Source organism: Clarias gariepinus, chromosome 2 (assembly GCF_024256425.1).
Source record: "Clarias gariepinus isolate MV-2021 ecotype Netherlands chromosome 2, CGAR_prim_01v2, whole genome shotgun sequence".
NCBI lineage: Eukaryota > Metazoa > Chordata > Actinopteri > Siluriformes > Clariidae > Clarias > Clarias gariepinus.
This window is the reverse complement of record NC_071101.1, coordinates 37,115,820-37,187,908: the sequence shown is the minus strand read 5'-3', so window position 1 is coordinate 37,187,908 and position 72,089 is coordinate 37,115,820. Positions and strand designations below refer to the sequence as shown.

The 72,089-nt window shown below is 37.9% G+C and overlaps 4 protein-coding genes across 5 annotated transcripts; 3 read left to right on the top strand and 1 right to left on the bottom strand.

The window, feature by feature from the left end:
- Positions 1 to 3,203: 3,203 nt before the first annotated feature.
- LOC128516102 (uncharacterized) lies at positions 3,204 to 4,775 on the top strand. The gene is made up of 2 exons (XM_053490403.1): positions 3,204 to 3,249; positions 3,479 to 4,775. The coding sequence occupies exon 2, from the start codon at positions 3,491 to 3,493 to the stop codon at positions 4,520 to 4,522; it is 1,032 nt and encodes a 343-aa protein (XP_053346378.1). The 5' UTR covers positions 3,204 to 3,249; positions 3,479 to 3,490; the 3' UTR covers positions 4,523 to 4,775.
- Positions 4,776 to 6,317: 1,542 nt separating this feature from the next.
- gtf3c2 (general transcription factor IIIC, polypeptide 2, beta) lies at positions 6,318 to 28,493 on the top strand. The gene is made up of 19 exons (XM_053491103.1): positions 6,318 to 6,559; positions 7,849 to 8,049; positions 8,140 to 8,356; positions 9,620 to 9,893; positions 10,247 to 10,341; positions 10,474 to 10,551; positions 10,646 to 10,744; positions 12,301 to 12,525; positions 12,910 to 13,021; positions 13,778 to 13,889; positions 21,097 to 21,128; positions 22,638 to 22,767; positions 24,231 to 24,375; positions 24,588 to 24,749; positions 24,862 to 24,949; positions 25,072 to 25,191; positions 25,492 to 25,653; positions 27,506 to 27,613; positions 27,884 to 28,493. Exons 2-19 carry the CDS (start codon positions 7,893 to 7,895, stop codon positions 28,103 to 28,105), a joined length of 2,538 nt encoding a protein of 845 aa, XP_053347078.1. The 5' UTR covers positions 6,318 to 6,559; positions 7,849 to 7,892; the 3' UTR covers positions 28,106 to 28,493.
- Positions 28,494 to 35,472: 6,979 nt separating this feature from the next.
- slc30a2 (solute carrier family 30 member 2) lies at positions 35,473 to 50,432 on the bottom strand. Its single transcript, XM_053486101.1, has 8 exons — positions 50,154 to 50,432; positions 46,513 to 46,721; positions 41,686 to 41,832; positions 41,391 to 41,544; positions 40,890 to 41,109; positions 40,332 to 40,437; positions 36,079 to 36,213; positions 35,473 to 35,968 (listed from the first exon to the last, which is right to left on the bottom strand). The coding sequence occupies exons 1-8, from the start codon at positions 50,234 to 50,236 to the stop codon at positions 35,823 to 35,825; spliced, it is 1,200 nt and encodes a 399-aa protein (XP_053342076.1). The 5' UTR covers positions 50,237 to 50,432; the 3' UTR covers positions 35,473 to 35,822.
- A 6,174-nt stretch (positions 50,433 to 56,606) lies between these two features.
- Positions 56,607 to 71,876, top strand: si:ch211-243j20.2 (uridine-cytidine kinase-like 1). Of its 2 annotated transcripts, none has more exons than XM_053480159.1 (15): positions 56,607 to 56,781; positions 57,742 to 57,944; positions 58,537 to 58,643; positions 58,730 to 58,900; positions 59,554 to 59,625; positions 59,878 to 60,067; positions 62,006 to 62,067; positions 65,066 to 65,085; positions 67,004 to 67,102; positions 67,287 to 67,380; positions 67,529 to 67,591; positions 68,932 to 69,054; positions 69,777 to 69,884; positions 70,427 to 70,583; positions 71,334 to 71,876. In XM_053480159.1, exons 1-15 carry the CDS (start codon positions 56,693 to 56,695, stop codon positions 71,408 to 71,410), a joined length of 1,635 nt encoding a protein of 544 aa, XP_053336134.1. In that variant the 5' UTR covers positions 56,607 to 56,692; the 3' UTR covers positions 71,411 to 71,876. The 2 variants fall into 2 exon arrangements, with proteins under 2 accessions (XP_053336134.1, XP_053336143.1); XM_053480168.1 differs by lacking the exon at positions 65,066 to 65,085 and adding an exon at positions 64,322 to 64,338 and having other exon boundaries at positions 56,609 to 56,781.
- Positions 71,877 to 72,089: the final 213 nt, after the last annotated feature.

Genomic DNA, 72,089 nt, shown 5'->3' with positions numbered 1-72,089 from the left:
ATCTGGGGGACTCATGGACATAGAGTATTATGGTGAACTGGTATGTTTAGATCCTGTCTTTCCCACTCTCATTGATCACTCAGGTTTGATGACAGTGAGGTGATTGGTTGCTTTACATCTCAGGGAGCCCTCATGTCTGTGTTTCCTTCTGGCTTTCCTTTTTAGTTATGCTGTCATAGTTAGTCCTGCCAGAGTCCCTGCTTGCACTCTACATTAAATATACATTCACCTTATACATTATGTGACCAAACCTAACTATTCTCTCCTCTTCTGCTCTTCCCTCTCCTGTTCTCTCTTTCCCTCCCTCTCTCCCCCTCTCTCTCTTTCCGTCTCTCTGTTGAGCTACACATGTCGTTCCTGAGCTGCCAGTGATCCAGACTCCCTCTGCCCTCCGAACCTGTCAGACCCATCCTGGTGCCCCGCTTCTGGTTGGAGATCTCATCACATGGATGCCCCATCTGTCTCTTTGGGATGCGTCTGGTGTCTGGGGACGGTTTCACTCTACCATAAAGACGGTTCTGGCCTCGACTGATGTTGACAGCTGTTTCTCTGAGGACTTGACTTGGCTGCAGTCGCTCGATAGTTCAGGACTAAAATTTGCTACGAATCTACCTGAGCCCTCAATAACTGCTTGGACTCCATATTAACATCAATTAACATCAACTGTTATGCTGAACTGCCTGCCAACTAACACACAGTATGAATGCAGATCAATTTCTGCTTTTTTACCCAAATGAGGATGGGTTCCCTGTTGAGTCCGGTTCCTCTCAAGGTTTCTTTCTATTGCCATCTCAGAGAGTTTTTCCTTGCCACTGTTGCCCTCAGCTTGCTTATCAGGGACTATCTGACCAATTTGATTTATACACATTTACATTCCATACAAACTTAAATAATTATTTTGATTGTGTAAAGCTGCTTTGCGACAATGACAGTTATAATGACAGTAGCAAATTGTTTGTATTTTGTTTTTATCAAAAACACATGCCCCTTCACACACACACCCCTCCTCTTCTTGCCTTCACACACACTGCTCTGTCACGATTCTTTTCAAAGGTAAAGTGCAGGTTCATTTCCGTTAGTTTGTTCTCACTCAACTGAAGCGATGTTCCTTGTTAATTTTCTCGATAAAACAGTCTTGTTTATGTCTTCGTTAATGTGTATGTGTGAAACTTAAATAAGAGAGGAGGAGGGGTTACAATGTAAGACGAGGAGAGGGAGAGGGATCTGATTTCTTTTCTTCTTTTACTTTAGCTTTACACACATACACACACAAACACTTATCTGTCGGCATTTATTTCTATTTTTATTATAGGTAAAGTGCAGGGTAATTTGTTCTATTTTTACTTTATATTTTGTATTTATTATTTTTATGTATTTATTTTTTTGGGCTGTGGAACAAATAATTTAAGTTTCTATTATTTCTTATACCCTGTTCAGAGTGTACCCTGCCTTGTGCACAAAGCCTCCTGGAATAGGCTCCAGGTCCCTGTGACCCTGAATATAGAAAGAAGCGGTATAGAAGATAAGTAAGTGATTATTTCTTATGGGGAAATTTGCTTTGATTTACAAGTGTTTGGAAATACAAGCCCCGTTCCCAAATGAATTATGTTCGTAATCCAAGGTTCCACTGTATAAACTTTTGACCTTCAGACTAACCACTAAGGTAAATCTGTAGAACATGATTAATAATTAATAATATGAATGATAATCTTCATCATTATAAATCCTTTAAAATCCTATTCATATTTATTTTAAAAAATATTTTGTCTTAGCAGATCAACTTTTTACAACACTTTTGTTTTGAATCTAAAGGATTAATCTAAAATAGTCCATCACAAATAGTGTGGTCCCTACATACTTTGACAGCAAGGAGTGCTGGGGGAAGGGACGTGCCCAGAAAGTGAAGTGGTAGAAATATACACAGAAAAGGAGACTGAAACTTGCACAGTTAACATGTGTTAAAAAAAAAAACAGAAAAGGATGTTGTAGACAGAGACTGAAAGAAAGAGAAAGCAGGTCTTGATTGTAGACATACAGACAGAAATAAATGCAGATAAAGCTGGGTGTGGGAATAAAAGACAGGTAGTTGGAGAGACAGAGAGAGGGGGTGGGGTTGTGGACATACTGTAGAGGAGATGGGAGTTAAGCAATCAGGCACAATCATAAGACAATGACAACAGGTTTACGAGGAAAAACATTAAATGAACATATACATATCAAACATGGTTTAACACACCAAGTATCTTTGCCTAACACAAGGGTCACAACTGTCTTGATTATTATTGTGTGTCGTTAAATGTGGCAAAGTTAAGATGATAACATGTCCTCAACCAAAGTTGGGATGCTTGTATGTTGTATTGTATTAGAGCATGCATGTGGGGACGGGCTGACATTTACAATATATACAGTATAAAGACCAACTCATTTTAATATTTTCCAACAATATTTTAATTGTTTTTAAACAGGGATACAACAGGGTAGACATGTAATGTTTCAATACAGATTTTATAACCCTCTTATAAACCCAATAGCACCCTCCCCGCCCCTCCCTGACTCCAAGACAGTTTTACATGCATAAGAAAGGCTAGACGCCAGGCATTAAAATAAAATATAAAATATAAAATACTGTATGTAAATACAGTTTTTTTACCATCACAGAATTACTGTATGTACAAAATGGGCCACGGAAATGTGCCAAAAAATATTATTTTAAATTAGATTTAAATTTGTTTTACTTAGAGTCCTTGAGAATGTCTTAAACTGACAACTATTAACGGTTGTATAGTTGTGAAATTCTTGCTTTAAAAAATTGTTTCATAATCACCTGTGGGTTCCAGATAAATGTGCTCTTAATCCTTTGGACTGGGGCCCATAGGTGTGGTGGCTAGATATGTTTATGGGTGGGTAAACATTTCCAAAAGAAAGAAATGTGCACCTTTTCGTTGTTGAAATATATCAGTTCATGACATTATCAGGAATAAGAAAGATGAATACAAAAACAGTTTTTTCATAAGAATGCGCTGAAGGCTTAGTGAGTGACATACCCCAAAGACTGGAATGTGTATATTGCCTGGGGTCAGTTAGATAACAGAGGGTTAATTTTAAGTGCTCTATGTTTAATTGGTTGGAATCAGTTCTAACGGGTGGAGACAATGTTTCTGGAAAGCATATATACAGAGAAAAGCTCTCATAACATTCTCTTACTATTCTTGGAGAAGACTCTACTGTATTCTGCTGTTCAGCTTACCTGTAAGTATTCTTGCGATTTTTTTCTAGCTTGTTTTACACTAACTCTAATTAATTCAGCAATTAACTTCACCCTTTAATTAAAAACAAATTATATAAAATAAAGATTTTATTTTTTTTGCTAATATTTTTATATTTTTGCTTTTTTTGTTCCAATTCATGTTTGATGCTGTGATATGCATGAATATCCTGATTCTTTTCATGGCAAGTATTCTATCTATTTATTTTTCAGAGAAACAGAAAGATGGCAGGGATCCTCACAAAGAGCAAAGCCAAAGGTGTAGATTTCTGTGGTGTAAATGACATTTATTATATTGTTCGCTCTGATCTTCGCTGCTACATGCGCTCAACAAATTTTCATGAAGGCAGCAACCTCACAGTTTACAGCTTGCATCCTGCTTGTCAGGGGGGAGACCACTATCTTGCCTTTGACGACAGCACATTTTACATCATCAAAGGCAATAGTTATCGCCGTGTGTCTGATATGAGCAGAGATAGTGATGCTGTAGTGTATAATCTCCACCCGAACTGTCAAGGGGGTGACCACTATCTGTCTGCTTATGGAATGTTCTATATAATCTTTAAGAGTAGAGGTGTGTATCACAAAACTTCTAATATGAATATGGATAGTGATGCAGTTGAATACCCACTGCATCCCAACTGCAAGGATGGCCTATACTACTGGGGAACAAAAAGCTACACCTACTTTCTCAAGTCAAAAGACCAGTGGGGGATCCAATACCACAGAACTGATGATCTTAGCAAAGATACGTCTGAAGGAACATTTTCGATTCACCCAGATGTACTCAGCTTTCTTCCTGGAGGACTGGCCGAAACACAGGGCCCAGCATTTGGAAAATGGGAGCTCATTAAAACAATTTCCAATGATTCCGAAACTCCTGTAACCTGGGAAAAGAAGATAACTCGGAAAGTGGGCTATACCAAATCCAAGTCATCAAGTATAGAGCACAACTGGAAAATCTCAATGGGTATGACATATCAGTCAGGGGCTCTGACGGAAGCGATCGCCAAATACCAGTTCTCTCTGTCAGCAGAATATGGAGGAAAAAGTGTCAACACAGAAAATGAGAACTGGGAGGAGGCAACTGAGGTGGCAGAAAGTGTGAGCCTGACTCTGCAGCCCCACAAAAAAATGTACTTTTGGCAGTACAAGCTCGGCTTCGGCAAGGAAGATGTCCTTTTCTGCCGTGACATGAGATTTGATGACGATCCTAATCCTCCTAATGACATTCCTCTTCCAGCTGCTAACAACTAGTTAGCTAACATGTTGCGAAAGGTTTTTAATGGTTAGACATAACATATTTTAGATAGAGGATAAGGTTTAATTCAACAGCAAATATTGTTTACTAGTAAAACCACTTTGGCAATTGACATTTTTTTTAATTTAGCAACGTAGGACAGTACAGATAAAAACATAATGATGTTAGCATAACCAGAATTACCCTAACCTATATAATGAAATGTATAGTTTTCTAAAAACATCCTATCCTGTATATTTTCATATATGTAAGATCATATATGTACTTAAATATTATTCTTTAAATTAAAAAAATCTGATTTCAAAATGGTTTATTATTTTCAAAGAAATAATATACTGTTGTACATAATAACACATTTGTTATAAAATATGCATTCCCTTCACTGTACTGAACTGGGTGACAAAAATTAATAAAATAATTTAAATATATTGTTGTGTCCATTTTAAATAAATCTAAAATAAATCTGAAATTATTTAGAGTCTGTAACCTTAAGAGGGTGTGTGTATGCACATACTGTATATGTACATTAATTTATCACAGCCAAAGGCAACAGTAACCAGAAACTGTCGTTGGAATTATGAAAATTTATTAAAAACATGGGTGAAAATGCTATTGCACAGATTTTATCTGCACCACATTCTTACTTCGCTTGCTGTAAATCTTGTCCTCATAAGTTTTGGAATGACCCTCTGGATTAATGTCAATAAAGCCCCTAGCATTGACAAAACAAGCGTAAACAAGATGACAAAAGTTAGCTATGATAATAAAAGAAAATGTAGTACAACGGCTGCCAGCTTTAGCCCTTCAGGTGTTGCCAAGCAGATTTCCCATGCAAATGATCTCTGACAAGCCTTATCTGCTCCCTGTAGTTACTGAACAGGAAAAAAAACCTGTTTGGTGCTAGCAAGGATTGGCAACAATGTAATACAATGCATTGAGCAAGTTGAATAAATCACCATGTCTTTGAATAAACTGAATAAAGTATGTTTTACCCTAATACTGCAGGTTGAAATTAAAACACTGTGGGAAGCTCCAATATCAATGACTCTCACTCAGTTACTACATGGCTCTCCTTGGACATTATCTACTACTCTTTTAATGAGCTGCAATCATTACAATAGAAATGGCTTGTAATATAATATAGAATGAATGGAAGGTTCAGTTTTTAAATAATCTTACGAGAAGAAAAATGTTATTCTAATTTTTAGAGATGCACTGTAAAATCCATGTGATTCCCAAATGGGCTTAAAACCCGGGGCCCATGCGTACAGCACAGTTACAGTGAAAAAAGGCCTGATGGGGCCCAGATGGGCCACGTGTTGGTCAACTGAAGGGAAACATGGTGGACTCCATCAGGGCATTACAACCAATAAATCAAATATCACTGATAATTTTTATATATAGTTACATAATATTCAGTTCTAAATTAAAACACATAAATACCTCATAATATGCAATACCTGTGATTAATGCAGTAAACTTAAGATAATCCAAAATATATTGTTTGTAGGAACTGAGGTTACACTTGGTATTTTTCAATAGTGTAGTGGCAAAAGAAAACATAAAGTAAAAAAAAATAAACAAAGCACAGAAAATATGCCTCACTTAGAAATGTATCTTAAAATGACCCAAAATACAAAAAGTCTGAAACAAACAAACAAAGAAAAAAGAAGCATTTAAAAGCAGTTCACTCTGTGGAGCAATATACAGTATTTGTCTGCTCTCAGTTGGCTGTAGGCTGAATTACCACTAGGGGGCAGTAGAGCTCAGACTTTTGCTCCGATGAAAACATGGCGGACATGTCGCACGGACATTAGAGGCACGTGTGTATTAATGCCCCGGTGATTAATATAAACAGTATTTCCCTGTACTACAGGCTAGTTTGATACACGAGTGTGAGTTAGTTGTTTTTTTGTTAAAGGTTTATAAGTGTAAGGTTGATTAATGGTGATCAGTGTGAGGCGGATTCGAACCGGAGGAGAGCGCAGCTGACGGTGGGGAGAGTTTACTGTCGGTGTGAGGGGACGAACAGGGTGAGCTACACATAAAACCCATCAAGGCTTGCTAAAAGCCCTTATGTATGTTGTGCACACGGTCTTTTACTGGCGATATAAAGTGGTTTTGTGTGTTGAGTACTAAAAATTAATTCATTGAGCACGAGGAAGGGAGGAAAGCTAGCTGAGTAGTTAGCTACTTCGCTAATAATGTAGCCTAACAAAACTAACATATAAGGGTGATGAATGAACGCTGTTGGGGATGTCTGAGACTTGGAATTTAAGTGTCTTAGCTAACTCCAACTCTAACGTTTATCTAATGTTATATTTTAATATTTGATATCACCTACTGTTTTATTTCCCCACTGCTAGTCATTATTACCAAATGTAAGTTACACGCCTCTATAGTAAATAAACCCTAACCCTCACTTACACTTTATTGAAGTCGAATGAGCAGCACAGTTTGTGTTATATTTGGGGCTCAGTAGACCAGAAAAGAGAAAAAGACCTTAATAAAAGCTAAGTTACTACAGTCTCAAAGTTGAACCAGAATACTTTCAGTTTAAATATCACAAACTGAAACAGGTTCAAGTGACAACGTGAAGCACAACTTCTCCTTACACAGATTCAGTTGCATTTCTGGGAAAACTAAACAATAGGACAAAAAAAAAACAATCACTCCAAAAAGGTTAAACTGAGTTTGCCCCATATTCTGGACAAAGTCTGCGTAACCTGAACGCAACAGGAGCGTTAGAACTGTGACTCGGGCATAGTCGTGTTGTCTGAGTTAATAATTAGCAGGGTAATGTAATGACTTTACTGTAGAAACATCTCATTCTATAGACTGAGTGTGCCGTTACACACACATTGCCTATACCGCTTTATCCTGCAGACATACATTTACGCCCTTATCCAGAGCAATTTACATTTTTCATCTGAGCAGTTGAGGGTTAGGGCCTTGCTCAAAGGCACAACAGGGAACTTAGTGGTTGTGGGGTTTGAACCAGGGATCTTCCAAACCAGGGTCCAGTGTCTCAACTACTGAGCCACCCTTGATCTGTGTCACCCTGAGATTTGGGGCATGAGGCCAGGTAGCACTCAAATGCACTACAGGCAATTTAGCCTAATGGCTCTGCGAAGAAAACCTGAGTACCTGGCGGAAATCAACCAAGCACAGGAGAACATGCAAACTCCATACATCAGGACCCGAGTCGGGAATCGAACCCAGACCCTGGAGTTGCAAGGCAACAGTGCTAACCCCTAAGCCACTGTGCCACCTGGTGTGAAATTTCACCTGCTAATTATCTTCTTGTATCTTTGCCTTAAAGGTGCTGATGTGCTGCTCTGACAGCTGTACTGTGAGCCTTTGTTAATGGGGCTTCCCTGCATAAACGACACAGAAGATCTGGACAAACAGAACAAGGACATGGACAGTGGAACCAATGTTGACTTGGATGGAGACACACAAGAGGATAATGTGCTTCAGAAGTCTAATCTTCAAACTGAATCATGTAAAGGAATGCATGAAGGCAAGTTGAATACCTTTCTAATTTGTGCATAATCATTTGTTTCAATTGTTCCTGTTTGTTTTTTTGTGATATTTGTTTTTCTGTTAGTAGGACAGAAAGCAGCCAGCTCTCAAGAGCAATCTAATACTGAGCAAGAGGTTTTGCCATCACCCAACAAACCACGTAAAAGGGGTCGTCCAAGAAAAAACTTACAAAACAACCAAGACCAGGGTCCAGCAAAAGCGCCAGTTACTCATGACACCCCTGCCATTCAAGAGAGCCCTGAGATGACTCTAGGTGGACGTCCGAAGAGAAAAGCTGCAAAAGCGTAAGCTTTTTAGATTTACAGATAAATACTTTGAGCTAGAATTTACTGAAGTCAAGTATTGCTTAAATTACCACCTAAAAATAACAGAAATTAGTTTTAACTAAAGCCCAGTAACGCCTGGCAACGTAATAGCTGAACCACAAAGGTAATACATTTTTCACAAATGAAATAGTAGTTGCTATTACATTTGCACATATTTGTGCAATCAGCTTTTAAAAGTACAGTATTAAAGTTTGTTAGAGGGATACCCCAATACAGACCGCAACAGCTGTGACTAGTCCACCAGGTAGCACTGCATTTCTGGATTCTGCATGGAATGTTGTTTGCATGTTCTCCCTGTGGTGGGTTTCCTCCCACCATCCAATGACATGCAGATTAGGCTAATTGACCTTCCCCAAATTGCCCGTACTGTGTGAATGAGTGTGTGACCTGCGATGGATTGGCACCCCGTCCAGGGTGTACCTCGTCTCAAGCCCTAAGTCTCTTGGGATAAGTCTCGTAAGTACCCACCCTCAACCCTGTATACAGGATAAAGCAGTATAGACAATGAGTGAGTGAGTAATTTAAGAAAAAAGGCTCTCAAACTAGCTCCAACTCTAACAGGATCTGCTCAGTTTCATTCACCATTGTTTGTAGTGCACCAGAAAAACTCACCAGAGATTGGCAAAGAGATTTAGCACAGTGGCAATCCACACAGTGTCCACACTAGCCACTCGTCCACAAAACAACCCTCCATCTAATTGTTGAAATTAAAAGTAGCTGCCAATGAATTTTATTATGAATTACTTGGAAAATTTATTATGAATTACATTGTAAATCACATGTGTCTGGTGCGCTACATCACTTTAAAAAAAGCACATTGGATATAAATGGAGGAGGATATTAAACTCTCATGAATCTTTCTACAAACTGGACACTTGCTTCTGTCACTTCTCTATGGGTTTGAACACACAGTCTCCTGATACTGGGGTCTTTCTGTTGCACCACTAAGGAAACAACCCCAGTCTCAGATTCCAAAGATTAGGGCAGGTTTAAGTTCAGTTGACTGTTTACTCATATGATCAACACTTATTTAAGTTTTTAAGTACATTTTGAGACTAACTCTGTAATGTTTTATACAGTACATACTTGAAGATCTCTCATAACTCTTATATTCTTAATATAAGTGTTAAAATACTGTTTTGTTTTACTCTTCTGGTTGCTGTCTAGTAAAACATTCTTTGTAAAATATTTCTCTTCATTATTGTATCTGTTTACAACCAGTGCTCTGGAGTACCTTCATAATCTCAGTAAAGACCTTGAAACAGCTGAAAAATCCTCTGCTAAGAGAGCGCAAAATGGGCTGGATCAGTCAAGCGGTCCCACTCCGAGGAAACCGTCAGGAAGAGGCAGAGGGCGAAAAAGGAAAGCGCCAGACTACAGCAGCGATCAGAGCAACGATGAAGACTTCGACCCAGGGAACCATGGAGAGCTGGAAAGTGAGGAAGATGAGGACGAAGATGATGAAGATTCAGTGCCATGGAAACAACAGTGTAAAGTAAAGATGCATTCTTATTTTAAAGCATTTTAAAGTCTGCATTGTTACTGTTGTTTAATTTGATTTGTGGAACAGTTGAATATGTTAATTCAGTGAATGTTTAAGGTCACTTAGAATGTGTAGTTTTGTAAGTCGCTCTGGATAAGAGCGTCTGCCAAATGCCTAAATGTAAATGTAAATGTGGTCGCTGGCATGCCTAAAGCATGTCTTTGTGTTTCCCAGTCATGCTTAATAAAAAATCATAAAAGGTCACCTCTTATATCTGTTTTGTTGTATTTTATATGTTCTATCAGAATTAGAAGTTATTACTTTTCAGGTTTATTGATCAGAACGTTGTTGCTTTCTCCTTACAGAAGATGCCATATAACCAGAAGGTGGTTGGAAATAATGGGCTTTCCATCAATGCCATGCAACCTGTTTGGGAATCCTTCAGAAAAATCAAAGAATTGTAAGTCTGATTAATTTCAGTCAGCTTGGGTAATAGGTGTAGCCTAGAGATCTTCTTCTGCCCAATGGCTATCTTCTCCTAACGAACGTCTTGACGTTACCTTCTCCTTGCCTCTGTGAATTTTTATTCTAGCCGTGAAAAGCATCTCTCCTCGTGGGTGTTTCCTGAGTGGATTCCTTCAGTCACTGACTGGCAGATTTTGTCTTGCAGGTATTGGGATTTATTACTCAGTAATACATAGTTTTACATAGTTGACAGTCGACTTTTAAAATAAAATTGATCTCTTTGGCTTCTATCCTATCAGGGAGGCAGAGAAATATTTACCCCAAGAGAAAGAGTCGATGTCTTTTACGGTATCCCGCGAGGGCATCAAGGGACAAGCTACACTGCAGACGGTGAAACGGTAAAGTAATAACAGCTTTTTTTTATAGTGTATAGAAAATCATGGATCTTCAAAATTTTATCTCTAAGATTGAGGACAGAGGTGCGAGATGTAGCACGCAGAAGTAGCGGCAAACTCCCATATACAGTATATATTTTATGCGCATCTGAGAGTTTGAAAAAGATGAAACCATGTGCTCTGTTACTGTAAAGATGCATTAGGTAAGATAGAATACTTTTTAAAAAATGCTTCTAACAGTTAAACAAGTGAAATTGAATAAAATGTTAAAGATTTTCATTAAGCCTATCTCAATTTCCTCTTTCTAATTCTAACATTCCAGAGTTACAGCTCTAAAAATGCGAACTTTTCTTCATAATGAGTTATGATGATAGGACAGGCTGTTAAAATGGCCATAAAATAACTGGGAAAAGGCCAATTTCTAATGCACACAAATATGTCAGAAATGAAGTAACAGCCTGCAGTATTATTTTGTTTATAACATTATTTTGCATATTATTTATTTGGGAAAGAAATACATAATATAGATTGCAGCATTTCTAATAGGGAGGAGAAAATATATGATATAAAAATGACTCAAAATATACCATTTGGTTTCGCAATATGTATTGTGGTTTCGTTACTTTATATTTTTGCCATTTTGATAACAGAATTAAAGTAAACCACATTTTTCATTGCCTATGCCATACTTTATCGACAAAGGGCACACTCCGCCTTTTTTAATTACGAGAATCTCCTCCTGCCTACCTTTGTTTTGAATTAAAGATACAAATTCTTTTTGGATAATTTATTTTGAGAATTACAGTTTATTTAACCCATGTCAATTTCTGGCAGCACAGTGGTGTACTGGTTAACACTGTCTTGCCCTTCCAGGGTCCGGGTCCAAATCCTCCCGGGGGTCTGTATCCATAAAGTTTACATGTTCTCCCCGTGCTTGGTGGGCTTCCTCTAAGTACTCTGGTTTCTTCCAAAAGACCTGCTGATTAGGCTAATTAGCATTTCCCTATAATGCTTGTGAAAATAGGAATAAACACACAATAGTCACTATTGGCCTGAGCTTCCTAGATGGATGGATGTCGGTTTCTATTGTTTATTATTAGAAATAGGATTGGTTTTGAGAAATGTCATTGTATTGGGTGTTTTTTTTTTGTATACACAATCAAACCTTTGCAAGAGAAGTAAATAAAAGGAATAAAATTGTAGTATTTCACAGTCATACATTGTTGTCATTAAACTTTAATATTGTATTCTATTTGTCTCGAATCGTGAGCACTATATTGTGTATCGAATCGTATCGAGACATTGTCCCATCTCCAACCTTTAAATACCTTTTTTTTAAATTTGACTTCCAGTAACTTTTAAAAATATTAGTAAACACAATATCTCTTCTATATTTCTCATGTTAAATACTATTCAAAATACACAAAAAAAAATTCTGAGCCCTAGTTTGGGAACCTCTGTTAAGCTGCAGGATAACGTTAGATGCTTTATAGCTGGAAAGAACAGCCAGAGGTTTATTTCTGTTCTGTAAATATGTTTACTTATCCCTTTAATTACAGGTTTGAGTCCATGTCACCGAATACAGAAAGATGGGACTCGCTGTTCTTTGTCGGAGGCCCCGTCTGGGCCATGGAGTGGTGTCCTGTCCCTGAAGGTGCTGCTCATACACAATATGCTGCCCTTTACTGTAACAGAAACATGGATACCCGGCACAAAATAAACACACTTCACACAGAGCACGGTCTCCTCCAGCTGTGGGACCTGGGCAAGCTACAGACGAGTAGGTGAGGAGCTCTCTTTTTATTTTTGCTGCTGTACATCACTACAACTCATTTATTGTAAGTACGCATTTAGGAAGATTTATTAATAAACCAGTTGTGGCTGAGTTATTTTTAAATTAAAGTTAAAAGCCTGTAAAAAGAGAAACTCGGCATTTGGTTTTAGTAATATTTTCCAGAATGCACTAGTAAAGTAGTAAAAAAAAAATACCTTGATGGCCTATTACTTTTGGGGCTTTGAAAATGGAGGGAATATTGTTACTTGTGATTATAGAAGAAAAAAAATTATCTGAAAAGTATAATCTGCTACATCAAAGCATTTTGGTGAGGATAAGGACTAGGATTACAGGAATTATTATTATTTTTATTTCTTCTTTGTGTTTTGTTTAGACCTTTGTCATCCCCATGCTTAGCCTACGCCCTGGCAATAGATGATGGTTGCATCTGGAACATGAAGTGGTGTCCAGCAGGAGCCTGGGAGCTTCCTACAACTGTCAGAAAGGTAAACAATCACCTCAGACACACACCTCACAGTGACACAGGCTGATGAAATCCAGTCTCACTACTATCCAAGTGAATAAAGTACTTAAATTTGCTTGCTTTTTTAATTTAAGGCCTTAAGCTGCTCACAAAAAATGGTTTGTCAAAGCAGAATTTAAGCTTATTAGCTAAGTAAATGCGCAAGTGATGTCTTACTCTGTACTACATACAGTCTCTCTCTGTACTACATATTCTGAATTCTGTACTACATATCACCCATATAATCTTTTCACACTAAACCATAAGTGTCCAGACTTTCCAGCTGACCCACTGCAAAGACACCATACTTATCACCCCGTCTAAAAACTATTCAGAAACATCTAAGATGTTATTCGGTAATTCGAGATTAATCCAAATACTAAAGTGTATCACCGAGAAACCTACAAATAAAACGAAGGCATGTTTGATAGGAGATAAGGAGACGTTATAATCATGTCTGAGTTTTTCTTCAGTCTCTTTCTAAATGTTATATAGTACATTTAAAAACCTTTAGATCTGCTAGTCCTACTTTTTCTTAGGAACATCCTATTGTATTACCAGAACCGGTTGTTGGTGTTAATTAATAGAAAATGTAATACTACAAAAAAAGCAGCATTTGTTAATATTAAGAAAAAGTGCTGCACAATAGCCCATGCAGTCTTTTACTTCAAGGCTGACCCTGTTACAGTAGTTCTAAGTCAAGAAATAACCCTGGATTCTACCCGCCATGTTTCTGCAGGCCCCGCATATGCCTCGACTGGGACTGATAGCCACAGCCTTTTCTAATGGAAACATTGCTGTTTACACTCTGCCTCATCCCGAGCAGCTAAAAGCTCAAAATCAACCTACAGGTAAGTAAGTGTATGTAGCTGTAAGTGCTTTGTTTATCAGAAGAGGGCAGCAAACCAAAGCAGATACACTGCCTGGCCAAAACAAAAGTCACCATCTGGATTTAACTAAGCGCATAGTGGAGCGAAGAGCCTTCCGTTGGCTAATTACTTCAGTGATTAATGTGTTTCAGGTGTAAGCAGGTTATTTTACCCTAAGTGATGCAGTGAGCAGTTTCTCCTTTCTTAAACAAACATGTCAGAAGACATATCCTGTGGTTGTAGCAAAGATGTTACTCTGTTTCAGACGTGTCAAATTATTTTCCAGCTTTAAGATAAGAAAAAAAACTAATGAGATTGCTGAAAGTACTAAAATTGTTTTAGGAATTGTCCAACACATTATTAAAACCAGTGACGATAGAGGGAGAAAACCAACATCTTTAGGGAAGAAATGCGGTGGGAAAAAAGTTTGAATGATCATGATCAGAGATCACTTAAACGTCAGGTGAAATCAAATCATGATAACTCATGGCTATGTTTAATATTAAGAGTAAGAGCATTTCCACAGGCACAATGTGAAGAGAATTCAAGGGATTGGGACTAAACAGCAGTGTATCCTAAAGAAAACCTTATCAAGAAGACTAATCGGAAAAAGGCTTCAGTTTGCCAGAGAGCATAAAGAATGGACTGTGGAGCATTGGAAACGGGTCATGGTCTGATGAGTGATGGGTGCATCTGAGTAGGCAGGGAGGTGGATGAAATGATCCACCCATCATGTCTAGTGCATACAAGCCTCTGGGGGCAGGGTTATGCTCTGGGTTTGCTTCTGTTGGTCTGGTCTAGGTACAGAAAAGTTATGTGCCCAAAAAATTAGGTCAGCTGACTACCTGAATATACTGAATGACCAGGTTTTTTCATCAATATGTTTTTCCCCTTCCCTGACGGCATTTCCATATTCTAAGAGGTCAATACCAGTATACATTGGGCTTAAATGTTAAATGAGTGGTTTTGGGAGCATGAGACATCATTTTTACACATGCATTAGCCAACAAAGGGTTCAGACCTTTACCCCGTTCGAAATCTTTTAGTGTTGTGATCAGGGGCGGTTCTAGGCAGGCAGATATGGGGGGCAGTCAGAAATGTGAAGGGGGCATTATATGTACACATCATGTTCGAGCACAGTTTTTTCCCTGTGCTTATAGTAACAGTATTGTCCTTGCTGAATTGTGTTGTTAGCTGCGTCCAAAGCCTGGAGAATTGGATTGCACTTTGTCAGGCCTCTACCTTCTGATGGTAGTCCAACTTGGGTGTCCCACTTGAAGACTAAGCTCCTGCTGGTATAGCTCTTAAAGTCACTGAGGCACGCAAACCCTCTCACCACAATAAGGTGGCAATCCCTCAGGGGGGAAACTGAAAATTTTAAATTAAATAAATAAAACAAAATAAAATAAAATATCCTTAGTCCAGATTTTATCAATCAATGACATAACATTTATCTTAGCTGGATGATATAAAATATTTTTTTATAGTAAATGAACAGCTCTCTAATCTCTTCTCTCTAATCCACTCTACAACAACAGTCTCATATTTCCCTTTGCAAAAACTTTCACAAATTCATCCATGTCCATGTTGTTATGGACTTCTCATGGGCCAAGATCACTAAATTCTGCTTTCTTTTGTGTGACATGGTGCGACGATAGGGGCAGTGCTTAGGGACAGTGCTTGCTGATGCTGAAGTAGTAGTATTACTAGTAGTAGCTGTCTCTGATGTACTAGCAGCAGTACCATTGCTTCTACTGTTAGTACAGGTAGGAGCAGCACTACACTTTTTAAAAGCTCTGAAAAATGGATGCATTTGCAGAAGTAACTTTCTATTTGTGAGCTGATGAAAGCTGGAGTGGAAAGTAAGTAACTGGCTTTGTAAAAACTGCTGTGATTATTTGAAACAAAGCAGTATAGAACTACAGTGTGGGTCGGGCCTTTACGTAGGGGTCTGTCAGACAGCGGTAATTTGTCTTCTGTCTGTCAAATTCTCGGACGGTGATTGGATGTTTACTGAGGGATCAGGGGAGGAGTGTGTGTGTGTGTGTGCGTGCGTGCACTGCAGCCTGTGAATGAATACACACAGCAAGGAGACCGAGACATGAGGGCAATTTAATACCGTATTGTGTAGTGTCCCTTTTTCGGCGGATTTTTTCGCTACTGCAGATCATTTTATCAACTTGTAATATATTAATTTTGTGAGGATATTAACATGTGCTTTCTCAACATTTCAAAGTTTTGATTTAAGGGGGCAAGACATTTATTTGTTTTACTTGCCCCTGCGTAGAGCCGGCCTCGGTTGTGATGAAGAACGCTGTACAGTATGCAGCAGTCCAACGCTCCTATCATCAGTCCAAGACCTCGGAGAGAAATTAATGCAATTCTGGACTGAAATAAATGTTGTGACATCGCATGAGCTTTTTATGCCACGCAAATGTGTGCCACAATCAAAGCATAAGGTGTTCAAATAAAGTCCTTTTCTTTTTTTGGCCAGGCCGTGTATGTGTAAATTCTGGACAAAAAAACGTTGCCATTTTAGGAGGGTCAAATTATTGCACTTGCATCAATGAAAGAAAACAACTAAGGAGATTTTAAATTACTGGAACTGGGTTAAGAATGTGGTCAGAAAAAAAAAAATAATGAATGAAGATCACTTAAATACTTGGTAAAATCAGAAAAGCTTTATGACTTTGGAGCAATGGAAAAGTTCATGGGGACTGAAGAGCCCAGATTAACCCTATTCCAGAAAGATGGGCACGTCAGTGTAGGTAGGGAAGCGCCTGCACCCATCATGAATAATGCCTACTGTACAAGCCTCTGGAGGCAGTGTTATGATCTGGGGTTGCTTCAGTTGGGAGGGTTTAGTTTGAGCAATGTTTTGTGGCAATAAAATTAAGTCAGCTAATGACCTGAATGATCAGGTTATCTCAGCAATGGAGTTTTTTCTTCCCTGATGCCACAGGCATATTTCAGAACTTAAATGTGAAAGAGTGGTTCTGGGAGCATGAGAAATCATTTTCATACATGACTGGTCACCATGATCAAAGCTAGGTGACTGAATGAAATCTAAGTGTGTGTGACCTTTTTTTTTTTGGCCAGGCAGTATATAATTTAAGTAGCATTTGTCCTTGACCTAAAATATCTTATCTTGTAATCTGACTTGATAATTGAATAGCAGTAACACCACTGGTTTATTGATGTGCTTTTTTTATTGTTTGGAAAGGGCTCCAAATAATAGTGACATTGTGATGGTTATGGTGGAAAAGAGATTGTGAAGCTCTTGTCAGGTTTAGAAGAGTTAAATATTCCCTATCCATTTCACATTTCTACACTTACTGTAGATGCGTTCAGACTTCGGTGCTTATCCTGTAAATAAAACCAACCAAATGAGTTTTCACAAACCTCAATTAAGACAAATGGTTTGTCTTAATGATTAATTACAAATTGATTAACTGCCATTTAGATTTTAGTAGGGTAGAAAATGTAAGAACCGATAATGTTTGTTTTTCATAATATTTCCTAAATATCTGATGACTTTCAGGTCAGGCAGCGCGCCATATCAGTGTGTTTTTTGAGGTCTTGTTTGTCAGTGATAACAGAGAAAGAAACAGTATTAAAAGTGCCCTGTTGTTTTTTATGCACTCAATTTGTTGGCATTACACAGCTAAACTGTTTAATGTGCATTCACGATTAATTATCTTTGTTTCTGCTAATTATAATTGCAGTGCAGTTCATTGCTTAAGGTTTTTTTTTCTTCCTTGTCTGGACAAATCAGCTGTTTTGCAAAATCCTCGGGTTAATTTACAGATTTTGTTTGCCGTTCACAACATACACATACAAGTGTATGATAAAAATCTGCATTGTGTAAGTCTTGTTTAAATTTTGTATTTCGTTAGCTGTGGCATTTACACACAGGTCCTTTAAGATTATATCTGTCTACTGTATATAAAGTGGAAATGGTTATTTATCCTTTAAACCAAGGTTCTAAAGAATAAAGTACAGAAACACATTATACATGCACTGCATTGCCCAAAGGAAGTGTCTTAAACAGAGAATAATAATAATAACATGACTTTACATAGTTGCGGTTTTTTGGTGTTTAACATAATAAAAAAAAGAGTTCCATATACTATAGTGTTTTTTTTATATATTTTTTTTATTTTTTACTGTATCTATTTATTTTGCGTTATTCTTCTGACATATAGCAGTAGAATTTTAATGAGCTTCTTGAATTGACTGGCCTTAGCTGTGTGTAGGATCTTGAGTGGAATTTTAATGCCTTTTGTCCAGAGGGGTGATTGTTGTTCGAGGCACTACAGTAATAGTCTCTCTTCCACTGCATTCATTACCTCCTCTGGTTTATTGTTAACCATTATCATCACTGAGAGTGTGTGTGTGCAAATGCTACAAAGACTCATTTATCACAGTCCCACAGACAAAAAAAGTCCTATTTTGTCACGTTGCTCCTTTAAGGTGTTTTGTTACAAGCAGAGGTTTGAGTCTGTCCTTGTATGCTGTAGTTTCACATATTTGGCTTGCATGCACATGCTTGATTAATGAAGCCTCTGGCTGTAATATACAGCATATCACTATACACCAACTGTACACATTTCAATTAAAGGGCAACCAAAGTTGGAAATACCAAAATGTGTGACTGTCTCATGTTAAACTTTATACCAGAAATAAACATGTTTACAGCCTGGTACAAAAACACTTTTGGTCTCCATAGCTATTCTGCAGCTGTACAGGGGTGATTTTTAATGTAGCTTATCAGTTTAATTTGTATTACGCCATAAAGTATTGCGTAATTAGGGGCATGGCTGATGGTAGGTCTCAAACCCCTAGCTGTCTGCTATGCATCTCTTTAGCTAACCAGCTAACTGGAAACGTTGTGGTTTAACTTGCTACAGAAATACTGGAGTTGACACAGGACGACGTGTGGTATAAATGATGGAGTTCAATCCAATGCAAAGTAACTTTGGCAAATAAAGTAACGTTATCCACCGAAGCTAATCTAGCTAGCTTGTGTTGACTGGGGTATCCATTCATGTGGTAGCTGAGGCTCCATTTGCTTTGCCCATGTTCCCTTTTATGGATTTACCAACAGTTTGCTAGAGTCAGCTTCTGCCAAGATGGCGATGAGCAGAGTTCCCACAATTAAGCTTCAAGACCGATCTTCGGGTAATGTCATAAATGGCTTTTTACAGTCTACGGCTATAATGTGTATTAATTAAAGGGGACCTGTCATGCAAAATTCACTTTTCTGTAATGTTTAGATAGGTTTCCAGTGCAAGTGTACACTGCTTTTTGTCCTGCTTTTCCCCCTTTTTTTTTTTTTTTTGTTGGCCCCTATTGGGACTTCATACTGTATAAAAGAGCCCGTCCCCCAGCTTGTTGCTAAGCTCCTCCGTTCTCCGCTCGGTCATGGCTCAGGAGACACTTGAGACAGCATGTTCTTTGGAGGAGTGAAACAGAAAATTTGAGGGGTGTTTCAGCAGGAGCATTAACAGATACACTTTGATCTGTGATCTGAGATCTGGGTTAACTTGTTAAAGAAATAGTAAAATTCAGGACCTTTAAATAATGTTAGCTTAGCTTCTGTGCTAAAAGTAAAATCCACTCATTCTATTAGAGCACTATGGAACCATGGCTAATACTACGTTCTAGACAGTTCAGCATTTGATGCACAGCTTATTCAATGCAAACCCTTGTTCATTTTCAGTTCTTTTCTGTTCTAGTTGTTATCCTTTAGGTCCCTTGCCTCCAGCTTGTAAGAACCGATGGGCGTGCTGGCGTGTCCACATTAATGAGCTGTGGCCTTTTTAGAGTCATCAGCTGTCTTGTTATTTACCCTTCCTCTTATTCCCTACTTAGAAAAAAGCCTTAACACCCATTTAATTACAGTTCCCTTTCCTCTTTCGGAGAGCTCATTGAATATTGGATTGACCTTGTTTTATTAGTTCCGCCCGTGACAGTAGATCAATCAGATAAGGTTATGTAAGTGTTGCGGCGACTCCGACGACTCGCTAAGGAACACAAAAGAAAGATCTTATCTGCTCTCGAGGGCCTCTTTGTTCCTCGTTATACTAGCCGGTGTCTGAAATCATTTAGTTATTACTGCAGAAATTGCTTCTCACTCTTCACCAGCATGTTTATGATGAGCAGCAAAGCTATTTTCCTGCCCTTTGTCTTTTCTTCTCCCCTTCTCTATCTCTCTTACACACCCTCTCTCTCTCGCCAGCTTGGTTCAGTGACCCAAGCAATCATTACCTACTAAAAACTATTTAACATCCCCCACCGCAAGGCAGGGTACCCCAATCATTGCAAGCTTGACACATGAGCGCCTCTACATCCCATTTTACAACCGTGTGTGTGTGTGCGCCTGCGCTCTTGTGCATTAGATGTGGTAAAAACAATAATGCGTCTTGTATTACTGTATTAAAAATGACAGAGAAAGTGACATGCTTTCATGTGTGTGAGCTGAATTGTGCTCACTGTAGTACTGCACATTTGTATACATGTCTTTTCTTAGTCATGCTTAGTGCGTAGCATTTTGTTTTTCCCCTTTTTTTATTTCTAAGGAGAACGTCTAAAAGATACAAACAGGATGCCGGCTCCTCATCTTTCTCAGCGAAGAATTATTTGTAAATTGTTTCCTGTCAGACAAGGATCTGTAATGGAAATGACAAAAAAGATGCATTGCTAGGTAGCTGTTGGTGTTTGAAGCAATTATTTTTTGGCCTCATAGCTGACAGGTTTTCCTCCTGGCACTGCTAGTCAAACTGAGAGATGCTACTTGCTTACGAGATAAAATGGATGACATGTTTTATATGCCTGATCAATTCCATCCCAGAGTTTATGACTCAAAGTCTTTTTCATTACACACTCACACAGTCAAACACTTTCATTAAGTTTTACATTCTGTCAAATCCTTTAAATAAAAAAACCCCTCGAGCTGCTATTAATGTAAAAGAGATATAATTACTTATCCGTATGAAAGGACACACCTTTTTTTTGCTATTCGTCACTTACTAGCAGTTTGAATGGAGAATTCTAATTCAGTGTTCATGTTCACATCAGTTCATTGTTCATTTAACTCTAATGATAAATGTGTGGTCAGACTGAATGGTAATCTCTCTCTGAGTGCCTGTACAGAGATGATAAAAGCCATTAATGTGTTTTCCAATAGGAGAGAGCAGCCAGGGACTACAGATATACCAGGTAAGTCAATAATTATTCTACAGCTTTATCATTATCTTCATGTATAAAAGCACAGCATCTGTCTTGCACTGTGTTACACTGGCTGATTACTCCTCTTGTTTATCTCAATGCCCAAAATATATAGATTGGTATTTAATCATTTTAATGTAGCATGCATTCAGGAGTTTTTGTGTGACCGACAGTTCAATGGTTAGTACGAATATAAAGATTTTCATTTGATTAGTTTTAATTTTTTTTTAATGATTTAGGAAAGTAAAAAGAAATTGTCATTCATATGTCCTTCGTGTATATTGGGGTTTTAAATAATATTAAACTGAAATATATATTTACATATTTATTTTCTCTTAAAAGAACACGGCACATTACATTTTTATTACCTTAATGTAGTAAGGTTGTAAATGCTACATTTATTTAACTCCTATTAAGTATCCCAAAGTTTTTTAATTGTCTTAAATGTTAAGCAAAATATCCTGCCATCTCCTCTCCTGGAGTTGAACCGTTTATATCAACTGTTCAACAAATAATAATCTTTTTATAAAGTCCTCATTTAGAGGGACATCCTTACATTTGACTTTACTTCAATAAGCTATTTGGAGTGAACAGCAATGTTTTCAAATTTTGCTGTTTGACCGGAAAAATGTCTGAAAAATTGATTTACCTTTCTTTGTTTGATGAGAACTTTGTTAGATCTCCAAAATAGTAACTTACATGGTCTGTAAGTTATGAAAATAAGCATAGTCCATAGTTTTTAGCATTAATCTTTTGTCACGGGCTCAAAAGTGATCGGTCAAACAACCAGTTGTGGCCTGTTGTGTAGATATTTTATGACTTAGTAAGGTCTGGAGCTAATTTCAAGGGCAGAAATTGCATTTAGTTGCATTTTGTTCATGAGAACTCTCAATATGTATCCCAGAGTGGATTGACAAAGTGAAGGACATCATAATTAGACTGAAAAAAAAAAAACATTAAAAGTGGTCAAATCAGCAGTTTGGTACATGTGGTACCTTAAGAAGAAGGAATGCCCTGGGCTCAGGAACATCAAAATGCCTGGAAGACCAGAATTCTTCACAACATCTAGCCAAGTAAATAACACGTTCAAGAAGAGTAAAAGTTAAAATCTACAATTAAGAGGTGCCTTCATGAATGTAAATTCAGAAGGTCTACCTTAAGAACAGAAAGACCAGATTAAAAAACCTCTTTATAAAAGCCTGCCTGGTTCTGATGCAAGGCTACCTGGAGCCAGGTCACTGTTGTGTATTGATGTTGCGATGGCTGATACAAATAGCACAATTCATTTCAAAATGTACTGAACTTTACCTTCTGCTCAGATTCAGTCAAATGCTGCAAAACTGAGTATTTTTTTCCAGCCTCCTGCTCAGTGAACTAAAAATTTTAGTGCCTCGCATATTATAGTCTTTTGTAAGACACTTAAAAACTTTAAGGGAAAAAAACAAATTTATGAAGCATGCAGGTTTTGCTTTAGAGTCTTAGATTTGTGTCTCTGTGTAGGTGGAGCGCATCATGACTCTAAAGGTTGGCTCAAGCCAGGCGGATCACAACGGCCGAAGTGGACTGTGTTTTACTCTCGATTGGCTCCCAGTTAAACCCCACAACATCCTGGCTGCAGGCTTCTGCGATGGTAATCTTTTCTTCTATAATAATCTCTATTCTATATTTTAGTTTATTTTTGGACAAATAGTTATTCAAACAGATCACTGCCCATACTCAACACTGCTACCAGTGCTTTTAGTCCATGATAAAAGCCAAAAAATAGTCATTTACTGGAACATTTGTGTTATAGCACTCTTGTTGGTTCAGAAGAGAAAATAAAAAAAGAAGGTAAAGGTATCAAAGGGTTGTTGTACCTGTTGTCTCTCACTGAGAGCTTTTAGAGAATGAACACTGGGCACCCATTCCCCTCAATAAAGTACCTGGCCCCTAACCAGGATTTGGTTGATTACTCACTCCTGGACCAGGATATGGGTCACCTCTTCTGTTTTGATGCGGGTTATCAGTTGTGATCAATAAAATCTTACCTGCCTGATTTGTGCATTTCTGTCCTGCAAAAACCATGTGTGCCAAGGTCAGTTTTTGGGCCTGCCACCATAAAGCTCTAAAAAGATTCAAGTATTGATTTCAATTTGCAGGCCTGCATCATCAAACTTCTTGTAAGTATTTAAATACTCCTAACCCAACTGATAAATGGAACCACGCACACTAGTAAAGGATGTACAATAGTGTGTTCTTAAAGGAGAAGGGTAACAATGGGGGGTGGGGGCGGTACTATATTGGATGAAAGGGTTCTGACAGTGGTATTGCAAGGGTACAAACTACTAGCAAGGATCTCAGCTGCCAGCCCCCAGCCATTATGTACAGTACAAGAAAGATCGTCAGACCTACTGTTGCAAACAGCCTTGTCTTTGTTGATGACGCTATCATAAGGATACACCTACATTTGGTTGATTGGCTCATGTCTGACTCTACCAAGAGGAAAGGAAATCAGAAGACATCTCCCGATTTCTCTTATGTTCTTTTCATGCATTGTGAACTCAAGCACGAGCTTGCTAGCAGTTTACACAGCCAACTGTGGTTCCTTATGGAAAAGCTGCACAGCATCCTGTCCAGGATGCACCCTGCCTCGTGCCCTAAGTCTCCTAGGATAGGCTAGAGGCCTGCTGCAGCCGTGAATACAGGATTAAGCGGTATAGATGATAAGTGGGTGATGGTTGTACAGTATGTTGGGGGACATTGCTAATTCTATATGGACCTATAATATCCCCCTGTCTTATTTGTAGCAGGGCAACAAAACGTAATTTCCCTTTTTTATTTGCCTAACAAATAAAGCCATGCTAGCCTTCCATTTTTATGGAAGATACATTTATGAAATGTCTTCACTGACAAAACGTACACGGGGTTTAAGAAGTATATCTGCTGTTGCAGGGCATGTGTATCCATAATTTAGATCATTTTATTTTAAGGTTATAATAATGTTACAGCAAATAACTTTGTTTGGCCATGAACCCTCCTTTACCTTCCTCAACAAGGCAGGACAGGGTTGTCCCCCCACCCCCCCAAAAAAAATTTTTTCACATTTTTCTCTAGGTATGGTGGCTTTATGGGATCTGAGCACTAAGTCTCCTTTGCTTAAAGTTAGATCTACGAATAGATCTGTCTCCCTCTACCCCTACCACTGCTTCTTGGCGCATGACAACACCATTCGCCGCCTCAGCTGGTGCAGGGCTTCAAGGTACCAGTTTTGGTTTATCACAACATTTCTCTCACACTTCATGCAGCAGTCTCCTGTTGGTCTAAATGCAATTTATTCATTAGTTTAAACGGTCCCCAAAAACTAGTTGGACACTTAAATTATTATTACACTATTTGGACACCTATTATTACACTATTTGGACACTTAAATTTTGAGCCACTTTTTCTGTTTTTTTTTTTTTAAATCTACAGTGAATTGATGGTTACCGTAGGTGATGATCGCATGGTTAAAATGTGGAACGTGAATAAGACTGACACTCCACTGAAGACAGTAAAGCGCTTCCTGCCCACTGATGTGTCCTGGCCTGTAATGTGGCCAGGAGCTTTTCTCACTCAGGAGTCCTGCTATGCCACGTGAGTGTTTACTACACAAGGTGATGTTCACCAAATGTGAAGCCAACTGTTGTATTGTTCTGATTATATGTATTCCAAATTATGTGTCTTTAACACAACATTCTCTTTAAAGGTTTGGGCAACAAGGACTTCACTACCTTGACTCGGGTTACTACGGTTGTAAGTCTTTATTTGTTTGCACAAGGAAAGCTACTGTATGGGTGAGATACGATACATAAATGTTCGAGACATCCCTTGTATGTTTAAAATTGTCTTAAAATTTGTGTTACCTAAAAACAATGTCTTTAAGATTTTCTTTTTCTCTCTCTCTTCATTGCCACAGAGCCTGTCTGTGTCCGACTGGATGAACTCCTGTGTGATCGGGGACAACATTGGAGAGTTTGTTTGCTCTGTGCTGTGCGACCCAAACTGCAACTACAGCAACAGCAAGAGACATCGATTTGTATGTTCCTGATTCAGGCATGATTTCCTTCTAGGGCTTAGCATGTGCTATTTAGAAGATCACAGATCTAACAGCTTTAAATAAAATAAGTGCTGTCTAAGATTTGACATTTAAATGTTTCTCAATCTCAGTGAAAGTGATCCAATCCTGTTTAACAGTTTTATTTGTCCAATGGAAACTCAATTTATTTGATAAGAGCAGGGCAAAAAGTAAGGATAATTTAGTAGATCTTTAGGTTTCCAGTAGATATTGGTAACATATCACTTATCAGATTTGTAAAATGTCCTTTTCCGTATATAGCCGGTGTACATAACAGAGATGGCACAGTTTGAGACTGGTCAGAGATTAGAAGATCAGCTAGAGGAAGAAAATGTGGAAGAGCCTGAAGCCACCCAGCTGGAGCCCCAGACTTACAGCGGGGCAAAGAAAAAATACTACCTCCGCTTTCTCGACATGGACCTTGTGAGTGCCTTTTTGTGCAGTTAACAACTTATTTCTAAATATCAATCCTTTTACTTATAAATCATCCTCTTTGAAATGTTGAGATTCATGGATTAGATTGTTAAAAGATTTTTTTTTAGAACTCAGAAAGGATCTGAACGGCACTTAAATTTACAAGTCAAGAACGTCTGTTAGATACTTAGATAGACACGTGTATACTGTAAAACCTTGTCCAGTACATTCCAAAGATTCTCAATGGGGTTAAGGTCTGGACTTTTTGGTGGCTAAAGCATGTGTGAAAACAATGTCCCATACTCCTGAACCACTTTCTTACAATTTGAGCCTGATGAATCATGGCATCATCTTGGATTATGCCTGTGCCATCAGAAATGGAAAAAATAAAAGTGTTCACCCATAGATGATTTGTTCTGCACCAGGCCACAAAATCCTAAACAAGGCTCCTTTACTCCCTCTCCTGTCAAGCCTTGTCTTCCCCACAAGCCTTCTGAAACAGTCTTCCCCACAAGCCTTCTATAACCCCAGAAAAAAGGCCATTTAAAAATAATCAATTTCACACCCTAATATCGCCATGGCATTGTTGTTTATTATGAGTACAAGTCAGAGTTTCTCTATGATTCAGGAGAGTTCAGTTTTCTGGAGTAAAGGGCAGCTGGTTGGCTTTGGATCATTATCCTGATAAAATCCGCTTCAGGTCATCTTGGTACACTTGTGAGCTGGAGGTGCAATCAACAAACCAACATCATGAACAGTACTGGAATTCTTCCCTATGATTTTCCCACTCCCCCAAAAAAAATATTCCATTCAAGTAAACTCGATTGGATCACACTGATCTCCAGATTTGGATGAAAATAGCCTTGAATCAGAACTTTTGAAGTCATATTTAAGTTATCTACTATGTTAATACTTTTGTAGATAAGTAAAATAACAATGTGGTCTATGTCCAAATATTATGGATCTGGCTGGCTGTGGACTCCTGTACTCATGCGTGTTATTTGTTTTTTTTCCATACTCCATTAGTGCTTTCTTGATGCTTAAATAAGTCTGTCATTTTTTCTTAATGTGCCAGCCGTGTCTTGGCATAATTTGCAAAGAGCAGTTCCATGTAATTGTTATGACTAAAACATTTTGTTTAGTATGAGTTTAGTATCTGTCATATCATAACACTGAAAACAATCAAAAATACTCGTATCACTCAATCACATAGCTTTTAGTTCCCTCTCCAGCGTGCCATCCCATCCTGATTTAATTATGAATCTCTCCATATGGCCTTTTCATAACATGGACATGGATAACTCAGTCAAGCTACTCTCAATTATTTCTCAGTTCAGCTCAAAGGATCAACTTAATTATTTCTCGCCTACCTCCTACCGTGGTGACGCCGCAGTGGTGTTTCATTTTTGTCCTGTGCTCCACTCCTCCACCTTCATGCACCAATGAACGTGTCCATTTCTCACATTTATGTACACACTCGAGTCAGAACTGTTTAACTCGGGCTAATGAAGTTCTCCCTATCAACCTTGACCTTGCACACGGCTTCTCGACTGCCATTGTTAAACAACCTGTATTGTAAAAGGGTGACCACCGTCCCAGCTCTGAACATAACCTGGAACTAGAATCATAAATGCTTGCATGCTTGAAGCTTACCTAGATCTATGTAGACCTTAAACCCCAGAGCATTTTAGCCATTTTTACATTAATATGGTTTAATAAATATATACAGGGGTTAGGATTGTGCAGTATAGAGTGAAATATCCTTTTTTGCTGACATGAATCATGAATTTTTATTTTTATTTTTATTTTTTTTGGTCTGAAAACCTGCACATTAATTTGCCGTTCTTTCTTTCCCACGCAGACATCTTTTAAAAAATTTCAAGACAAGCCTATCTTGAAGCAGCTGCAAGCCTCAGAGACTAAAGGGCTGCTTTTAGTGGATCAGATGCCTCTGAATGCTCTCTATAAGGTAAGAACATCAGGGGAACTCTCAAAATTCATGGGTATATTGTAAAATAGAAACGTGTTCTATGAAATATTGAAATATATCCATAAAAATAAACTTATTGTATCAATATTAATTCTTAATCCTTATTAATTCCTGAATAGATTATAAGCAATTTGTATTGATTTCTACATAGCAAGAATCCTGGTGCTTATGCCTCTGTATCCATGGTTGCCTTTAGCATATTTGTGCAGTAAAAACTGCACAGCATTATTAACACTTTTACCTCTCTAGGTGTGCTTCAATCCAAACATGGACTCTTACAGCTGGGTGTTGTCGGCTGGCCAGTCGGGTTTAGTGCGTCTTCACTGTCTTATTGGCATAGACGGTCCGGTTATGCATAAACTCATTCGCGAGGCCCAAGCACAGTTCAGCACCATGTTCTGCTCTCAGGAAGATGACGCATCCCCTACTGAAGTCCACCAGTGCAGGGCAGAGACGACGGTAGTGCCCTAGAAGCCATGTAAACACACTCAGCTAGTACAGGCTTTATAGTGTATTCCATAAAAGTCTAATCCTTTGTTTTTACTCTTAAATGACTTTATATAGAGTAACAGATTTCTATATGAATATATACATGTATATAAAAATCTTAACTTATTTTGGTGACTGGAAAAGATATCACTATTTTCATACAGTGTGTAAAAGGTTTTATATATTGTGTACTTTGTTTTTATTAATTGCTGAAATACTGATATTGTGACATTACATCAACAGCACTTTTGAACTGCTATTTCTAAAATGAAGACTTTCTAGGTTTGGTTTTTATTTATATGTAAATGTCTCTTAAAATGTATAAAGCCTTTTTGTATAATGTGTTTTTGTCTTAATTAAATGAGTCTGAAGTAAATTTTGGGTTCCTTTTTTTTTTTTGTCCTTTCTTTAAGATTTTACAAAACAACTTTTTTTGTGTGTGCATATGTGAGTTTTGTACTTTAGGGCCACCATATTTCTATTCTCCCAGACAGAATTACAGATCCTTACAGTCCATGTGCTCTAATGACAGACCCCAAAAAAAGGAAAATGTACGTTTCTGGAAAGTTGCCCTAAATCTATTCATATTGTACCGTCTTACACAGTATTTTACTAAACCTCAATCGCTGGTCAGCACTGAGCTACAGTTGCCTTCCAAACTTAATAGCTTTTTGTGATGAAGTGTGAGCCATTAGAGCTGAACACCTGCTCGTTTTTCTTTCCTTTAATTAGAACTGTAATTAGTTCCAATAGACACACATCTAAACACAAACAAGTTCAGGCTCATTAATAAGAGTGCTTAACACAGAACTTGGAATTTTTTGTTATTTAATCTCATGATAAAATTAGCTCTGTATACACATTTTGTTAAATTTTTTCTCTGGGCAACTAAGGGGACACAATGATCTCTTAGAACTTTAACACTTTTTGGGTTTTTTTTTTCAGCTTGTTAATTTTATTATGGTTTACAAAAAGCTCACTTTTATTAAATGCATAGTGACAAATGATAATGTAGATACATATAATACTACCATAAAACATTTACACAAAGGAATTTATACAATAGGCAAATACATACATAAACATATATACACACATTCATAAAGACTTTTGGCAGACAGACACAGTTTTCACGGAATAACACTGACTTCCAACATAGCACAAAAACACAGGACACATCAGAAGCGTAACTGATTAACTGACATTCTGCCTTCTATTTAACGTTGAGGATTCTTTTGCACTCTTTTGGTGTATTCATCTGGTGTGACCCCCACGATAATCTTTTTGGTGTTAATTTTGTCATGTTTTGTGGGAAAATTAACTCCTAAATGTTATACTTTATTTAAATTAAAATCTAATATCTAAAGAAGGATCAGCTCCAGAGCCACATTTAAAAAGTGATACAGAATATTTACCAGTTCCATCTTTCTTCCAAATTGAGTTTATAGCAGATGTCTGAATTCATCAGAATCAGATTATTTGATTTTTTATCAATATTAAGATCACAATTATGAAATACAAATTGTGCACGTGAAAGTATAAAAAATAAAGCTGAAACCTCTATTTTCGCACTATGGTCGTTACACTAATCCACAGTTGCATGAGAACTATGGGAAGAGATCTGACAAAGTGCAGAATCTATTGTCAGATTTAGAAGCTTTTGAAGCATCTCATCATTGTAGTTTTATTACAATGAGCAAAAATAGATTTTATACTCTGCTTAAATTTTATATAATAGAGTTTAGACTTTCTTTAATTAGTTTAAAACAGTCAGGTCCATAAACTTAAAAGTAAACAAAAAGTTTTTTGGGGCATTTGGTCCGTGTACACTACCACATTGAATTTGACAGGAAACACTTAAGATAAGCATTCCACACTTTCAACTTTAGAAAAATTTATTTGGCAAAATGTGTCATTAACTATCCAGGAATTATAGCCACGGTCATGCAAACACAAGTCTGGAAACCATAGATGTGGCCAAATGCAGAGTTTTCTCCCATGCGGAACATGTTCCCTTTTGCCAGGCCTTTACTGCAGCTGCCTTCAGCTGTTGAGTGTTTATGGGGCTTTCTGCCTTCATGTCATGTTGTCAGTAAGTGACAAAAATGCTCTGTTGGGTTGAGAGTAGGAAAGTGAATTGGCCAGAATGGAAAGAATCTTCCATTTCTTTGCCTTGGGCAACTTTCTTGTACATTTTTCTATGTTTTGGGTTATTACCACCAACAATATGAAGCTGTGTCCTGTCAGTTTTGCAGTACTTGGCTGAATCTGAGCAGAAAGTATCACACTATACACTTTGGAAATTCATCCTGCTACTTTTATTAGCAGTCAGGTCATCAATAAAGACCAGTGATCCAGTTCTACTGGCAGCCATACACACTAATGCCAGGACACTGCGTCACCATGATGGACAGATGATGTATATTTTGGAACATGATCTATTCTTTTCTTTCTCTACACTTTTTCTTCCCATTCTTCAGGAGCAAGTTAATTTTGGTTTCAAAAGAATCAGTCCAAAGTGTCCTGGCAAAGTCTAATCTGGCCTTTCTGTTCTTGGGCGTGACCAGTGGTTTCCAACTTGTTTGTGAAGCCTCTGTATTTACCTCATAAAGCTGTCTCTTAACTGTAGACTTTGCCGGTGACGGACCTTCCACGTCATGAGTCACTCCTACTGTTTTCACTGTCTCTCTGATGGGTTTATTTTATTGACACCTCATGTTAAGAGTTGAGGGCCTGTATTCACAAAGCTTTTTAGAATCCTCCCAGAGAGCTCCTATCTTAGCCTAAGAAGTTCTAGCCAAAGTCTCTTAGACTAAAAGTGATGTAGGAAACTTCTCAGATCAACTCTAAGTAAGAAAAGTACAAAAACCTTTATCTTAGCGAGGAGGTGTGGTTGACCCCGTTGTTAGGGATAATGCAGCAATTCAAGGACTGTGATAGGTTGATAAAAAATCTCTAACGGTCTTAAAATGCACTCTTTGTAAAAGTAAAATATATGATAATATAATAAATAGAAGAAATAGTTTAGTCATGAATACAGGCTACTTTATACAAAGTTTCTGTTATAAGTTATATCTTAAAGTTAATTAAACAGACAAATGTTGAAAATGTGTCTACTTTCGAAGCATCAATTTCCACGCAGTAGTGACTATATTTACGTTCTTACATTTATTAACCATACTGATTTTATTACTTGTAATCCATTTCCACTCTTTACAATTTTTACTGCTGTTTTTAGGGCTAAAATGTTTCATAAATCATTTTTTACTTTACTAAGATTTAGTCCTAAATTTAAGGGAAAATTCTAAGAAAATGTCATTATTTTAAGAATTTTCTTAGAATTTGGTCACTAGGAGCAGCTTTTAGGCTTAAGAAGCTTTGAGAATATGGTCCGTAGTGAACAGCTACCCAATGTAAACGTAACACTCTACACGCCCTCCAGGCCTTTTATCTGCTTGATTAGGCATAGAGTGGGAACAGGCTACACCTAGACATGCAACTGCACAGCCATTTGTTCTATTATTTATGAGCCCCACCCGAAATACGTGTGTGCATGCGAGAGAGAGACTTTTGGGTGGCATCATCTTTAATCTGTGTTTAATTTCATATTAAACGTGGTGGTGTACAGAGGCCGAATGCCAATAGAAATCTCTTTACACTAAAATTTATGGACCTGACTGTATATTAAGGTATTGGATTTTCTGCCTGTGCTAAACATACATTAAGTGTTACACTGTTATTAAAAAAATATTTAAAATGATGAATTGGTCCATCTTTTATCACTTGTTCTTTATGGCATGGTATGCTAAAATGTTTAATTGAAAAAAATATATCAGTTTTATCAAAAGTGATTCATTATACAGTAAAGTACTTCAGCAAGACAATGAAGTCTTTTAATAAGAAATCTTTTGATTGGCAGTTTGTACTAGGCCTAAAACAGCACTCATGCAAGTGTGCCTTGCCTCACTGGGTATTTCTAGTGTACAGTATAATACCCATTTTATTACCTTTTTTTTCTTACAGTGCAGCCCACAATATTTAAACACTTTAAAGCAGACCTTAAAGCACAACAGCTATATGACAAGAATTTGGATACGACTGGAGATAATGGCCCTTATTCATCAAATTCACATAGAAACGAGTGCTTGGAGAACTGGATGTACTTAAATCAGCAGAAATGCAGTGGTAAGCCTTGCCAGAAGAGTGGAGCTTATTATTATATTATTAGAACAGCAAAGACTTGTATATCCTGAGCTTGGATCACTGAAGCCGTTCAGTACGCTAGTGGTCACATTAGAGGAAATCTACTGGTTTGTTTAAAAGTAAACTGTTGGAATGTGAATATGCTTGTTGTTTGATGATGTTTGGTCAGGATTTTAAGGAACGAAGAGAAACGTGACTGGGTGTAGGTGACACGGCTGGTGTAGTGGTTAGCACTGTGGCCTCACATCTCCATGGTCAAGGGTTTGAATCCCGCTCTCCGGTCTCTGTGCACGGATCTTTCCATGTTCTCCCTTGGTAGGTGCTTGGGTTTCTTCACACAGTTCAAAGACATGGAGATTAAGCTAATTGGTGCCCAGGCTTCCCATGATCCTGTTTGGGAAAAGTGGTATAAAGAAGGCGTGAGTGACTGGCTGTAAAGTCCCACTCACAAACACTGATTTTTTATATTGCTTATCCTGTTCAGGGTTGGGGGAGGCCTGGAGCCTAATCCAGGGGGCTCGAGGCACAAGAACAGCATGTACAAGCACACTCGCAATTATTCACCCAATTCAGGAAATTTGGAAATGCGAAATGCACACAGACCCAAAATCCTCCACCCTGGAGGTGCCAGAGTGTTAACCACTACACCACCATGCCACCTTTCCAGACATCTGTTCACTCCAAATTATATGAACTACTGTGATGTAACAGATGTACAGTGCATCCAGAAAGTATTCACAGCGTATCACTTTTTCCACATTTTGTTACGTCACAGCCTTATTCTAAAATGGATTCAATTAATTTTTTCCTACACAAAATTTTTTCCTACACACTGTTGTTTTTGTTGGTCCTTCGGCTGCTCCCGACAAGGGGTCGCCACAGTGAAATACCCACTCCGCACTACAACTTGGCACAGGTTTTACGCTGGATGCCCGTCATGACGAGGTTCGGGTGCTGGCTGGGAATCGAACACGGGCCTTCCGCGTGGCAGGCAAAACACCTACCACTGCCCTTCCTCAGAATTCTACACACAACACCCCATAATAATAACATGAAAAAAGTTTACTTGAGATTTTTGCAAATTTATTTAAAAAAAAAATAATTGAGAAAGCACATGTACATAAGTATTCACACCCTTTGCTAAATTGAGCTCAGGCGCCTCCTGTTTCTCCTGATCATCCTTGAAATATTTCTGCGGCCTAATTGGAGTCCACCTGTGGTAAATTCAATTGATTGGATATGATTTGGAAAGACACACACCTGTCTATATAAGGTCCCACAGTTGACAGTTCATGTCAGAGCAGAAACTAAGCATGAAGTCAAAAGAATTGTCTGTAGACCTCTGAGGCACAAATCTGGGGAAGGTTACAGAAAAATTTCTGCTGCTTTGAAAATCCCAATGAGCACAGAGGGCTTAATCATCCGTAAGTGGAAGACGTCCGAAACCACCAGGACTCTTCCTAGAGCTAGCCGGCCATCTAAACTGAGCAATCAGGGAGAAGGGCGTTAGTCAGGGAGGTGACCAAGAACTAGATGGTCACTCTGTCAGAGCTCCAGAGGTTCTTTGTGGAGAGAGGAGAACCTTCCAGAAGACAACCATCTCTGCAGCAATCCACCAATCAGGCCTATATGGTAGAGTGGCCAGAGAGTCTCATCAGACCTGAGAATTCTGCTTCTCATGGTCTGAAAGTCCTTCAGGTGCCTTTTGGCAAACTCCAGGTGGACTGCCATGTGCCTTTTACTAAGGAGTGGCTTTCGTCTGGCCACTCTACCATATAGGCCTGATGTGGAAAAAGTAATGCGCTGTGAATACTTTCCAGATGCAGTGTAAACAACTAAAACTCAGGTGCATTGGTAATATTATACATTATATGGTTATTCAAACATGGTGCATGCCATGTCCTTTCAATGATACAAAAAGGGGAATATTTGAAGCATGAACTGTCAATTAGCCACCCTTAAACATAATTTTTCTAGTGATCTGATGTTTAAACCCATTTTCCAAATAGGTTTGGAATGGGCATCACCTATTTATTAAATGAAATAGCATACCTATTCAGTCCCCTTATAGGAATAACACAGGAACATGGCAGCACTGAGCTACACGTTGGAATGTGGCAGTCATAACTGCTGAAAGTTATGGCAGTGTGGTTGCACTCTAAGCTGACTTCAGTTATTTCTCTGAATACTCTGAGTAGAACGGTTTACTGTCTATCTAATTAAATAGGCAACCAAGAGAGTCATAAAACTGAGAAGTGTCTTTCACTCCATAATTTTCCTGCCTGTGGTGTTAGAATTGCTGGAAGTGTTTCCCCTTTCTGGCAAGACAGAACACTAAAAATCGGAAGAAAAAAAAGTATAAGGTTAAGTAAGTAAAAGTAAAAAGAGTACAAATCCATCAAAGCCACATATAGGCAAGTGATGCATAAACAAATCAGTGACTTATTCACAAGAATAGGAACCTATTCACATGATTTGATCACAAATCTCTTACCTGCATGCCCATATTTACCCTTGTATCGGTTTACAAGTATACATTTATTCAGATATTGCTATAATGGTTCAAGTAATAGGAAATCATTCAGCAGGCATCCTTTTTTTAATCAAAATTCAAAGAAACTGTAGTAATTGTAGTAGTAACTATAGTAAATAAAAAGAGCAAAATATATATCGCAAAGAAGTTGAAGTTAGGTCTTGGAGGATGCCCTAGACGTTTTACTAGTTTAAATTAGTAAATCAACTTATACCTGTGCCCTGCAATTAACATTCACAACCTGCGCGCCCATTATGTATATAATGAGATTATAATTGAGGTTTCCATGTGCTCTACTCTTCATCTTATCCGTCATTTTTATTGTTACTACTCTGCTTACCTTCTGCAATGATTGATTATATATTTATTTATTTTAATAGTCTAAATTCAAGCATCAAATTATAATGCGCTCCATCAAGTCACTAGAGTTTGATCACACAGATGTGTTGAACAGGGAAAGGTCGTTCCGTGCGCTGGTCTTCAGATTTTACCCTACTGATGATTAGGGGCCATTGTGTCCAATCTCTGTTTGAAAGCAAGCAAAGAAAACAGCTTTAAGTGGGATGTTGCTTGTCACAATGTGGTCCAACTATACAAAGAAGACCTTGAGGTGGTCAGAAGAGGGAAAGATAGCTGTTTATTTGGTAATACAGTAGACTATTCATATTTGTCTTCAGTACTCCAGAATATTGACATTCCGTGTGCGTGTTTTTGTGTGTGGGGAGGGTGGGCACAGCTTATGAAGTGCAGTCGGTTACGCAGACATGTTTTCAAGAAAGCTTTTTAGGAAATGCATAAGGATGGCAGTATCTCTGCATGCACTGTATGTATAACAAAGAATGCAAGTAAAAAGTGTCTGCTAATACACCAGCAGCAGCATTTCTGGTTCCAACAAACAGGGTACACATGTTTTGGACAGGCCACTTTCAGGACAACTTTCCTCACCAGATTTTCTTGCTGATGTTAGTCCATGGGATCCTGGCACATGGTGCAGTAAGCCATGTCCTCACTGTAGTGCTCTATCTGAATTGTGGTGCTGCAGAAGCCGAACTTGGTCTGCAGGAGCTCTGTAGCTTCCTTTAGGACACTTTGAGGATCTGCATTCTCCTCTGATTAAAACCACAAACAAATATTAAGAGCAGCACAAATACAACTCAATCAAAATGCAATTATCATTATGCGAGTTCTCTTGGGAAATAGTAAAATACAAGTCTCTTACCAATAGCCACATGGACAGAAACCAGGCTCTGCCCAACAGTTAGAGCCCAGAGATGCAGACTATGCAAGGCCTTTATAGATTTCAGAGAAAGCAGCACCTCCTTCACAGAGTTAAACTCAATTGCTCTGGGTGCCCCTGAAAGTAAAACACATGCCATGAAGTCGTCCTACAAGAGAACAATCTTCAGCTAAGCAACCCTTAATACATGGAGAGTGCACTGAGTGTATAGTTTACCAATTATAAACAAGCCACTAAATACAGTACAGTCAACCGAAATAATGGTTTACCGCCGCGTCTCACGACGACAGAATTTGGGTTTGTGCGTTTGCTGGCTTTTACCGGTGAGTGGCGCTAGATGACTATAGACTGACGCCTCAGGCATCAAGTCAAATTTATTTATAGCACATTTAAAAACAACCGAAGTTGACCAAAGTGATGTACAATGATAGAATTAAAACGACTAGAATTAAACAGCATAAAATGAAAGCCAAATATTTTTAAATATAACTATGTAAAAAGTAAATAAAAATCAGTTAGTGACAGTTAATGAAACAATAACAAATGAAATCATGCCTAAATGATTTAATTAAAATAAATAATCAATTAAACATAACTAAAAAACAAAATTAAAAATTAAAAAGAATAAAAGGGAGTCAAATGTCTCAGCCAGGTGTAAAAGCCAAAGAAAAGAAGTGAGCTTTCAGTCTGGATTTAAAAGTTTCTAATGTAGGTGCTGCTCTAATAATAAATGGTAAACCATTCCATAACTTGGGCCCAACGACAGCAAACGCTTGGTCACCTCTGAGCTTTAATCTAGACCTTGGGACAGAAAGAAGTAACTGGTCTGAGGATCTAAGATTTCTTTATATTGGCTAGGGAATATCAAGGAGGACTGCATTTTGGGGTTAGACATTTTGGAGAAATGGGGTGCTGTGCTGAATTTAACTGACGGGACTCTTTGTGGTAACTTCGGGGTAGCTAGGTTGCTAATACCCCAACCACAGCCACAGGTGTTAGTAGCACACACCCGAGGGGCGGAACTTCCGGTAGTCGCGCCAGGTAAACATCAGGTAGCAGACTGAGCGGGAAACCTACACGCTAACACCAACACTTTAGCAAACCGCGCCATCGGTACTGCGAGCAAGTGGAAGAGCGCGTGTGCGTTGGCGACGAAGACCAATCCTCGCGCAGTCCTCCAGACTCTCTGGCGGTGATCAGCTGTCTGAGCCGGCGTGCAGCCGAGTCACTGCGTCGCCTAGAGTGCCAAGCGTAGTTTCGTCTGTTGCGTAAGCAACTCATCGCCGAGCAGTAAAGGGGCTCCGCCCAGCGCTTGGCATTCCCAACGCCAGCGCCGACCGCCTTCACGCCTCAGAGACTGAGTTCGTCATGGTGACCAAGGACGGTCACAGCTCGGGTAGGGGCAGTGTGGCGTGGGCAGTGTGGCGTGGGCGGAGCGGCGGCTGACATCCATCATACATTGCGGGGGGTTTTCAATGTGTTCACCTGTTAGGGAAGGGTGTTTGGGTTAGTAGCTTCGGCCATGTTTGTGTGTGGGTGTGTGTGACCTGTTGAATGTGCTCCGGATTATGCTAAAGCTAAATTGGATGTGGTTCTTGTGTGAATGTGTTGCTCATGCTATACAGTGCCATGTGAATGAAGTACTCCCAGCCATTGCATTGGGCAGCAATTAAGCTCACTCGTCTCTCCAACATCCTTTCCGGCTGTAAAACGCTACAATATTAAAGCCTTTGATGTAAATAGTTTGTTTATAATTAATGACAGAATTTCATATTCTCTCCCATGATCTCTCCCATGGACTGCAGGTGAGCGGATGTCTCCCACGAGGCTTTGCTATTAAAAGTAGGACAAGGGGACTCAAGAACTTAAGCATCTCTTTTCATGACAAGTGGCCAATGAGGTATTATGTCATTGTAAACTTTTCATGTTCATGTTTGCACATGCCTTGTATTTGTATTAAAGTTTATGTACATGCTAGGGAGTAAATTGCTAATGCATTTGTGATATTTATTTACGAATACAGTTCTCACGGCATGAAAAAGAAATTCAAGCAATAAACGCCTGTTTCAAAGAACCGACCTGTGTCAGTGTTGTCGTGAAAGGAGCTACATAAAGAAAAGAGGAGGGGACCCAGGATAGGACCCTGTGGTACCCCCCAAGTTAGTGGAGCCTCTGAAGAAGAAAAACCACCTAGGCTTACTAAAATGGTTCTGTTGGTCAGATAAGATTTAATCCAGTTTAGTGCTAATCCTCTGCATAATCCTCGGCGTGAGATAAGAATGTTGTGAGCTATAGTATCAAATGCCGCACTAAGATCTAACAGCACTAAAATAGCAGGATCTCCTGAATCAGCTGTCAATAAAATCTTGTTAGAAACTTTTAAAAGTGCAGTTTGTCCTGTGGTGTGTTTTAAATCCAGACTGAAATAATTCAAAAATTGCATTTTCATTTTAAAAAGTCTGCAGCTGTAAGCACACAACCTTCTCTAATACTTTTGAGAGAAATAGCAGTTTTGATATCGGTCTGAAATTTGTTAGATCTATGGGGTCAAGATTGGGACTTTTCAGTAGAGGCTGGACAAGAGCATGTTTTAAAGCATCAGGAACAATTCCAGTTTCGAGACCAAGATTTATTAGTCTCTTTAATGGTCTCTTTAATGAGTCGGGCTGGAACAATGTCTAGGGGGCAATAAGTAGATTTCAAATGAACAACGGTATTATGCAAATGAGGGAGAGAAACAGGGTTAAACTGGTTTAGGACATTTAACCACACTGGAGGCACAGCTGGGTCATGAGCAGGAGGTGTAACAAGTGCTCTAATGTCATTTTATTTTATTTATAAAGAATGTTAGAAAATTCTCAAACTTAATTGCAGTAATATCATAGCAGGTAGTGTCTGTGGGGTTAATAACAGTGTTTAAAGTCTGGAATAGCACTCTTGGTCTGTGGTGGTTGTTTTCAATCAGATCAAAACAATATTTAGTCATTTAGCCGCAGCTCCTTTAGAGTTGCACGTAGTAGCGGATAAAAACAAGTAAAACATTGTAGTTAAACGAATTCATAATCACAGTACTAAAATTACAGTACGAATTTAGAATTTAAAGTTAATTAAATCTTATTAGGATCGAATTTAAGCAAAGTAAATGTTAACACAGTGAGCCTTTAGATTTTATCACGTGAAATTAGATGTGTAGGGTTTTGTCTCATCTTATACTTTGTGTTCTTTAAATTTGTAGTGTAGAATGAAATGCAATAGGCTGTTATGATCATCATAAAAATGTACAGTATACAGTATACTGTAATAATGGGATTCTGCTGCACCCTGTGTTCAGGATCACATACACCATCGCATGGCAATACATGCTCATCTATCTAAATAAAAGAAAGGTTTTGTCTCTACATTGGTCAGCACTCGCTCTTTCAACGATATCTTTACGTTTCATGCATTGAACAAAAAAACCCCAGAATTTTTCTTTTTTTTCACCCTCAGCATCACCCAAAACTGGCTGGACAGAATTTAATAAAACCTTTACAGTACTTGGATAACTGCCTGAAGTTTAACCTGCACTATAATTGAAATCAAAATGTTGAGTAAAGTTATGTGCCATATTCAATAACCTACTTTAAAATAAGCTACCTATTCCATGTAAACAAACACCTGCACCAACAGATATTAATTAGAAAATCTAAACTGAACATTTTTACTGGGGTAACCTAATATTTTCATTGCTGAAATAACAGCGCTGAAGTAAATGTTAACGCGCTGCAGTCGTTTTAGATAAAACTTTATCCAGTTTACTTTTTCAATTTCTCATCAGTGATTCACTGATCAGGGAGTGTACAATTTCCTAATATTTAGCCACTAATTCAGTGGACACTAATACCATATTATGTTATACAGTACATTATATAATATTATATACAAAATTGTTAAAAAACAAAATGTTGGGGTTCATCTTGGTGGCAGGCAGACATGTGCGTGGGCTTCAATATGAAATAATATTATTACTGATTAAAGACGATCAGCTTATTTTTAGCTTTACCCTTTTAACTATTTCTACAAACTCTTTAATGTCCGTACTGACTTTAGTCAATAACATATTCTTTTATTCACACTTAATGTCTGAAACTAACTACTGGTGCTTTCACAGAAGAATATGTTGTTTTGGCTGTAGGATAGCTCTCAGTCATCAAGGTCATTTGATTAACATGAATTAAACACTAAAACAAACTTACCCTCCATAAGGATGCGGAACACGTCACGGAGAATGGTGATTGTTGTCCCCAGGACAAACAGAGAGAACAGGAATGTGCAAATGGGATCAGCTATTTTGTACTCCGGCTAAAAACAGAAACAGCATTAAGTTAGTTTTCTTATATATAAAGTGTATTATACTTCTCATTAGGACACTTATAACACTTGAACATCCCATTTCAGATTTATTACCTTTTGGTGTTAAAATACGCTTCTGGAAATGCTTTTTGCTGGATTTTTAAGCATAGTTGTGGGGATTTGTGCTCATTCAGTTCAGCTATAAGAACATTACTGAGGTCAGGCACTGGTACAATGTACATATACGTATTTTTTTTTTATTGTGTGCGTCCCACCTTGTAGCGAAAATTTTGTGATGATGATCAGGGGTCTACATACTTTTGACCATATAATGTAGTGCATTTTATATATATATGTATATATATATAAAATATATATATATATGGGTAAATCATTTTATTGTTCTTTACATATACCTGCCCATTTTATTGTGACCGTATGCAGTGATTTCAGTTATTTACCCGTAAATATATAATGATGGCTGCAACCATCACCCCTAAGCTTTGTAAAAGGTCACCCAAGACATGGATAAACGCTGCCCGGACACTGGTGTTCCCGTGGCTGCCCAGGAGACTATGGGAGTGACCATGACCCACAGGACTCATCCCATTTTCAGTGATCTTGTGGTAGCCAGAGTCGTTCCCATGAAACGAGGTGGAGTGATGGAGGATATACGCCATTCTGTAAAACAACAGTGTAATCAAAACCATGATTCTCCTAAGTCAATATCAGAGCTCTTGAGCAGGAGGATATTCCTTGAAGCACACTAACTCAATAAGCCGGGTTAATATTTGTCCAGTTACCATGGTAAGGTAAGCTTGATGATAGCCAGGTCACAGCTAGAGTGTGTAAGTGCCATGCAGTGAGCATGTAATCACGTCTGTGGCTTGTTCTAAATAAGCTACTAAATTATATTAATTATTGTGCTTTGTGGAGTAACATTGCAGTTTTATTTCACTCACATGATGTTGACCACGACGGCGCATCCCGAAGTAAGCAGCATCACTTTGCCCTCGATTTCATAATCGTTTTTTACAATTCTCTCAATAGCGAGGTACACCAACACACCAGTAACTATCCAGATGGACATTATGGATATCAGCGCTCCCAGGATCTCTGTAAAACACAAAAACTAAACCACCACACTTCACAGCTAATATGATACTCAACAACATTACAGTATAGGCATTAGCACCATTAGCCTAATACGCTTGTGCGGATGGTAGCTAGATTTGCCTCACTAAGCAGGTATTTTACCTGATCTGTGCCACCCAAAGTTCATGGTCTTGGTTGGAGGTCTGGAAGAAATCCACAGGGAGAAAAGGCTAACCATCATGCTCCCAAAGTCTGTGAGCAGATGAGCAGCATCGGTCATGATGGCCAGGCTGTGGGCAAGATAACCACCTGAAGGAATGAGATACGCACACATGTACTGTACACACTAATGCACAGACATATACATATATACTGTATGATATATACACACACGTATATATAATGATTGTTAAGCATTCTGTATGACATGAGTACTTTGTTATTACTTAAATACTTAAAAGGTTTTAAATTATTCTCTCCTAATTTAATTTAATACAGTACATGACACATTAGTTGGTAGTGGGCTCAGAGCCACCATTACGAATTAAACTTGAACAAGAAATGCAAAAAAAAAAAAAAAAAGCTTCATTTCTTTTATGGCCCACAGAGAGAACATTAATCTCCCCTGAGGTTAAAAAAGTCCATTCAAGAAGGAAACTGAATCTAAATAAGCCTTTAAAAGTCAATAAAAACATATAGAGGTTAGTTTAAAGCACCTAAAAATTCTGACTGAATGTCAAAGCATAAAAGATTGATTTTTAAAAAGTTACAAGCCTTTATGTTTTTTCATTATAAAAGTACAAAATCTAAAATTACTTTTTAGAGTAAAAGTGTCAAGTAACAAAAAGGGCTTGTTCTGAAAACACCAGATAATTTATTGATGGACCTTGGGCATACTGTATACGCATATTCATCCGCACATGCGAGGGGAGTGTTCAAGTCAAAGCAGGACTTTTGAATCTGCAGAATAACGGAACACTAATGAGATTAAACTGCCTTTATTTCTCTGTATAATCGCCTGCTACAATAATGCACATATTCACCATCAAGGTAAAAAGTTTACTCGGTATGCCTGAGCAATAATCGGACTGCCTGCTTCACATCCGAAATGCTGGCCTTTAATGGCCCAAGCAAGTGGAAATGGCTTGGAGCAAGGTTACAACTGTTAGGGGGATGTGGCAGTAACTCCCAGCAGAGTTCAATTGTGTGTTCAATTACTACAGACAGGTGCGTATCTTCTGCAAGTTGGTGACAAGTTTTCTAGCAACTTTCGAAGATTAGGCGTTCCACTTACTGAATGTTCATGACAATGACAGCCTCAAACCACCTTTGGCTGGGATCTTTATTCACAAATGTACAGCGTTCTTTAAAACTTTTGCACTATTCAAATGTTTTACTTTGGTTAAGAGTCTCATCCCCGCACTGTGCTCCAAGACTGTAAATCACTTTTACATCTTCATTTACAAGAAATTTATCACAAGTCCCGGTTTGACTTGAACATTCCTCGTAATTTCACAGTACTGTATTTTAAAAAAATAATATATAAAATAATATGCATTTCTTTAAAAAATAATAAATACTTTTTTTTAACTTAATGCATGTTCTTAAACTTGGAGTAGCACATAAAACAGTCTGCTGCCAAGTTTAAACCCTTATAGACTGAAGAAAATGGAAAAGTTAATTGTTTCATTTGATGCTGACATTCAAGAGCAATATTATAGTGTTTGGTACCTCGTTTTAAGATTATTAAAAAGAAGATAGTTTGCTTGAAACAAGTATATGAACCAGGATAGTACAGGTCAAATTAGGTTACACTTTAGAACTGTAGTAGATCCACATGGTCATGTGATTACCAGCATTTTGTACAAAAACCTAAAACAAAACTACCTTTCTATAGAAGCATTACTACTCTGCTTCCCTTTTGTTCTCCCACCACGACATGGAGGATAAACTTGATTCATAGATCCGCAGCCCATGACAGCAAATGAACTCGATTTCCTCACAGATTCTCGGCTGCTGTTTCTCATCACTGGACACACAGCCAGTCACAGATGGTTCATGCTACATGATTCATCCTCTAGAAAATCACGCATGATTAAAAACATTAGATTTTCGGTAAGTATTCGGAGAGAGAGAAAATTAATCAGAGGGTGGATGAACCCAGGCTGAAATCATGTAGTGTGAACTACGCTTTATTATGCACAAAAGGTTCCCAATTTATTATTAGGCCTGTATTACATTACATTAGTGATCTGTCTTTTATAATTTAATACGAGCAAAAATCAGTTACAACCTATAAGCCTGGATTTAAAAAAATGACTGTAGTTACACTCACTGGCCATTAGGTACATTGGTTCAACTGCACTTTAACGCAAATATCTAAATCAGCCAATCAAATCGCAACATGTAGACATGATCAAGACAATCTGCTGAAGTTCAAACCAGGCATCAGAATAGGAAAGAAATGTTTGAACATGCCATGCTTATTGGTGCCAGACAGACTGGACTAAGCATTTCCCAAACTGCTGACCTACTGAAACTTTTACACAACCATCTCTAGGGTCTACAGAAAAAAAGTGTGAAAAAGAGAAAATATCCTGTGAGCAGCAGTTCCCTGGGTGAAAATGCCTTTTTGATGTCTGGGATCAGAAGACAATGGCCAGGCTGGTTGAAGCTGACAGAAAGGCAACAGTAATTTAAATAACATCTCATTACAACTGATAGATTAAACTTTAAAGTACATCGGTTACAGCAGCAAAAGACCATACAGAGTACCTGAAAGTAACTAAACTGAGACTACAATTTAAAGGGGCTTACCAAACTAGACAATCAGAAAATTGTTGGCTGGTCTGATGAGTCTCACTGCTGTGATGTTCAAAAAGTAGGGTCAGAATTTGGCATAAATAACACGAAAGCATGGATCCATTTATACTAATAACTAAACAAGTTTAGGCTTGTGGCGGTGGGAGAAATTTTCTTCTCCCTTAGTACCAATTAAGCATTCTTTAAATGCCACGGCCCACCTAAATATTGAGACCATCACTTTATGTCCAGCAAGATAACACATCATGTCACAAAACTAAAATCATCTTAAACTAGTTTCTTAAACATAATGGAGTTCACTGTAGTTAAATGGCCTCCAGAGTCACCAGAGCCCACAAAGCTTTTCACAAAGCTTCTTAAGCCTAATGTTGCTCCTAGTGACAAAGTTCTAAGAAAATTATGTCATAGAATAATGACATTTTCTTAGAATTTTCCTTTAAATTTGGGACTAAATCTTAATAAAGATAAAAATGATTTACAAAACATCTTAGCTCTAAAAACAGTTCCTAGGTAAAAACTGTTAAGAGTAGAGAGGAGGACTTTTAAGAGGCTTAAGAGGTTTTATAGCAGAGGACAAAATGGCGGAAAGAAGAAATATCCTCCAAACACTGAACGTAAAAGTACGGTAAACACTGCTCTTCTGTCCAATTTGTTTTTTTTGTGTGTTTTTTTGCTGTTTAACTTCATCTCTCTTGGATTGTTGGCTACATGGTTGTACATGTTGGCAACTTAAATAAACTGTCCTGCAATCATGTAAATTGATAAAAGTTGAGCCATTTTGCTCCCATCAATATAAAATGAATTACAAGTAATAAAATTATTCTGGCAAATAATGGTAAGAACTTAAATATAGTGACTACTGTGTGGAAATTGGTTGCTTCAAAAGTATACACATATTCAACATTTGGCTGTTTAGTTATCTTTAAGATATTTTACCTTTAACTTTTCATAAAGTAACCTATAGACATGAATATATAATTCTTCATTTACAAACATTATGATTTCACTCATTATTCTATTATCATACTGTAATCTGTTTCACAAAGAGTGTATTTCAAGACCTTTACAGAGGTCAGAGGTTATTTTTAATCCACCAATCACAGTCCTTGAATTGCTGCATCATCCTGAGCAACAGGGTCAACCACGCCTACTCACTAAGATAAAGGTTTGTATACTTTCCTCACTCAGAGTTGCTCTGAGAAGAGCTCCTAAATCACTTTTAGTCTTGGACTTCCAGTTAGGACTTTTTAAACTAAGATAGGAGCTCTCTAAGTGAATTCTAAGAAGCTACTGTATGTGAATACGGGCCCAGATCTCAATCCAATAGAGCACATTTGGGAAGCAGTGGAACAGGAGCCAGCCAACAATTCTGTTGACTGTGATGCCATCATGTCAATATGGACCAACATCTCTAAGGAATGTTCCTAGCAGCTTGTTGAATCTATGCCATGAAGAATTAAGGCAGTTCTGAGGCAAAAGGAGTCCAACCCAGTACTGGCAAGGTGTACCTAATGAAGGTAATGAGAGTATATGCAGGTAAAAATTTAAACTGGCAGTAGGCCTTAGTGCAAGGATTAATACTAGGTCTAATTTAGCAGTGCAAACATCTCAGGCTTATGATTTTAAAGCTTTCACCAACATCATTTGGATTCAGTACTTAGAACCAATATGAAGTAGTATAAGTATTATTTATAGTATATTTATAAATAAATAAATAAATAAATAAATAAAGGAAATAAACATAGTTATTTACATCTTATATATTAAAAAAATTATAGCAATGGAAGCAAATGTTAAATATCTCAAATATGTAATATTCTATTTTATGCCACAGTGATCATATCAACCCCCTTGTACAAAAGGTCAGATTTTAGTCTTATCTCTTTAATTAAAACACATGTCCAGATGGCACAGCAATTTCTTTTTTGTTTTTGCAAAACAGAGGTGTTTCATTTAGTGGCCCTAGATGATTGGCGCCCATGATAGGTCTACACCCCAATGTTAATTGTTTAACTATACACATAACCACTCTAATCGCTCACCTTCCTTCTTTATTATTTACTGCAGAATTAACAAGCATAATATAACTTACCACATACAAACTTGCACTAGGAATAGAAGATTCGGTCACTGTTCTTTTAGATACAGTAGCAACCAGACTCTTACCAATCACTTCCCCAATCATGAAGAACAGGCAGACCATCGAGGCAATGTAGAGCTTCTTTTTAGCCTCCAGTTTATCACGGTTCTCCTCCCACTGAACTGTGCTTCCATGGCAGTGGGCTCCAACTGGTCTTTTCAACTCAATGGCCCCAGGAGCATCCCCATTTTCATACACCTGACTCAGGTAGGTTTCTTTAGAACCAGAAAATGTACTGCAAAAATGAGACAGATGTTTTATATCTACTATGCAAATTTAATAATAGAAAATAACTCCAGGTTATTAAAACAAAGCAAGTAAAACTTGCCTTCTATCAAGTCTAGTCCTTCACATCATATCACAGTGTATATACATTAATATAAATCCTGAACTGAAACACTTATTATTGAGATTTTGCAATTTAAAGTTTTTTTACTGACAGACAAATTGACAGACTATTGGTAAAAATCTGGACCCTGAGTTCCTAATACCCTCTATAAAAAAAAATCCTAGTAACCATTTGATCTTGAGATATCTTCTTTAGATTAGAAAGAATGACTTTTCCACAAATGGAATTAAATCAGTTAACATTTTACACTGTGGTCCAGTTTAGTTATACATTACCATTGATCTTTAAAGTACCAGATCCATGAGGACCCCACGGACATGATGTTCTCATGAATTTAAGGAGAGTGACATAGGGATACACACCAGAGTGGAGTGAAATCAGTATTGGCAGTAGCTGCTGAGTCTGCGTTTTGGGCTCTCTGCCTCGCTTGCTGCATGAGTGTTGATGGGAGGGATGCTATGATGAAGGTAATGGAGTGGAAAAGGCCAATCTTGCCTCAGAAGAGATAAGCACCCCCAACACACACACATACCACTCAGGCCTTCACTGCCTGAAATGAAGCAGCCAGGCAGAACACAGCCTCAATGTAATTACCCCACAGGGAGTAACACACATGATACTATCCCACCCCACCCCACCACCCCAATACACCACAAATGCACTGCATATGCACTGCCTACCCAAAGGACATGTAGCCTATTCTCACCTGGGGCACAGAGTTTGGGTAAATAATTCTACATGGATAGCAATAGAAAAAAAATTAAACAAAAACAAAAAAAAAAAAACAGACCTGTGCACATAAAAAAAAGCTCAAAAAAAATAATTAAATAGGTTAAATTAAATATGCATATTTACCTCAGCATATATTTTTGTATCTAGCAAGCATTTTTATAAAGATAAAATCCCTATGTTTTATGCATGATGATAATTATGATATGAACAATTTCTCGACTATATTTTATTTAAACACTCTGTAACCTCTTGGTGTAAACTGGTCTGATCATAGTGAGTGTGCCAAAATTTTATATTTATTTTTATAATGTAAAAAAAGGCTTCTTTTTTTCTAGATCTGCGTTTGCATGCAGCGAGTAACATCAGTCCTGCGTTCTCACCTGCCGCAACGTTTACGTTTATTTAAGTTCCGTCAATTAACTCAGTGTGTGTATGTTGTTTTGGTTTTAAAAAAATAATAATTAAAGCAAATGACCCAATCATCTGCAGAAGAACAGCAGAACTGGCGCGCCAGGACAACAGTCTGTTTGTGTGATCGTAATTACAGCTCCTGTCACTAAAACGTCGCCTTTCATTTATTTGGAGTAAAGAAAGATCATCATACACAAAGAAACCATACCATGCACAGTGTCTATCATTAAGCAGTTATTAACGTAATTTCTCCAGATTAGAACTGAATCATGATTCCGACGCTTTATTAAAAGGTCTTGTTCACGTGAATTCCTTTTTTTTTTTCTTTTTTTTTTTTTACAGTAGGAGCATGATGTATAATCGCACTACACGGTGTCACACATGTGAGGATGAGAATCCCTTAAAGTCTGCTTCCAGAGGTTTCTTTCTTATGCCATCTCAAGGAGTTTTTCCCTTGACATTTCTCATCACACCTGGAATTGTTATAATTGTTTCTGTAAACCAGCTTTGTGACAATGTCTATGGTTAAAAGCGCTGTACAAGAAATATTCATTTTCATCAGTTTTTATATAATATATACACATTTTATATTTATGCATTTATTCAAATGGATAGACTGGTAAATTTATGAAAAAAGAAAACTCGTAGCAGTTTGCCTCTTATTACTTTTAGCAATATTGGTGCTGCATGGCTCAAATTATTATACTTAGTTTTAATTACACTACAGACATTTCTCCTAAACAAAAACACTAACTCACTGGTGCGCGCGCGCACACACACACCGAACGACTTACAGTAAGAGACCCAAGTATTACGAATTATAAATATTACTTTAATAGTTTTCCCAAGACTGTAAGAATGTAACAATCTGACTATTAAACTATAACACTTCTTCCATGATGCGGCATTACTCAGGCCCATATAAATACACTAAAACATGTATTTATATACACCATAAATTGTTTTGTAATTCATGTTTAAAATCATGAAAATAATCCAAAGTCGCATCCCTTATAATAAACATTTTGTTTGTTTTTAGACATTCTCTTGTCTATCTGAGCCAAAGTCTTTCTTCAAAACTGAATTCGTTTTTAAATTTTCTTTATTTTACTCCTAGTGGATTTTTTGATGTTAATGATAAGTGGACCATTCTGCTGAAATATCATTAACACAATAGTATATTTTAAAAAAATTAATTATAGGACATTTCAACGCCAAATAAACACGTAATCAAATTAAATATATCATCATATAACATTAATTATAGTTTATTTTTAAATATCTTTTTTTTTTAGAGTGCATGTATTTTTCCCCAAAACGAATTATTTGTGATTTTTCTTTCAGCCAGTACACATATTATTTATTTTTTACTTATTGTTTATCGAATTATGTTTGTAAACTAAACATATAGTAAAGGTTTATTCTGCAACATTTTGATTGTTCTATGGTTTTATCTGTATTTATTTTTAATGAATGGCCAATCCGTTGAATAATTTTTTAATTATCTCTGCGCAAAAATCATCACGACAAAAAAAACAAAAAAAACAACAACACTTTTTAAAACACATAAGGGCTTTAATGCATTTTTCCCTCATCTCATAATAAGAGGTGAAAACCCGAGGCCATTTGTCAAGCGCTGTCCAAAACCAAATGATGCATGGAAATGAATTTGTTCATTGACACACACAGCATCACACACTGCCTGACCATGCAGCATGCAATCTCTAAGAGGACTAGTTGCAGGAATAAAAAAAAAAAAGGTTAGATTAACACTATATCGTCCAACTGGAGGTAAAGACTAGGGTTTCATTCCTCACTGCAGGTGTTGATTTTGCTCTACTGTGGCTTTAATGTAGACAAAGAGAGACATTTTTTGTGTACTATGAACAATTAGACATTTTTTTAGTTGGAAAAAGATCTATCCCGTGTTAATGATGCAGCAGTGCAGACACTCAGGTTTTTAATAGAAATCAGGATACAGTACAGATAGGGCGTTTACATTTCACTAAGAAATAGAAAAAATAATCTTTAGGTAGCGCTTTATTGTGGTTAATTGATATTGTGGTATAATAATAATAATAATTATAATAATAATAATAAACAATGCATTAAAAATGCACATTGCACATGCTTACACCGCAGCTCAATAGCCTAAACCGTAAAGCAAAATATTACCTTTTGAGTTTTAGAGAATATGTTTTAGTGCCTCTCTGGTTAATAAGGTGAGATTTCTCTGAATTGGCTCCTGCCTCGTCCATGCTCCAGCCTGTCTGTAGTCCAGCCCGCGCTAATCAGTGTTAAATGAGCAAAAAGGTGTGTAGTCAGGGTTTTTTTCTTCTTAATCCCCTATTTCGTGTTTTCTTAGATCAGGTACTAAAGAGTCCTCCAGTCCATTTTAAAAGTGAAAAGAATAACCGGAATCAAATCCCTTATGAACAGTGAGGAAAGTTAACAATGCGCCACCGCTGAACTTGACTGGGTTTGTTAGGAGAGACTGTGCCAAAGGCGCGGCGCCGAGACGCAGAGAGCCAGCTGCTCGTGCACGCGCACACACACGACACGCTTGTCTTGCTATCACGTAAAAAGGTCCTCTCTACTCTTAATTCAATCTTAGTAACCAAAAGCAGGACAAAAATCAAAACTATAATATCCCTGTAGAGAAATTTAAAGAATTTTAAACACATCCATCTCTCTCTCCATATACTGTAAACAGACAATCAATATCAGACGATTGATGTAGAAGTGTAAAAGGGAGGTAAGGTTTAACAAAGCTGTTCTGTCTCTAAACTCAGATAAAGTATATATATATATATAAAAGCAAAGACTACACCAGTGGTGTCCAATCTTATCTGCAAGAAAAACATTTGTGTGGGTGCAGGATTTCATTTGAGCTACACCTGATTCCACTTGTTTAATCACTTCTTAAATCTTATCTTGCACTAAACTCAGATTTGACTTCTGCTTGATTGGAGTGAAAACCTTAACCCACGCAGGCCTTTAGATAGGTTTAACCTCTGTTCACTAAAAAAATCAGGACAATACTATTTTTAAAGCACAAAACAGATGTTGGTGAGTCCACATAGAGTGGTTTTAATATTATTCATAAATATCATTTTGCACAAGATCATTACAAATAATGGAATCCTAGCAATAGACTGCTTTTTATGCAAATGATCAGAAAGATGAGTGGGCGTGTCTAAATGGGTTTATTGTTTGTTGGATATCCCATTGATGAGGACAAAAAATATTTTTCAACGCGCACAATAATTTTTCTTTGCTTGTTTATAAGTAAAACCTGTAAGGGAATAAGAATGTCATCACTATTTTGGTTTATACCACAATTAGTACCTCCTGTATGTTTAAAGCTGATTGCAAACTTGCGGCGAACCTTTACAAAGTTACAAATTCGCCAACTTAACCCCGCCCCTTATTGCTGACCCCACCCAAAACTTAGCGATGGGGTGTTCAACTCACGAGCCTCCGCCGCATTTAATTATCATGATTTTCATAAAGTACTTAATTAATTGTTTAATTAAGTATTGGAATTAATTAAAAAATCCAAATAAAAAATCTGTGCAACACTGACCAGTATATTACTGTATACTCAGTACCCTACATTTCTTACCTCATACATCACTACTGTATATAATAACTGGATTATTTATTGCCTTGACTGCAGTTATGTGTTTAGTTTTGTTAAATATATCTATTTTAATTCTTAAAATTAGAAGTTTACTTGCACTGCTCTAATTTTGCTGTACTTAGTATAGTGACTGACAATAAAGAATCTTGTTATCATCTTCCTAAAATTTCCCTAAAATTTTTGTAATCCATCTGGATGACCATCAAAGTCCTGGAGTTTCATCAAAAGTAAGAAGAATCATTAGACCAAGAGCCAGGAGACTTCTATAATCCAAACAAAAATTTAAATACAGTTTTAAAACCGCAAGGATCTTATTAGAATATGTGGGTGCAAGAGGACCACAAAGATAATACCCAAGGCTAAGACATGAGATAAATGTGAGCCAGAACAAAACATTATGACAAAACATCAAAAATTGCAATCACTCCAAATTGAATTGATCTTAAATGTAAAAAAAAATCAACATGAACGGTGTTATGATAAAAGATAGGGGAAATCTGTCACTATACACAGTATGATATGCAAAGAAATGCTTATACGACTGCTCATGACGTGAAAAGGTAGGGTAGACAGAAAGAAGAATTTTACTGCAGGGGGAAATTGCAATGAGAGAAATTTACATTTTATATGTTACGTGCAGGTGTATAATCTAAACCAACCGTCTGCTAGCTGCATAGAGTCGTCACTCAGGGTTCACTCTATTGAGACTGTGTTCGTTCCCCGAGCTAAAATCAAAATTAGAAAGACTCAGAAAGTCTGTTTCAGTAATTTAATTAACATAAAGACCACAAACTTGGATCAGACTGAATGCGCAGCCAGCACCTCTGATCTGAAGCTAGGACTGTTAAATATTAGATCTCTCGCATCTAAAGCAGTTATAGTTAATGAAATTATCACAGATCAGGAGTTTAATATACTCTGTTTAACAGAAACCTGGATTAAACAGGACGAGTATGTAGCTCTAAATGAAGCTAGTCCTCCTGGATACAGCTACATACACCAGCCTCGGTTAACTGGTAGAGGAGGAGGCGTCGCAGTTATTCACAATGATAATTTGACTATTGTACAAAAACACGGACACAAATTTAATTCATTTGAAATTCTTTATAGTAACATAAGTGTATTTAACTATATTAAGTCAGCTCAGTCAATCCCGCTAATTGTCATTTACAGACCTCCAGGGCCGTACTCGGAATTTCTTAGTGAATTTGCAGATTTCCTTTCAAATCTAGTCGTTTCTGTAGACAAAGTGTTAATTGCTGGAGATTTTAATATTCATTTTGAAAACCCAGAAGACCCTCTGAGAACTGCATTTATGTCTATACTGGACTCAGTAGGAGTAAATCAGTGTGTAGTAGGACCCACTCATAAAGCAGGTCACACCTTAGATTTAATAATATTATTTGGATTAAGTATAAGAAATTTATTCACAATACCACTATCTGAAGTTATCTCAGATCACTATCTTGTCTCAATTCAAGTGTGTCACAATAATAATGTACACACAGCGCCGCGCTACCGTATGAAACGTACATTCACATCAACTACCAAACAGAGTTTTATCAGTAATCTCCCAGAGTTCCCAACTTCGATTAGATCACCGTCTGACCCCACAGAACTCGATCAGGTGGCTGAATATTTAGAGTCGACATTTCGCTATACCTTAGATAATGTAGCTCCAGTCAAAAGAAAAATTATTAGAGATAAAAAACTTGCTCCCTGGTATAACGATCACACGCGCACTTTAAAACAGACCGCTCGGAAATTAGAACGTAAATGGCGTCAAACTAAATTACTAGTATTTCAAATAGCATGGAAGGAGAGCATCCTGAACTATAGAAAAGCTCTTAGTGTAGCTAGATCAACATATCTCTCCACTCTTATAGAAAATAACAAAAATAATCCTAGATTCTTATTTAATGCTGTAGCCAAATTAACCAGAAATAAGACCACTGCAGAAATCTCCACAACAACATCATGCAATAGTGAGGACTTCATGAACTTTTTTAATAATAAAATTGTAAATATTAGGCATAAAATTGAGGTTTTGAAACTGAACAATGTAATTGATGCAGATGTTAATCTAGCCATGTCAGATCAGAACCTAGAATACTTTACTCCCCTTGAAGAGAATGAACTAATTTCACTCATCTCTTCTTCAAATTCATCAACCTGTATATTAGATCCTGTACCGACACACTTTCTTAAACAGATAGTACCAGCAATAACAGAACCCCTGTTGAGAATAATTAATTCTTCACTCAGCATTGGTTATGTTCCAAAATCTTTTAAATTAGCAGTTATTAAACCAATAATTAAGAAACCTGACCTCGACCCCTGTCAGCTGTCCAGTTACAGGCCAATATCAAACCTCCCTTTTATCTCTAAGATTCTGGAAAAGATAGTAGCGGAGCAGCTATGCTCATATATACATAGAAATGGCATACATGAACTGTATCAGTCAGGATTTAGGCCTCATCACAGTACAGAGACAGCGCTCGTTAAAGTAGTAAATGACATTCTATTGGCCTCTGATCAGGGTTGTGTAACTATGCTTGTATTACTTGACCTCAGTGCAGCTTTTGACACCGTTGATCACGCTATTCTTCTTCACAGTTTAGAAAATGTAGTGGGAATTAAGGGTACAGCCCTCTCCTGGCTCAGATCCTATCTGACCCATCGTTATCAGTATGTAGACTTAAATGGTGATTATTCTGCATGTTCTCTAGTGGAGTTTGGCGTTCCGCAGGGTTCAGTTTTAGGTCCACTGCTTTTTTCCCTTTACATGCTTCCTCTGGGCAACATAATCCGTAAGCATGGTATTAGTTTTCATTGTTATGCTGACGATACACAGTTATATGTCTCAGCAAAACCTGATATGAAAAAACAGCTTACTAAAATTGAGCAATGTGTGCAGGACATAAGAAATTGGATGCTAATTAACTTCCTTCTGCTAAATTCGGATAAGACAGAAGTTCTAGTCATAGGACCGCATACAGCTAGGAGTAAAATTTTAGATCACACCGTAACTTTAGATGGCCTTTCTGTTCCATCAAATGCAAATACAGTGAAAGACCTTGGTGTGATTATTGATTCCAGCCTTTCATTTGAAGCACATGTAGATAATATTACCAGGATAGCATTCTTTCACCTCAGAAATATTGCCACAATAAGAAATTTATTGTCGCTAAACGACGCAGAAAAACTAGTTCATGCTTTTATCACCTCTAGGTTGGACTATTGTAATGCCTTACTGTCTGGTTGTTCAGCTAGATGCATAAATAAGCTTCAGCTAGTCCAGAATGCAGCAGCGAGAGTCCTCACCAGAACCAGAAGATATGAGCACATCACATCTATCTTATCTTCACTCCATTGGCTCCCTGTGAAATTTCGCACTGATTTTAAAATACTACTCTTGACATATAAAGCATTAAATGGTCTCGCGCCGCAGTACCTGAGCGAACTGCTAGTGTCTTACGATCCGCCACGCCTACTTCGATCAAAGGATGCAGGCTGCTTGTCAGTACCGCGTATTATGAAAAATACAGCTGGGGGCAGAGCTTTTTCTTACAAAGCCCCAAAGTTATGGAATAGTCTTCCAAATAGTGTTCGGGACTCAGACACAGTCTCAGTGTTTAAGTCCAGGCTAAAAACCTATTTATTTAGCCAAGCATTTTTATAAATAGATTTGCCATAGGTAAAGGAGCAGATCTGGGGGACTCATGGACGTAGAGTATTATGGTGAACTGGTATGTTTGGATGCTGTCTTCCTCAGTCTCATTGATCACTCAGGTTTGCTGACGGTGAGGTGATTGTTTGCTTTACATCTCAGGAAGCCCTCATGTTTGTGTTTCCTTCTGGCTCTCCCTTTTAGTTATGCTGTCTCTGCTTGCACTCTACAGTTAATATACATTCACATTATACATTGTGTGACTGTGACCATACCTAACTGCCATCTCTCCTCTTCTTCTCTTTCCCCCCCTTTTTCTTTTTCCTCTCTCCTCCTGTCCTCCCCGTTTCACTCTTTCTCTCTCTCTCTGTCGAGCTACACATGTCGTTCCTGAGCTGCCAGTGATCCAGACTCCCTCTGCCCTCCGGACCTGTCTGACCCATCCTGGTGCCCCGCTTTTGGCTGAAGATCTCGTCACATGGATGCCCCGTGTGTCTCTCTGGGATGCGTCTGGTGTCTGGGAATGATTCTCTCTACCTAGAAAATGGTTCTGGCCTTGACTGGTGTTGGCAACTGTTTCTCTGGGGACTTGACAATTCGATAGTTCATGACTGGAACTTCTTACAAGTCTACCTGGGTCTTCAATAACTACCTGGACTCCATATTAACATCAATTAACATCAGCTATTATAGCTGAACTGCCTCCCACCCTACACACTGTATAAATGCAGATCATTTACTGCTTTCTGTTTCACCCAAATGAGGATGGGTTCCCTGTTGAGTCTGGTTCCTCTCAAGGTTTCTTCCTATTACCATCTCAGGGAGTTTTTCCTTGCCACTGTCGCCCTCGGCTTGCTCACCAGGGACAAACTGACCATTTTGATTCATACAAATTCACATTTCATACAAACTTAAATAATTCTTTTGACTATGTAAAGCTGCTTTGCGGAAATGAAAATTGCTAAAAGCGCTATACAAATAAAATTGAATTGAATTGAATTGAATAATAATAAATAAATGTACAAAGCGGATAGGGAGGGAATTGTCATTATAATTAAAATATTTGGTTTAAATAATTTATACATTATTAAACAAATTTTAAACATCTATTAAAACTATCCTTGACGTTAAATATAAGCCGAATACATCTTTAATACAAAGGGCTTTAATTTTGAAGAATGACATCCGTCCAGCTACTTCCGCCGAGCGCGTGCCTACATGTTTTGTTTTTGTTTTTTTTAAAGAAAGAATTATTACACACAACAAAAAAGGACGAATGTTGGCAATTTTAAAAAGGCATTGAAAGATTTATAATAAGTTAGTTGAATAAAACCAGATCGCTGTCTTCCTCTATCGCGCACGTGGACACACCCGTGCGCATGCGTGAGATGCGATGAGAACATGGCCGTGTCGCTGAGACGAGTTGATGTCCAAATGCACGGAAAGGAGGATGGAGACGAGGACGAGCAGCGCGCGGGCAGATCAGACAGGTGAACGCAGCCATGTGTCTCTCTGTTCACATCCTGAATCAATCACACGTTTGTTACGTCTCAGGATTGTCTGCTAACGTGCTGGCTAAAGCTAGCTGGCTAACTAACCACCAGTGTCTATAATAATAATAATAGTTCACATGGTTGTATAAGCAAGGTTTATTTACCTCTCACGCGCTCTTAAGGTTGTAAGAATTAAAATACTGTTACTACACCATCTGTTTGCCTTCTTACACCTTCCACACTCTGCTACAAGAGGGTTAAACTCCAACACAGCTTCGACATAAACACCTAAAAGGTCAGGAATGAATAAACACCACATTGCAGCAACATGATAACACTGAGTCCAAATGTCCATGTCCTGTCCATATGATGAGAGCCTTACTCACATGAGGCTCCAGTCTTTCCTGGGCTTGGGTGTGGATTCCTGGAGTGGACGTGAAGGATAGACTTTCACTCCCTCTCCTGCACCTACAATAAAACACCATGTAAGAAGCTCAATCTGAGGGGTTCTCTAGTTCAGGGACGCTCTCACGCTTTGCATGGAATAATACTTTGTAGCCTTTTGCCCGGGCTGGGATTGGTGCTGTGATGTGCTACCAAGGCAGTTCTGATGGATATGTTTAAACACCACAAACACAAATTAGAAGGAGTATAATTTGTAAGCCGGCAGGATACTATTCAGCCATAACACTGTGTGTCTTCTAACACTTTATCATCACAACTAGTATTCACCTTTTCATTAAGTCGCTTCTAGTGTATGAAAAAGGTTAGAAAGGTGTCAGAACACACAGGTCATTACTGTTTTGGTGGACAGACTCAATATGGCTGGTCATAATGTGATGTCCTCGTGTATATAAACCATTCTTTGGTAATGTGTGTGTGTTTGTGTTCCCCTCCCCCCGTCCAACTGTGTGTTGTAAATCGACTCAGCCGAGGTATTTTTGTCCCACACTTTAGTGGCAGCGGTGAGGATTCCCTTGATGGCCTTTTGAGGGGCACATGCCCTTTGACCCCATCTCTGTCTCCACGAAAGAGGACCACCAGTCAGAGTAAAACTGAACCACCTCTTCTAAGGACCAATAAAAGGACCATCTACACAGCGGGACGTCCTCCCTGGTACAACGTCACAGGGACCAGCTTTAAAGAGGCATTTGTTATAGGTGCGTCAATTTCATCCTTGACTAGACCCGGCTACTGATGAAGTCCTGCTGTCCTCACTCAAGGATTTACCTTCCCATTGTTTAACTAGTCACAGATAGCTGTAGATTATTATTAGGAGTGTGGCGTTCTCTAACCGAGAGCTCAACTCGAGTTTGTAGAAAGAAATAAAAATCCGGAAAGTCCATGGAATTAGAATGATTGTTTGACTTTTTGACCGTGTACTATGTATATGCAGCTTAAACCTGCTCTCATGCGCATGATATACAAACATGCAGGCCAAAAGCATTACACATTATATTGAAAAATTCAATTAACAATTTTTTTTTGCTACGGATCACAAAGAATTCACGAATCATGATGTCTTAAGGGTAGCCAAACACTGAGATCATGGATTAGCATCTGTAGCTTGCCGCGGTTTTTATTAGCAGGTATTGGATCATTGGAAAGGGTTTTGTATCTGGTTAAAATGCGTGCAGGCCTTAGCTCATTAGCTCAATTCTATAATTTTAAACATTCTTAATTTTTATCGTCTATGCTTTGTAGCTGTGTGTCATACATGGGATGTGATGTGTGTGTCGATTGGTTTTGTAGGTCTGTGTGGAGGCAGCGCGTCAGGGAAAACCACAGTGGCCAATAAGATCATCGAGGCTCTGGATGTTCCATGGGTTGTCCTGCTCTCCATGGACTCTTTCTATAAGGTAGCGTTGTTTAAACAGTTTTTAGTCCTTCTCCAACACTTTCCTCCTCAACCAGCTGATTTTTTTTTTCTTCTTCTTAACCACAGGTGTTGAGCAAAGACCAGCAGGAACTGGCAGCCAGGAACGAGTACAACTTCGATCATCCTGATGCTTTTGACTTTGAGTTGCTCATAACAGTTCTGAGGAAACTGAAAAAGGGCAAAAGTATTAAAGTGCCAGTTTATGACTTTACCACACACTCGCGCCGCAAAGAGTGGGTAAGTGCATGTGTGCGAGTGAGGATGAATGCAAACAGAGGACCTTGATTTCTACATGCAGTGTTCACAAGACAGCAGTGTCAAGCCACTTTGAAGGCAAAAATTGACTGTTTAACTTCTTGTTGATCTATTTTAAGTGTAACAGGTGTAAAAGTATCAATGCTGCCCTCTGCAGCTTCGCTGTGGTATTACAGTCTACACCTAAATGAAGGGTTGTCTGTTCTTACACTTTTGCTATTGGTTAAGTGAATGACTGACTGTCAGGATCACTGTCAGAAATTTTTTATAATGATTTATATGACTTATCGTTTCAGTCATAATTTTAAAGAAAAGCTGGTTATGTATGTAAAGTGGTTTCTTGAACCCAGGCTCTGATATAATAACCCTTTAATGAGACCTTATTGGATGAGAGCAGGTGCTAACTCTCACTCTCCCCAGTTGTTTGTGGTCATGTGATATAAATGAACCCGTTAGCAAGGGTGACTTTGCAGTAAATAGGATGAAGTGTTTGGTTAATAATGAACTACATCTCTCATATGATAATACATAACCTCCTATTTCCATCCCATAGCTTTAAAGTAACGTTATCATTCTTTTGGAATTATGTGAAGCTCTCACTTTGTCTTTTTTTTCTATCTGTCTTTTTTCTGCAGAAAACTGTCTATGGAGCCAATGTTGTCATATTTGAGGGAATTCTGGCATTTGCAAATAAAGAACTTTTAAAGGTATGTTTACTTTCTGCCCTTTTTTCAAGCTCCAAAAAAGCAACACATCTGTAGCGATACAAAATGTACCTTAGAATAAATGCACAAGAATATATAGAGATTTGTCCAAAAGCACGGTCGCCATAATGACTTGGTGAACACAAGTCTGGTTTTCTCTGTGGAGTTATCCTCAGGGTTCAGCACCTAGGCTTTGAGTGTAATCCAAGTATTGTGTTCATGTACTTCCTTGTTTGTGTGTGTGTTCCCCCCCAGCTGTTGGACATGAAAGTGTTTGTGGATACGGACTCAGACATCCGGCTGGTCAGGCGGCTGAAAAGGGATATCTCTGAGCGAGGTCGTGACATTGGGGGTGTTATTAAGCAGTACAACAAGTATGTGAAACCGGCCTTCGAGCAGTACATCGAGCCCACGGTCCAGGTCGCAGACATCGTGGTCCCAAGAGGTACCCACCTTCCACTGATTGGCCTAGAGGAGTGTGCGATTAAAGAAAGGGAAACCGAATGCTTTACAAGCTTTACACTTAACAAACAAATGTTTAACAGCTTATCTTTGTCACTACGATAGTTTCACAAGTTGGTCAAAAAGAAACACTTATCAGGTCACGACAGTGGATCTGCTCACAGTTGATTGGCCTCAGGTTAAAATTGTGAAGTGGGTTAAATTGCGAGTGTGACCCACCTCAGCAGGTTTTTTGATTAGACACAAATCTGATCCAATTACTATTTCACTCCTTAGTTTTTTTTTTTTTTTTTTATAAAAAAACAACCTATAGCCAAATTACTGGTGGCCTTAAAATTATTTAAAAGACTTAAAAATCGTCATAAATACTGTATAAAATATAAATATAACTACATAAATATAACTAAAATGTCTTGCAGTTTTCAGATATACTGTAGACCTTTGACCATGTTCTGTCCCTATGGCCAAAAGTACAGGGTCACCTGACCATGCTTCTGATCTGTGGTTCTTCCTGTAAACCAGTGGTTCTCAAACATTTTCTGTCATTTAAGGCGGTGTGTGAATTTTCAAGCCCTACTTGTCAACAAAATAAAGAAATCGTCCAAGTTTACTATTTATTGAAATATCAATTTCTAAACCAATAAGATCAAATAACACCAAGTTCAAAACAGATAAAATACACGTGCAATTGTTATAACAGGCTTACTTCGTCACTTATCTAGAGCTTACTTTCAAAGAAGTCGAGTGGCTTATTAACCTGACTGGTGTGTGTTGTCTCTAAGTGTCTTCCTACTTTGTTGGGTCTCATGCTGTCTGCTGCCAGCGGTTTACGACACAAAACACACACGGGTCTCTCCTCTGTCCCCACCATCCCCACCATGAATCCAAGCGCAACACAGGCTTCATCATGTTTTCCTTTCGGCTGGCTTTTTGGTTGATTAGGCTGATAGGGCTGAATCACCTGCTTTTTTGTGGTCCATGTAACAAATGTATCCATTGACGTTATTATGCTCACTACATACAGTATGCTACGGACCCGGTTTGTGTCGGCAGTAAAGTTAGTTTTATAGTCGCATCTCCGAATTCAATAGCTGCGTAAATAAACCCGCAAATAAGATACCCACATATATTTCCTCTCTACATTGTCTTTAAGCTCCATCTGCCTTAAATTATACATGTTTAAAAGCATAAACACCATTATTCTCTACGGCGCAACGGATGATTTAAGGATCATCGCAAAATGCTGCACACCAACAAAAAGGATCAAAAATCAACTTTGTTGCCACACTGCAAACTAGAAATGCCAGACTAGTACTGCCTGATAAAAAATTATTTTTTAACAAAAATACAGAAACATCAGCATACACATTGGAATAAATGAAATGACATATATAATACCGAATGTTTCCTTATATATATTGTTCCTCTGCAATTAACATGCCGAAGTTAAACCGTTGTTGTTGCACTATGGCTCCACTTTTTCTCTGATGTTATTTTAATTTACTTGTATTTATGATCCATTTCTGTGTGTGATTGTTTAGTTTCGAGCGTCTGATCTTTGTCAATAAAGAAAAGCATGAATTAGAATAGGTACTTTCCTATTATTTTCCACTAATTCCCTCCCGTTCATTGCGCCCCACCTTTCATGTCTGTATGCCCCACTAGTGGGGCGCGCCCCACACTTTGAGAACTACGGCTGTAAACTGTTGCCACAAAGATGGAGGCACAATGCTTCTGCGTACTGTACCAACGATAGTGCAAGTGCACTCTCTTGTGGTGTAAAAGATAACAGAAAAATAAAAAATATTATGTACAATTGAGTTACATTATATTATGAGAACATTAAAAAAATATTGGGTAAAACAAACATCAGTTTAATGATTTAATAGTTTTTAATTAAACATTTTTGTTCTTCCACAAGGTGGAGACAACTTTGTAGCGTTGGAGTTGATTGTGCAGCATGTCCACAGCCAGCTTGAAAAGGTACATCACACCTTTTTAATTATTATTATTATTATTATTTTTTGTTTTAACCTGTTTTTGATGCTTTAATTGTGAGCACAAGTAAACCTATTTTAAGAAACTATAGTGTTTTATATATATTTTTAAGCAGAGCTTAGGTTTAAAGTGTATCGGATTAATATATACAGTATTTTAAAAAATGGTCAAAACTCAAATATGGGGTTAACCACTTTGTTATACGGGAATGTTTAATGAGGAAACTCTCAGGATAAGACGTTTGAATACTGAAATGGGTATTTTACATATGTCAAAAAAATCCTCAATAAAACAGAGTTCACAGTCCAATACAGTGGAAAACAGCTCTGAGACAAAAAGGTGTCCTGGGAATCCTCTCGCAATTTAAAAGCGCAGAGACAATACTGTTACATTTCACATGTCACTGTGAGATTCATTTTCTTAGGCGCGGTTACAGCTTTTGGCCAAATGATGGCAGTGTGGGTAAGGGGTCAGAGATGTAGTGAAGTGGATTGATATGCTTTATATTGTATATTTATGTCAAAAGCGTATAAGACTCACTTTGGTAAGTCGGGGACTTCCTGTATGACTTTGTATAAGACATGACCTTTAAACAATGAACAACACAAGTTACAAATAATTTCAGTGCTTATTTAATACTTTTGGTTATAAAAAAATTAAGAAAATATAGCTGCCTAAGACAAATGCATTAGTGCTGTTGAATCAGATAGAAAATTGCACAGAAATCTGATCATATCTACAGTCTATTTCACGACTTTGTTTACAACCAGAATAAAAACTATATACTATACAAAGGTCACACACACACACATAATAGAAAAACTGAAACTTGGAGTGTGAATTAGTTCAGTTATTGTAAAAAAAACTCGTACACTTGAGTCAGGGTTAAAGAACAGAATGGGGGGGATCACACCGTAGTGAGCGAGTACCTCCAAGTATCAAATACAGTTTATTTATTTCCTTTCTCCCCCATCAAAGGTGTACACATGCTTTTTGTTATCAAGGAAACTATAATCATCTGTGCAGTAATACCAATGACTTTCTTTCACAGATGTGTTTGTGACTAATACCTCACTCTAAACCTTTCTGATTATGTTTCACCATGTGTGAAAATACTTTTCTCCAGAATTCCCTTGCTGTACAATGCACTCGAGTGCTTCTTGTACATTTATTCTTTATTGTCCCCTCCATATACAGTGTAACAGGAAGGAATAAACCCTGCTTGGTTTTCCTCTGCATGCCCCCGTCTCCCCTAGAGATGTTCTCACATTTGTTGCATGTGTACGTGCTCGTTTATTAATCCCACAAAGTAAACATTTTCAAAGACTTGTCTTCCCTTTAAGCCATAACAGAGCAGCTCTCATTTATTCCATTTTTATTACCGGCTTAATCCTCTTGAAGGTCACTGTGGTGCTACAACCTCTTGGGAATGTGTTTTTAGTCTAATGTGTTAGTGTTTCAAAAATTATGGGTCATGCAGGAACCTTAATTTTGTAATTGCGTTTAAATTAAACATTTAAATAATGCCATTAGGGTTAAATTATATGTCTTATAAGAAAGTACTTGTTAGGTTTTATTGAGCTTGCTGGAGAATGAGTTCTTCTGGTAACTTTGTCACACTTGCTCCTCTCTGTTTTTATGCAAATCCCAGGAGCGTACATTAGGTTTTTTGTTTGCATCTGAAAACTGGTCTGTCTTGTACTATATATTTTTTGTTTTTAAAGCCATGCATATGTTCTCCTGTAATGTTTATTATTAATTCATTTTCAAGTTATATATGAAAATACTAAATGATTTTGTACATAATTAAGCAGACATGATAAACATATTTAACTAAACTGGTACCGCGTATAATATGGTGCCTAAGACTTTTGCACAGTACTGTATGTATATACTGGTTTAGTTTTGTTTTTTTGTCAGGTTTATACCAAACGCAGCAAATCCCTGTCAGACACTTAGTGACCGCCCTTATTCTGGCTTTTGAAAAGTCTTCACCCCCAGAGAATAAAGTATTTCTTTATCTCCTGTAGTGCAACATCAAAGTCAAGGTCATTAAATTGGCTTCTGGAAGAATCGCATGGATGTTTTGATTTGATGATCTGCTTCTCTTTCTGTTTTTATTTCTCTCCTTCACAATGTGTGTTTGTTTGTTTGTGTGTGTGTGTGTGTGTGTGTGTGTGTGTGTGATGAACACTCGTGAAACTCCTCCCTCGCCTGAACGCACTCTAACCTGCCACAGCGTGAAATCACAGTGAGGTACGGCTATCCGTCCCAACAATCTGTCCTCCTCTCTTTCTCGACCTGCTTCTCTCTTCTGTTCTCCTCTCCCTCACTCACTCTCTCTTGCTGTCTCTCCTCCTGCTTTTTTCTTCTGTTCTTTACCCTTTCTATCATCTCTCTCTTTTGCTGTTTCTCTTCACCTGCTTCTCTCTCTCTCTTTCTCTCTCTCTCTCTCCCTAGTAGAGACACAAGAGACTGAAGGAAGTGTCTCCTGCCAGTTAATTGGATTTGACCTAAAGCGTTCCCTTTGTTTGTCCACTCAGGATAGTGGGATGTCCTCTGCCTGAGTTAGACCATACCCTGTACATCCTTTCGTCTCTTTCCTCACTGTGGCTCTTCAGTGACTGTGATTAATGTGCGTGAAGGAGACGATTCAGTGGTTTAGCTTTTAACCCACCGGTGAATAAATCATTAAATAGAACAACAGTGTTAAGGCAACTTTTTGTTTTTTTTGTGATTTGGTAGAAATAATAAGGATCAGAGGAATACAAGTGTATGAGAACCACTGAAATGTCACCTGAACACACACTTGCGCAAACACACACACACACACACACACACTCACACAAACTGCAATTCGTGTTTCTTCCCACATTGACTTTGAGCTTTAATAAGTTTGTGTTCTCTTTCCCTCTCCCTCTCTCTCTCTCCCTCTCTCTCTCGTCTCTGGTTTTCACAATAAATCTCTTGTCATCATCTCCAGAGGAAACTCCGCTGGGATATGTGAGGATCAACTCCGGCATCCCACTTATTCAATTTTTTAAAATTTATTTTAAATTTCTATGCCTCCTTCCGTTATTCTGTTTGCTGTGGAGCATCTCAGAACTGTCTTTGAAATTTCTTTTCTTCTTCACTTTTCAAATCATGACTTTATAAGAATCCTGTGCCTGACTTTTTGCACATTTTCTTGTGTGTGTCCAACTAACAAGCACAAGTTTTTCTTGTCCAAGATACCATAGCGATTATCAGAGCTGACAACAACACAGAACCGAAATTGACTCTAGAGGATTTAAAGATCACTCCATCTCAATTCCGTGTGCTTGGGGGTTGGGGGAGTAATATGGATTATTATTCCCATAACAATACGCAGATTGAATCAGTGCATAGGTATCGTGATGATAAATAATCTTATGGCCCCTGGTAATTCCCATCCACCTTTTATTAATTAGCATAGTAACAGCACCGTCTGTAGAAAATAGTTGAAAAAATAATTCTTTAACATGTAAAATGATCATTTGCACCTTTTGCTATAGACTATACTTGTACTACTTTTGCACAGCTTTCTCGACAAACCAGAGATTCCAGGATCTTTGTAAAGTACGCAACTGAATTCACCTCTGTGTAATATCTTTAGTAACACAGACATATTAGTTTGATACACCATGTTTGTTACTAAATATCTATTTAATATACACTCACCTAAAGGATCATTAGGAACACCTGTTCGATTTTTTATTAATGCAATTATCTAATCAACCAATCACATGGCAGTTGCTTTAATGCATTTGGTGTCTGGTCCTGGTCAAGACAATCTCCTGAACTCCAAACTGAATGTCAGAATGGGAAAGAAAAGTGACATTCAAATGGTAGAGTCAGAATTTGGTGTAAACAGAATGAGAACATGGCTTCATCATGCCTTGTTACCACTGTGCAGACTGGTGGTGGTGGTGTATTGGTGTGGGAATGTTTTCTTTAGGCACACTTTAGGCCCCTTAGTGCCAATGATTCAAACATTGCTTCTGACCACGTCCATCCCTTTATGACCACCATGTACGCATCCTCTAATCGCTACTTCCAGCAGGATAATGCACCATGTCACAAAGCTCGAATCATTTCAAATTGGTTTCTTGAACATGACAATGAGTTCACTGTACTAAAATGGCCCCCACAGTCACCAGATCTCAACCCAATAGAGCATCTTTGGGATGTGGTGGAACGGGAGCTTCGTGCCCTGGATGTGCATCCCACAAATCTCCATCAACTGCAAGATGCTATCCTATCAATATGGGCCAACATTTCTAAAGAATGCTTTTAGCACCTTGTTGAATCAATGCCTTGTAGAATTAAGGCAGTTCTGAAGACGAAAGGGGTTCAAACACCGTATTAGTATGGTGTTCCTAATAATCCTTATTATTATTACCTAAACAAACGAGAGGGGAAATGAGGTTGCTGCTGAGGTTGTTGCGTACATGCATTAAACTACCAATTGTTAAATCATACCTTTTTGCATTTTGCAGCCCGTTGCAGTAAACCCTCTCTTCCCGTTTCTTTAATCAACATAATTAAATTTATATGAAGATTGGCTGTTACATGTGAACAGTTCTGATTAGAACATCATGTTTAAGCATCACCATCATATCCAAGCATCATATCCAAGTTACCTGCATACATCATAAAACTCACCTGTTGTTGTCAGTCTGAGCGATCGCTGCTTTTTAACCCTCCAGAATTACCCCTGATGCCTTGTTTTTCTGATGACATCAGTGTGCATTCTTACAAGAAAAACAGGTACAACAGCTCTGTATTGGTCTTTTTTTTCCTGGCTTGACATGATGTCTGGTGTGTGCTGTGTGTGTGTATTTGTGTGTGCGTGTTTTTATGCACACTCATGAACTGATTTTATTCTGGTTGTGCTGCTTAGATCTGCCTTGGCTTCAGCGCACCAGGGTCAGCCTTTACCCAAGACCCTCAGCGTGATGGAAAGCACACCTCAGGTGCGGGGAATGCACACCATAATCAGGTATGACCGACACAAACTAGCTTTCTGTTTTCCATGGTCCGTGTGCTTTTATTATTATTATTGTATATGTATATTATTGTCTTTTTATTATTTTTTTTAACTCATATATATATATATATATATATATATATATATATATATATATATATTTTTATGTCTCTCTTTGGCATGTATAAACATACAGGAACAGGGAGACTAACCGAGACGAGTTTATTTTCTACTCGAAGAGATTGATGAGGCTCCTTATCGAGCACGCCCTTTCCTTCTTACCCCTAAAGGTTAGTTCCTATTTTTGCGTTGTTTTAGTGGGATTCAAGTAGATGCTACCGGACATTGTTAGACCATAGGATCATCAGATGTACACAATTTGTGTTGCTTACTGATGTGCCTTTTCCCCTCATGAGTATTGTGCCTCTTGTTTCCCAGCCTGTGTCTGTTGAAACACCTCAAGGGTCAGTATACGAGGGGAAGAGACTCAGTGGGAAAAGGGTAAGTCATGATTTTTATATTATGTTCAGTCAAAAAAAATAATCTTTCCCTTAAGCATATCCTTTTGAGCGACTTTTGCATTGTTCGCGGTGCTCAATGTGATGCTGGGCTCATATGTGATAATGATTCCTCATTGTCTCAGAGCCACTCTTTCACAATCTGAGTCCTGGAATATGTCATCAGGGAGGAAAAAAAAAACCCAATGATGACACCCTGGTCATTTAGTACGTTCATGTCTTCAGCTGACTTCATTTTATTGCCACATAACGTTACTGCGTCTAGACCTGACCAACTGAAGCAACTCCAGATTATTACTCTGCCTCCAGTGGACGCTATGCATGATGGATACATCACTTTATGCGCTTCCCTTCTTACCCTGACACACCCATCCCTCTGGAATATCTGTATGAATGTTATTGGCAAAATAATGAAATTCCACCCCAATAGATTTCAGAATTCAAATCATATTATTCTGAGAAATAAGTCATAAGTCATCGCCTTTCCTCCTCAGAATAATATGACTTGTATTCTAATATCTCTTGGTGTGAGATTTCATCATTGTGCCCATACCACTCGTACAGAAATGTCCTGTTGTGCTGTCGAAATGTCCAGCTTCCAGTTTGGGTTACAGATTAAAGAGTTTAGAGCGGAGATATTCAGAAAGTAGCGTGTAAAGGTATTACAGGTGACATCTAGGTGAGATGCAAAATACCGAAAAAATAGATAATTCAAAATTTATTCAGAATATACATGTGCACAATAAATAAGAAGAATATTCATAGAAATGATGAGTAATACCTTTACTTGCTCGTTTATCTATAAAAAATATATTTTTGATTTAGTTTTTGTGTAGCCTGTACTTTTAGTATGCTAATTAGGCCCAACCTCCCTTCCGTGGCACTGAGATCACATGACGTCAGACCTCTTCATGATTTTCTCCAAAATAGCCATCATGGAGGATAGAGAGCCAACTCGCAAAAAAGACGCAAGCTGGAATTTGCCAGGAAATGTCTTCACCTGTTTGGGTTTTCGATATTTTTAGACCTGGTTATGAATGAGTATGCACATGCAATGGTCACGTAGCCCATTGCATGTACATACTCATTCATATTCTTAAGGATTTCATCAGGATCAGCCTTGTCTGTTTTCAATTATTTCAGTGTTTATACAACACGTTGAATTTGCAGTATTATATGTTGTTGCAGTATAAATTATGTAGTGACTATTTTAGTTTTAATACAAATTAAGTATATTAAAGAGTGTATATTATAACTATTATCCCATTATAAGCCTTGTATTTATAAGGTTGTAAATTTGTGTGGTTATACATGTGTTTGTAGATCACCGGAGTGTCCATTCTGCGTGCAGGAGAGACGATGGAGCAGGCCTTGATGGCCGTATGTAAAGACATTCGCCTGGGAAAAATTCTCATCCAGACAAACCACAACACGGGCGAGCCTGAGGTACGGACAGGCTGCCCTTTTACTCCATTTGACTTTGTCTCTCTTTACAGACAAAATATTACTCTCTCCCAAAAAAATTCTCTTTTGTGCATGAGTGTTCTAGGACCAAATGTTCTTTGTAATCCAGGCACAGCAACCCTGGCCAGGTTAAAGGAGTGACTCATGCTGACTAAATAAATGAGTGAACGAATGAATGTATAAATGACTAATGAGTTCTACCATGACACGTCCTGTGTACTTTTAACACAACCTTCCTTTGTCCTGCCTGACCCTCTCTGCTCCAGGGGGCGCTGTATCGTGGCTGGAATATTGGAAGAAAAGAATTAGAAAAGAATTTCACTGTGCTGCAATGTTCATGTGGCAAACAAAAATGACTTCTTTGTCATTCTGCTTTCAATTCTCATGAATGTATTATCTACTTGTTTGTAGGATTTCTGTGAAATTATCACTTTAAACTGCTGGTCAGATTTAAAAAACGGGTCCAAACAGGGTCAGTGTCACAGTGAGGTCAGATATCCGAAATGTTCTCATCCTTCAATAGCTTTTCGATGCCTTCTTGCTGGAAGCATCATCACTGAATAAAGCCAAAGCATATTTGCAGTCTCCGTACTTTTATTCTAATAACTTTTTTTTCTTCATTAACCTCAGTCTGTAAAAGATTTACCAAGAACATTATTTATTGTGTTTGTCTGCTGCATTTGTCCTTCTGATTTGCCTCCCAGCTCCACTACCTGCGCTTGCCGAAGGACATCAGTGAGGACTATGTGATTCTGATGGACAGCACAGTGTCCACAGGGGCAGCTGCTCTCATGGCTATTCGAGTGTTACTGGTATGTTTTGGCCTTTGAGTGTGCGTGCACATTTTAAATTTCACACTGATGTCAAAAACTTCTACAACTAATATACAAGTGCCTTACTAGAGTATTAACAATTTATAGTTTTAATTACAGTTAAACCTTAGATTGTGAGTATAATTCATTCTTAAAGTGGACTAGTAATACAAAGCACTCATAAAAAATAATGGAAACTCACTACCCAAACTTATTTATATAAATATGATTAATACAAAATATAAAGTGAAAATAAAACAAATTAACTTTTACCTTTAAAAAGAATTGTGGCTGGTAAGACGCTAGAGGGGAGGACAAGGAGGCGGGCTATTGTGTAGAGAAGAACCATTGGCTCAGTTGTGATCACGTGACACTCGGCCAACAAAGCAAATGCATACTACTCGTATTTCAAGATCTCGCTTGTTTATTAAGTTAAAATGTATTTAAAAACATTTTGCTGAAGACCAAGTTACTTACAATCCAAGGTTTTACTGTATTTGATAAGCGGTGCATTATCACATTGTCCTGTGTCCTGTTTTCAGGACCATGACGTTGAGGAGGACAAGATCTTCCTGCTGTCTCTGTTGATGGCCGAGATGGGAGTTCACTCTGTAGCCTACGCTTTCCCTAAAGTGCGCATCATCACCACAGCCGTGGACAAGAAGGTCAACGACGAGTTTCACATCATCCCAGGCATTGGTAAGCAAGCCTACAGGATTGGAAGAACGTTTCACTTGAGAAAGACGTGACCAGGAGGTTGTCAGGTTATATCCCCATAAGGCCCTGAGAGTTTTCTAGGCCAAACGTCTTTAGTAAGACAAGGTCTTTAACAGTTAAATATGTTTAAATGAAATACCTGAAATTAGTTCCTGTGTCCTTTTTGACTTAAAAGCATAAGAGTATGTTTTTGTTTTATGCTGTTAAATACATCTTTCATGTGTGTCTAGAGATAACAAAAATCATTGATGTTGTAGAAGGTTGTTCATAGCTGGTACAGTTTGCTTAAGCCTTTTAGCTAGGACATAAAGCAAATCTGCTAAGAACTCACCGTATAATGTCCTTCATACAACTGATTTTTAAAGCTATTTATTCGATTTTGCAGATTAGTCAAAATCTAAAATTAGTTAAACGCTCTAAATTTGATGTATTCCTCTGAAATACACCACAGCTTTTGCAGAAAATATAAACTACTTCCGTCTCCTGCGAAATGCTTGTGTTTTCCAAGATTAGCTCTGCTTCTTTTCCTGCTTCTTCTTTTGAGTTTCTTCTCCGACTGATCTGGAGCAGACATTTGGCAGGGAAAATAAGGATTATGGCTTTGTTTTAATATCATGTTTCGTACAAAAAACACAAGTTGTTGGTTGTACAAGACGTGTAAGCGTAATTACAGTACTACGTATGTACTGTCTGTATGTATGTATGTATTGATCAGATCCCAATCTTTTACAGGAAACTTTGGGGACCGTTATTTTGGAACGGACGGTCCTTCAGACTGGAACGAAAATGAAGAAGGGATGGATTACTAAGTTGATAGAGAAGAGGTATCAGGATCAAAACATTGATGTGTGGGAAAAAAAAAGCTGCTTATTTTCTGCCACATGCCATAATGCACTCTTCAGGTCAGGGTGGGTTTCAGCCCTAGAATTTTTCAACTGTAATGTTTTTAGTTTTTAAACCGCAGCATTGTGTTTAACAGAATGTAAGATTAGTAAATCTTTTGTCACAAGAATCAAGAGTGATATTATGCCAACGGTCAGTTTCTTAATTCACTGGAGAAAGTAATGGCCAAAACAATTTTTACTTTATTTATTTTGAATTTTTTTGGTAGAATAACTGAACTTGTGTTCAATCCACAAACAATATTCTTATTAACAATGCGTTTCACATGCTTGAATTTCAGGAGGTTGAGTCGTCGCTGAGTTTGTACTGTAGATGAGTAAATGACTTTTAATTGCGTGTTAAAATATTAATGTGTGTGAGTGTTTGTGGAAACAACATTGTGGCTTGAATTTTAAAAGAAAGTGTGTCATGATTCAAAATGAAAGTTTTTATTATTATTATAACCCCTTAGCTCTTGGTAGCTCTAAGCAAAATAGATTTTTTTAAATTATTTAAAAATGTTTCAAAGTAATTGTGATGTATTTAATATTTTGTTAGCCGTCACTTTAAATGTGAAAAACAGGGTTACTAAAAGACGGGATGGTG

Coding starts and splice junctions, on each gene's coding strand:
- gtf3c2 (XM_053491103.1), top strand. CDS start 7,893: ATGGGGCTTCCCTGCATAAACGACACAGAAGATCTGGACAAACAGAAC. Junction 8,050..8,139: donor ATGTAAAGGAATGCATGAAG/GCAAGTTGAATA, acceptor TTCTGTTAGTAG/GACAGAAAGCAGCCAGCTCT. Junction 24,376..24,587: donor AGCTGGTGCAGGGCTTCAAG/GTACCAGTTTTG, acceptor TTAAATCTACAG/TGAATTGATGGTTACCGTAG.
- LOC128516102 (XM_053490403.1), top strand. CDS start 3,491: ATGGCAGGGATCCTCACAAAGAGCAAAGCCAAAGGTGTAGATTTCTGT.
- si:ch211-243j20.2 (XM_053480159.1), top strand. CDS start 56,693: ATGGCCGTGTCGCTGAGACGAGTTGATGTCCAAATGCACGGAAAGGAG. Junction 58,644..58,729: donor CCATGGACTCTTTCTATAAG/GTAGCGTTGTTT, acceptor TCTTAACCACAG/GTGTTGAGCAAAGACCAGCA. Junction 67,103..67,286: donor GGAATGCACACCATAATCAG/GTATGACCGACA, acceptor ATAAACATACAG/GAACAGGGAGACTAACCGAG.
- slc30a2 (XM_053486101.1), bottom strand. CDS start 50,236: ATGGACGAGGCAGGAGCCAATTCAGAGAAATCTCACCTTATTAACCAG. Junction 41,110..41,390: donor GCCGTCGTGGTCAACATCAT/GTGAGTGAAATA, acceptor GTTGTTTTACAG/AATGGCGTATATCCTCCATC. Junction 40,438..40,889: donor CCATCATTATATATTTACGG/GTAAATAACTGA, acceptor TTCTGTTTTTAG/CCGGAGTACAAAATAGCTGA.